Genomic DNA, 72,089 nt, shown 5'->3' with positions numbered 1-72,089 from the left:
TCTGTATGACGATGGCTCCTCCTTTGTCTGCTGGTTTGATGACGATGTTGCGGTTGGTCTTGAGAGCGTGGATGGCGTTGCGTTGTGCTCGGGTGATATTCTGGACTGTCTTGTGAGTGCGGCTGATGAATCTGGCATTGATGCATCTCCTGATAGCTTGAGCATACATGTCAAGCTTAGGGCAGCGACCCTCTGGAGGGGTCCAATTTGACTCTTTCTTCTTCGGTTGCTGCACTGCGGATCCCTCTGTCTGCTGTTCCGGATCATTGATTGTCTCATTGGGTTCGCTGCTGACATCTTGGGATTTGTGGAAGAATTCCCGGAGCCTCATTCTCCCGATGAATTCCTCTATGTCTGCCGCGAGACCGACGGGGTCCATTTTGGTGGTGGGGCAGAAATTGAGCCCTCGGCTGAGAACTTCAATTTCGTCTGGTTGAAGGGTGTGGTCGGACAGGTTGACGATGGACTTCCCTGTGGTTTCAACCGTGGTACCGGGGGAGGTTCGGTTGCTGCTGCTGGTGATGCCGAGTTTCTCAAGCTTCCTGTTCTTGGTGTGCATGTAGGCAGCATAGTTCTGTTGCCTTCTCTGTTTAGCGGTGTCTCGTAGCTGGTCTGCTGTGTCCTCAGCACAGGCTGAGAACATGGACTCCATCTCGATTTCGAGGTTGCGGCGTCTGCTGTAGAGCTAGTGTACGAGATGGTTGAGGAGTGTGCGAGAGGTACGACGGCAGAGTCTCTCAGAGTAGTCTGTGTTGTAGGTCGACTTGAGTGGGTTCGTGATCTGTAGTCCTTTCGGGATCTTGTCTGCTTTCTTGCATCTCTGTAGAAACTTGATGTCTGTGTCGATATGCGCAATCTTCTTGGAGATCCTCTCCACTTTGAGCCGGCAGTTTGTGGTGTCGATAGTAGCCATGGTGTGGAGATGCCGGAGTTGGACTGGGGTGGACAAATGTAAGAAGTCACACAACACCAGGTTTATTTGAAGTCACAAGCTTTCAGAGCGCTGCTCCTTCGTCAGGTGAAGTGGAGAGATGCATAAAGACACAGCTTATATAGTCAGAGAATAATGTCAGATGTTTACAGGTAATCTTTCTAACTGCCATTTATCACACCTTGGCAGAGAGATAATCACAGCAATCAAAGGTGTGAATGGTGTCCAAACAGGAAAACATTACATCAAAGAACAATGAGGTGAGGTCACAAGGGGTCAAATATTGCAGATGCTGGGGTCTGTGTTAAAAAAGAAAAAAACAGACAAAAAACATTTTTTTTTGCTGGAAATCACAGCAGGTCCAGCCGCATCTGTGTAGAGAGAACAAGCTAACGACGACTCGAGTCTGGATTACCCTACGTCAGGTGGGGTTACATGTAGCGTGACATGAACCCAAGATCCCGGTTCAGGCCGTCCTCATGGGTGCGGAACTTGGCTATCAGTTTCTGCTCAACGATTTTGCGTTGTCGTGTGTCTCGAAGGCTGATAGCCAAGTTCCGCACCCATGAGGACGGCCTGAACCGGGATCTTGGGTTCATGTCACGCTACATGTAACCCCACCTGACGTAGGGTCATCCAGACTTGAGTCGTCGTTGGCTTGTTCTCTCTACACAGATGCGGCTGGACCTGCTGTGATTTCCAGCAAAAAAAAATGTTTTTTGTCTTTTTTTGTTTTTCACACAGACCCCAGCATCTGCAACATTTGACCCCTTGTGACCCCACCTCATTGTTCTTTGATGTAATGTTTTCCTGACTGACCTGTTTGGACACCATTCACACTGTGATTATCTCTCTGCCGAGGTGTGATAAATGGCAGTTAGAAAGATTACCTGTAAACATCTGACATTATTCTCTGACTATATAAGCTGTGTCTTTATGCATCTCTCCACTTCACCTGACGAAGGAGCAGCGCTCCGAAAGCTTGTGACTTCAAATAAAGCTGTTGGACTATAACCTGGTGTTGTGTGACTTCTTACATTTGTCCACCCCAGTCCAACTCCGGCATCTCCACACCATCTCCCCTACAGGACCTACCTGCTGGCCGAATTGGCATGTTTTCCAATCACAACGCCCGTTTGGCATCGGTGTCGAACGCTATTCCAATTTCTCGGCCCCCTGTGTGATTGCCAGGTAAGACGGGGTGTGATCGCCACTAGGGTAGAATAGCCTGCCAACACTAACTATTTAAGGTCAGTCGTGAAAATGGGCAGCAAGGTACTGGAGAATAGAGGTAGCTGTGGAAACGTATTCCAATGAGAATTACCGCTTTCAGAAGAGGAGAGAAAAGAGGAAATGGCAGGAGTCTTCACTCTCAGATCAAATGACAGTTTCGAAGGTAATTATTATAACTTTTTTTTCTTTTTTTAATAGGAAGGTATCCTGAGCACGTGGATTTTCTACAGCGATAATACAGCAGTACCACTGACTCTCTATGATGTTAAAGACTACAACCTGACAGTTAGCACACTGAATGATAAAGTAGTCTCTTCTAACCAGGATTCTGTTTGGTCTCTGATAATAGCAGAAGGTGAAGGGTCAGGTGAATTTATCAAGGTCGAACTGGGGATCTGTGAACCGTGTAAAAAGACCAACCGCAAGAGTGTGCTGTTTGTATCATTGGTCAATGTGAAGGTTCACTTTGGGTCTGACGATGACTCAGAAGAAGACCTAGAAAATACTGGTGAGGATTATGCACCTGATGGAGTTAGATTTGAAGGCAACCCATTTGGACATAAACCGAAGGAGAAGGGTCAATTTGATTTCATGCCAGATACTTCATCTTCAACTGGTGACCATGACGAAAGTGTTATACGGAAGGTTAGCACAACAGTAAAGTCAGCTGTGGAAGAAAGGACTGACTCAAGGATGGAACCAGACAGGGGCACTGATGGCATGCAGGATAGTGGAGTGCACTTTGATAACACAAGGATGCCCAGCATGCCTCTTGACATTGATATCACAGATCTGCCAAAGGACCTTGCGGATCCTGATGATGAATATGCCCCAACACCAAGGGGTCTGACGGACTTGGAAATTGGAATGTATGCACTATTAGGAGTCTTCTGTCTTGCCATACTGGTTTTCCTAATAAATTGCATTGTCTTTGTTCTCAAGTACAGGCACAAACGTATTCCCCCAGAGGGCCAAGCCAGCATGGACCACTCGCATCACTGGGTGTTTCTAGGCAACGGGCAACCCCTTCGCACTCAGGCTGACCTCTCACCCCAGCCTGAAAGTCCCGGTAACCCCTTGGAAAACATCCAGACCTGCTGCCACAGTGACCATCAAAGTAGCGGCAGCTCACAGACAAGTGTGCAGAGTCAAGTGCACAGCAGAGCAGATGGTTCATCCGGGAGCTCAGTAAGGGAGCACAGTGAAGATCCACTGCACTCACCGACCTCCAAACGCAAGAGAGTCAAGTTTACCACTTTCACTACACTGCCATCAGAGGAGCTTGGCCTGGCCTACAATTGCATCCCTATAGCCGATGAGGAAGACATTGAGTGGGTCTGCCAGGATATGGGGCTCCGAGACCCAGAGGAACTACACAGCTACATTCAGAGAATAAAGGAGATTGCCTAGGCTGCTGCTGCTTTTCTTTTGCTGCATTTATATTTACCAGAAGTTTGTCACATGTCCAGTTTTTGTTTGCCCACAGGAAGAGGCTGCAATGCGTGGAGATCCGCTGAACAGAAAAGCACTGTAACATAACGCTTGTGGTCAATTGGCCACTGATGAGGCTGCACTAAACATAATGGATTTGCAGTGAGAAGCTGATCAACCCTTTTGCAAAGATTATACTCTACTGAAAATGATATTAACAAATTACAGCTTACGGAAGACAGAATCTCTTATATTGACATAAAAATGACTGGTATAGCACAGAGGCATACTGTTCACTGTTAGTCAAAGAAAGCATGCTGGGATTCCTTTGTGTAAGTGACAGTAAAATAAGACAGCATTGGCATCACATGTGAAAATGCTGTATTTTCAACTTAGACTCCAATAGGCTGCTAACTGCAGCAAATCACATGCAATGCACAGTGAGGGATTGGTTTAAGAGAGTGTAAAACAAAACTTGCGGCTGATAGATATGAAAGAACAAATGTGGTAAAACCCATACCCAGTAGGTTTACCACTGAACCAAGCTGATTGCTTAAGACAAAACTGGTAGTGGAACTAAGTGACAAATATTGAATTTTAAATAATGTTTTAATCTCAATTTGAGTCCACGGTCAGTTCTGTACCTTGATGACTTCTGTTTCATTCAAGTTTAGATCCCATTTCTTTGCAGTGATGGAAGCTGTTGAAGCAAGTGCATGGCATGAAGCGAATTGCAGTTACCGCTGGTTGGTAGGAAAGCTGATACATGAGTGATTAATCAAAGTGATGAAAAGGATAGGTTTCTCTGTTTATGGAAAACAAATAATGTAATATAGCTCTCAGTGAACTGTGGCAGCAGCAATCTACAAACAGTACATCTCGTCATTGGCCTCATTACATATTCATTTTAATTTAATATGCATATTTACAATGCAATTTGTGGGAAATGCAGGAGCAGAAATGTTCATATACACGAGCTTTCTTAATCACCACAGTAGGAATTAAGTGTGTTCAATTGTACAACAAAAATTCTTCATTTGCAGGAACTGGGAACCTGTGATTTTATCCACAAAACAATAGTGACAAGGGCAGTCTGAAAATTAAGACTTCTGGAAGGATTCTTCATATTTTGTTGGGGAAACAAGCAACTGCAGCAAATCAGCATTAGGCATTGACAGAAAATAAGCCCCAAGTGCCATTGGCCTTTGTAAATAATTGAAGGAGAATTTGACTCAAGTTGGTCATTAAACTATGGGGTGTGTGAGCACATGTGGTGCTTTCTAATCAGTGGACCTCTAAAAAGAACTAATCTGGAGACACCAGTGTGAGCTATGGGCCAATAGAATGTGTTGACTAATCCACTAGGGCTAGTGTGAAATGGAAATGTAATGAAAGAGGATTACCAAGGCTTGATAGATTGATGACAAATGGAGTAAAACCTCTCCACTGTGCTCCTACTAATTGCTAAATGTCATGAAATTTGGTGTGAGCAACAGGAGTTTAGCAGAAGTCTAAACAACTGTAGATCTCCATAGTGTGGGAGTGAGTTAGGTTTATTTCATGCTTATGGTTTATTATATATAGATTTCTATATCATTAAACCAAACCTCCACACATACCTATTATTAATGAAGCTCCTAGTTAATACAACGTCTGGCTCAGTCTTCTTGCTGGCACTATGCCTTTGAGTGCACCATATCTAATTTGTAAACCAGCGTTCCTGATGGTTGACGTATATTTGAGCCCTCAGTCAGCATTGCAGTCTGTTGATGGTTTCATTCATTACTTCATAAACTGCACAAAGAAATCCACCAGTCAGAGATTTCTGACTCTACGCTTGTAGCCTCACGATCTTCCTGTTCATTAAAATGAACGAGGAAAAAAGAGCGGTTGGCAAACTCACAAGCAGAAAATCCCGGCCTCTGCCATTTAAAAATCTACATAGTAAATACCAGATAAACACTCAGAGCTTAGAGTAATTTAACAGCATGAATGAACTGCAAGAGGGTGTATCTCGATTCTCACACAATTTTAGGACATAGTACAGCCTTACGGTTTAAAATGCACAGTAAATGCACACCTTATCAGTTATCCAATCAGTTATCCAATGATGTTCCTACAGTCAGTTTCATTTTCAGAAGTTATTTATGTCCAATATTGGAGTAAATGATTTCAGTCTTTGGGCAGTTATCCTGAAGTTATATCGAAAAAGGCATTTCAAAGATTTTGTAACAGTGAGAAGATTGATGTTCTGACAATTCGGCCTCAGAAATGGTGCCAAGTGTGAACAATGGAGTACAACAGTATAGAGTGCTGCAGATGTGTTCTCTAGACACGGTCCTCTGACACGGGGCTCTTGTGCCCACCAACCCCCACCCCCAGCCCCAAGCCCCACTGGCATTTCTCACTTGGTGGCAGAGCTTTCTGCTGTCTTGGCCTCACCCTCTGTGACTCATTCCCAAAACTTTGCCGCCTTGCTACTTCCCTCCCTGCCTTTAAAAACTTCCAGGAAACCTACCTTTTTGACTGTGCCTTTGGCTGACTTTCCTAAATCGTCCGCCTCTCTCCTCTGTGAAGCGCCTTGGGAGGTTTTGCTACATTAAATGCAAATTCCAAGTTATTATTGTTGTTTTTGAGATTGTAAAATTTCAAGGTTTGTATAATAGCACACAATACATAGTTCAGTTAATCATTGTTGCGACTATGGAAAGACATTTGTACCAAAATCATTAGTGTGTTTATAAAGGAATGGTTTATGATGTTTCTGCAACTAGTGCACAGAGGAGATCTTCACCCATGGTGACTGAGATAGCAGGATTGAAGTTTAGAATTGTAAGGAAAATAATAAAGTTGGAATGGAAATCTACATCCAGAAATTAATATTGCTGATATTAGTGAACAAACATTTCACGCATTCATATGGCATTGGTTTTACATAGATTGATGCCTCTGATAAAATGACATTAAACATTCATCCTTTAATGCCGTCAAATGTAATTTTCAGGTTTATATAACAATCTTATGTTATTTTGTTGTGTGTTTATGAGAGGAATGTCACTGGACTCAGAACATGGCAAGAGAACCAGCAAGGCTGAGTCACAGAGTGTTTACCTGCTACATCATAGCTCCCTGGCTAACAAAGGCTGTTGCTACAATTGCCCTTGGGAGTGCCTGCAGAAGAGAATATCAGCCAGTGCTCCTGCTCCTGATTACTTTCCATTGGCCCTACTGGAAAGTGCATGTGTGGGTGAAAATGTTTTAGCAAGTGGTACAACTAGAATACTCAGTACTGCATGTTGGTGTACCATGTTTTTCCAATTCATTTGGATGCATACATTCTATTTAAGTTTTTGAAAACCTCATCACTCTTAAATTAGATGCTTTCTTGGTTTAATGATTGTATTCCATAGTTACCCAATGAATATTTAATTACCCATTATATATCCTAGAAGCCTCCTAATCTATCTCACAGAATCCTGGATAATTTTGGTCAGCGTCAACCCCCTTCTATTTGTAGGTCAACCTGTTGAATGCATTGCCTCATTGGCCTATATAGTAGCCTGTATGGAGCACAGCAGTTGGGATATCTGCTTGCAGCATTAGGAATCAAGAACCACTACAGGTGATTCTTCCAGATGACTTGCAAGGTTTAAGCTAAATTGAAAAGTCTTCCATCAGCTTTCAAAACAGAAACCAATAATGAGGCTGCATGATGTTGTTATCAAATCAGTGGATGGGTCACAAGTAAAACTACACCAGCTCTTTGTATCAGATGTAAAGTATACAGCTAACTTAAGTTTTAGTCCTATTATCATCCTTAATACCCCTTGTCTTGGCCTTGCTCCTTTCATATAAGAATGTCTAAAAGTCTTTGCTAATCTATCATCACTCATTCTGTTTACTTGTCCAAACCAACTATGTGGGGGGGGAAATTCGGTTGATTTGCGCCTCCTGGGGTGCAAAGCAACTAGCGCCTGGGCGCAGCACCGCTAACGCCTCCCGCGAAATTCAGCGGGAGGTTAGCAGCGGCGGTAACAGTTAGCGCCCCGCGGCGCTGTGCTGCCAGCGAAGACGTCATCACCGTGCGCAGCACCCCAGCTGCGATCTTCGGTAGCGTCCACTGACTTACCACCGGATGCTATGTCTGACAGGGTCAGGGGGGCCTACATGCGGCCAGGGCAGCCCAAATTAAAGGGGAGGTGCTAGGCGGCCATTTTTGTTGCTGGCCGCCTGCCAACACCTGCCCGCTTTGCCGTCCCCAGCCTTCTGTGCAGCCCCCACCCTCGCGGAGTGCCAGCTGCGCTCCGTGAGCCCGGCACTTCTCTTGAGTGCCGAGCTCTTTTGCCGGCTCCAATCCCTGGTGGCCCAGCTGGGCCCCAGGCCGCGCTACGCTAGGGCCCTCCCCTTTAATAAGGGGAGGAAGGCCTGCAGTACTGCGTACTGCGGCATGTAGCGCCACGATATTCGCTCGCAGTGCCCCAAGAGGGAGGCGGGGCGATTCCAGTAGTGCCCTGCCTCCCTCTTGGGGCGGTACCGGTGAATTTTGGGCATGGGGGCGCTAAAAGCAGCGGCCCAATTTTCCCCCCGTGGTCTTTAAATAATTTAGTGCTTATGCTCAGTCCACGTTTCTTTCATATTGTGCCATTTCTCATTCTCTAGAACCCAAGAATGATTATAATGCAGATCAGACAGGCTGTTTCTGCCACTAATAATTTTGGTTCTTCTGCCCTGAGGCACCAGGCTTCACTACCATATAGTAGACTTGAAATCAAGAAACTATTTTTCACACAAGTTGCGGTAGAAATATAGAATTCCCTCCACCAAAAGGCTGTGGATGCTGGATCAATTGAAATTTTCAAGACTGAGATTGACAAGATTTTTCTTAGGTATAGGTATCAAGGGATATGGAGCAAACGTTGATAAATTAAATTAAGATGCAGATCACCGATGATCTAATTGAATGGCAGAACAGGCTCGAGAGGCTGAATGGTCTACTCCTGTTCCTATTAGTAGTACCAAGTAAGATAAACTTTTATCTTCTCTGTATTTATGTTTAAGCCAAATTCTATTTACTGGCTCTTTGTTGTTATTTTTAACAATAACATTAACACCATTGGTGAAATGCAAGTTATTTATGGCCAATAATTCATGAGGACACAAAGAGACTCCCCGTGAAGAATCCCCCAAAGGTTTGAAGGACAAGGTCAGGTTTGCTGTCTATGGTTTGAAAAAATTGTAAGACTTCTGGAATAGACTGCATTGAGGTGCAAATGATGAAGGTATCTGGTGAAATTGGAGTCCAACCTCTTTGATAAAATATAGAAAACTAAAATTTCCCCAAAAAAATGGGATATATTTGTTTTTTTTTCAAAAAAGGGGTTAAAGGGAGCTTAACTGTCTTGAGTATAACTAGTGAAGTATTTGAGAGTTTTGGGCAATCATATTACAAAGTTGACCTCCTTCTGAGTGAAGAACAGATTGGGTTTAGAAAAATGAAGTCATGGTAGACCATCTATTAACTCTTAATTATCTGAAAAATATTTTTAAAAGACCGAACACTATAACAGGAGTGTTCAAGATTTTGGCTTCTTGGGTTGCTTAAGTACATGCTATAAAACTTCATGGGCCACTTACTGAGGTATCAGGTCATCAAGGAGATGAACTAACTTTTAGGCTACAGCTGACCATTATCACCACTGGATGTGCCAAGCCTATGCTGCATGGTCATTGCAGGTATCCTTGCAACAGACGGCACTTATCTGCATCTGGATGTTTGCTGATTCTGATCTATGCAGACGATTCCCTTGGCTATTGACAGGTAAAAATGCCAAAGCCTGCAGATATGATTGATGACATCTTGGTGGGTGTGGTCATCCAGGCTATACTAACTGTTGGTCACCCTGGAATACATTCCTTCACCACTGAAAGTAGGACCATCTGTGATTCGGGTGCTCCTGAGTCAGACATTCACATATCTCTGGTATCATCAGGTCTGTTGTCCCAGCTTCCTTTGGGAATAGGAGCCTCCGTATGTATCAGGCACCTGCCAAAGGTAAGGTATGTTCACCTCTGTCTTCAAATGCAGGTGTATGTTTATCAGTGAGTGGGGCCACAGCACCTCTCATGGAGCCTGAATAACCTGGCACCCTTCTTAGGTCTTCCTCTTCTTTAAATCATCATCATCTCAATAAAAGGATTCCCTTGGCAACTCCATTGGTGCCAGAGGGGCAAAACAAAATAGAAATATTGGCACAAAGGCTCATAGGACCTAAATGCTAAGAGAAAAATAAAGATCCAAAAGGTGCAGAGATTCCTAAAAACATTTACTTTATATTTCTGTGCCCTTTAAATGAACTGCTGCCTGACCTGTCAGTGCCAAACAATTCTGGACATGGTTTACACCAGCTGCCAAAAACTCCCGCACATTGGGAAATTGCATGTAGGCCATCCCTACTCCATTTTCACATTTTAGTTAAACTCCTGCCAGTTTTGGACAGCAGTCTCTACTGCCTACACTAGCCCCCACCTAAAACTTTAATGGTGAGCACAATTGGCAGAGATTAACCAGGATAGAACATTGACTAAATTTCATCTGCCTTTCCAATTTCTGGGGCTTATTAAAACTAAAATTGTCTCATAAAGTTTGTGGATGATCCTCTTAATAATGTTAGGTACAATTATCAAGACCGTTATAGCACAAAATAGGTGACAAATTAAGATGTTATACCAGAAATATCCTGTTAGTACCCATAAATATATGCAGGATATATTATTTCCCAGCTGTCAACTATTGGAAAAATTACACCAGTCACATCACAGTGGTTAATGAGCAGTGTCTAGTCTCATGTATTAAAACCATTTAGGACATTGCTCATTGGTGTATACTCCTATCTGCAAAAAGAACTCAAACTGAATGAAGCTACCCCATGAATTTCAAAGAGATTTTTATAGTAAGAATAGATTCCCCTTTTCACCATAAGGTTCGGGTCACTGTTTGCGTGAGGCATGTTATCACATTCAGTGATATTCATTATTTTTCCAGCTTGTATTCACTCTCTGGTACCCATTGGTGGTTAAGCATTGAGTCAGTGGTGTGCCAAGTTACACAATTGTCAGGATGAAGTAAGCTAGATAGTCTTTTCCAGTCCTTCCTTTTATATGTTCATATATTATTCTATCTATTACCCATTTGAACAGTTCAATTAGATTCCAACCTATAACTCACTCCTAGGTATCATTATTCTATATAGAATTCATATGCAATCCTTGACTATATTCCAGCTGTACCTCTCTCGGGGATCTATTATTCTATATATTACCCATCTGAACCCTTCACTTAGATTCAAGCATATAACTCATTGTCAGGTAATATATATATATATAAACTATTTGAACCTTTTGATTAGATTCCAGCCTATAATCACTTGCCTGGATTCATTATTCTACATATAAGCGATCTGAACCCTTCAGTTAGAGTCCAAGCATGTAATTCACTCCCAGGTTTCATTATGCTTTATATTAACCATCTGAGTCGCTCGATTAGATTCCAGCCTGTAACTCACTCCCAGGATCCATTATTCTATCTGACCTGCTTGATTAGATTCCAATCTGTAATCACCCCTAGGATCCATTATTTCTATATATAAATGATCTGATCCCATCAATTAGATTTCAGCCTGTGATCACTCCCAGGATCCATTATTTTCTATATATAAACCATCTGAACCACTTGATTAGATTCCAGCCTGTAACTCACTCCTAGAATCCATTATTTGCCACATCTTAAAGTGGAGTTACAATATTGTTGCCATTGCGATGTCATAAAGCTAATCTTTTAAAATGCAAACCACTTAATAAAGGAAAGCGTTTACAATTTGCTTTTATCGTGGTATTTCAGTGATATTTACAACGAAAAGATCATTCCTAGGAACAGCAGTGAAACTGCACGGTTTCAGTTTCAGCCCTTGTTTCCCCATCCACTCATCTGTCAATCGCTGAGTGCTTAACCAACACCCATAAAATATCTTTATTCACAAAGTACTATCAATGCATAGTATGTATGAATGTAATTGAAAACACAAAGGCTTGGTGAATGCTGGTCAAATGCTGTTGTAGAATATGGTCTTTGATAAACCAATGCGAATGGATCTTTTTATTTGAAGTGGCCAAGGCCATGGTTCTAATAAAGTTATCCCAGCATTCCTTATGTAGAGAGTTGGGAAGGGGAAGGGCACAATGCCCAGAAATCTCTAACTTTTCAGTATGTACAGTCAAAGCCTAATCTTATTGTAAAAAAAACCTGTATGCACCATGGTCTTCAAACACATACTTAAATCTTTGATTTTGCTTAGACTTTTTTTATTAGTTCTTGAATAAAATTTTAAAAAAACAAAAAAAATTGAGGGCAGAACTTTTGTTTATATGTAAACTATATCAAGCGTACAGAGACACACTGTCTGAAGAAATCAAATTATTTATTTATATAATAGGCGACTCTGTAAATACTCCTCATTATAACATCCTGTTAATAAAACATTAGGTGTATCTGTGATCGGCTTGTTACATTGTGACTTACCAAACTGTCTGTCTCCAATAAACACAAAATCTAGGATTCTGGTTGTGTTTTCTTTAGGAGAAATTGAATTTTTTTTAAAACTAGGACCTAATATTACTGGGCCACCCAGAACATTGCTGCACAATCCATCTATATAAGTTTTACATCAGGTCTATCACACTTTAGGTGTCGCACATGAAAAGTTCTGTGTTATCCTTTAAAAAGTATTTTAAAAACGGAACTAATGTACAGAGAAACTCTTTGAGCAGCTGGAAATAGTTTCTAAGAAAGAAAACCAGTCATTTCCTGCTTTTTTTCCCTGAATTTTAATTGACCCCAGATCTGCCTAAAAGCAATCAGCTTCTAATTGGCCTCGGAAAAGTACGACAATTGTGGCCTTAAAGGGGACACACAAGTTTGCACACAACTGTACTTTGCAGTAAAACAATGCATTGTGCCGTTACATGGTATGATACTCCTGTCCTTATAAACCGCCTCGCCTTCAACGTGGGAGACCTGCCAGTCAACATACAATGGGGCAATCTTTAAATGTTCAAATTTGAACCAATTTTCTGACCTCTTGCTTTAACTTAATAAGAACTTTAAATAGGAACAAGAAAGTCTGGCTTGATCTGCCAGTTAGGTCCATGTAAAGGCATCAGTTAGAACATTTTCACCATGTACAAGAATGTTTCTCATGCCTTGAACTTTTCACCACTTTTTATGGCAAATAAAATGGCTGCCTATTCAACATCACCATTGATGGAGCTTGTCTGACAATAAATAAGCATTAAATAATCATCTCACGTTTCATCTCTGTAGTCATCCCTCAGGTTTCTGAGTGTGAATGTAAATGCTCTGATTATACACAGTGGGCCTTTGTTAATCTAGATGAGTTTTGAGAGCAGTCTCAGCTGGCTACACACTGGGGAAGGCCAAGAGCTGGCAACCTGACAGCCCTGAAAGACTAGCTTGGAAACTGGGGAATTCCTTTATTCACACAAGACTAATGAGACATCAGATATTGCAGAGAATGAGGGGAAAAATCCAGATAAAACCAGGCTTAAGAGGATGACAGTTCAAAATACTGTGGAATGTCAAATCCAAGCCCACTCACAATATTGCATTAAAACAGCTTAGTTTTAGAAAATTGAGCATGCAGTAATATTTGAATTTCTATTTGGCATTGCATGGGGTCATTTCATGTTATTGAAATTAAAATGCCTTGAGTATAGATGTGTGTTCTAATTTTTGGAGATGAATAATGGCTGTGGTAACTATGGCAGATATGTACCGCTCCACTGTATTTTATGGAAATGAAACATGAGAGCATTCTGTAGACTTTCAAAATATGTGTATGAATTCTACTGAGTGAATCACTGAAAAGGGAGAATACACCAAGGTCAGTTTAAATCAATAGACCAAAGACCATCAGCGATGAGAGCTACTGCCCCCAGATTCACTAGTCCAAGAGGAAGATGGATCATTTGAATTTCTTGAGCATCCACCAATTCTACCATTTTGTGAGAAATTCATGCTCAAATGAGCAGTACTGTATTCTGGGCCAGCTCGACCAACCAAATTCTTTTCAGTGTTAAACATCAAGTCCAGATTTAGGGTTGATATCTGGGGAAAGAATGGAGAGCATCTTCACTATTCCACTGAGGTTTGCTGAGCCTAACAGAAGTGACTTGCTAATGTCTTGAGATGAGCTAGTGGATTTAATCATATTTAATGGCTGGCTGTACACTACAAAGAGCTTAATACAGGGTCCGCCAAAAGTGATCCAGCACACTGATGAATGAATATGCTTAGATACTAGGTTTCAGCTTCTTCTTGCTTCTCTCTTGATCTCAGGAGAAAGGCTAAGCAGAAACAAGGCACTTTCCCAGAATTAGAGTGAAAATTGAATAATGAGTTGGGGCAATTTCAAGAATGGGATTAACAGAGATCTTAACATAGTTTCCTTGGCCTAACATGCAAACCATGACAGGAGGAAAAGACCCTCTGGTCCAGCCAGCCTGTCCCACATAACTACAATGACTTATGCATACACTGCCCACCCCACCCCAAAACCATGGGACAGGCAAAAAAAACAGATAAAAACCCAGGCCAATTAAGGAGAAAAATCTGGAAAATTCCTCTCCGACCCCCTTAGGCAATCAAAACTAGTCCAGGGGATCACTCTGGCCCTGATAACTGTCTTACAGTAATCTGTGAGACAAAAAGTTGGGAGTACTACAAGTGGTGAACTAACTGTGGGGAAAGTGGATATTATTTTATAACAGTAAGGAACCCAATTTGGAGTGGTTGGATGTTCCCCACTAAAGAAGAGAGCATAGCTGGAGTTACACTGCCTAACTTACAACCATACCAATCAGAAGGAGCACTCAAAATGAAAAACAATAAATTAGATGGAATTACTACAGAAATAGGCAATTTAAATAATACATTTGTAATAACATTATTGCTTTAGATTAACATGCCTTCAACAATATCAGAAGAGCAGTTAGAATTGTTGAATATAAGCACACACCTCAAGGTAAATTTTCACAAGACAGAGATTGTCATGAGAATATTCTAGTTGTTGAACTTCCTGAGGTGCTGCATTCATTGACATTCTCAAGGTATTACATGTTATTGAAGGCAGAGGAAAAAGCCAAGAGTCTTAGCCTTGAGCCTGTGTATGAATAAAACCTACGGCTTACATTTAAATGTTTGCAGTACCTGTATACTCAGTGCACACTGCCAGCAGCTCATAAACATAGTGGTAAAATCAACTGTGAAGTAAAAAGATGATATGGTGGAGCTGTGTGATGGTGCACCAATACAGAGCACTACAGCAGGATGGAGTACCATTGCATGACACCACAGTGGAACAGAGTATGGCACTATAGTGGACTGGAGCACCAAGTCATGGCACTATAGAGGAGGAGCACCAATACATAGCAGCACAGTGGGATGGAAGACCATTACATAGCAGCACAGTGGGATGGAAGACCATTACATGGTAGCACAGTGGGATGGAAGACCAGTACATAGCAGCACAGTGGGATGGAAGACCAGTACATAGCAGCACAATGGGATGGAAGACCATTACATAGCAACACAGTGGGATGGAAGACCATTACATGGTAGCACAGTGGGATGGTGTGGTGTATGTGCCTTTAAGAGCAATTATGGTGTATGTGCCTTTAAGAGCCCCAGGTGTGCGTAATGCCGGTAATTGCCACTTGGGCTATATAAGCCTGTGTATTGTGTATATCCTTTAGAAACCCCCCCCCCCCAGACTTGCTTAGTAAATACCTATGAACCAACTCCTGTCTTCAGTGTCTTTATCTACACACGGACACTACAGTGGCGACGAAGTGGAAACGGACTTACCTGCAATTCGGCAGCACCTCAAGGACATCAATTCCTCCAGCGTCCAGAAGACTCAAGGAATTAAGAGAAACTGTGGTTTCACCAGCTGGCCAAGCTGGTGACAGGTACTGCGCTAATCCTTCCTGGGCGTCAGGCTGGAGCTCCAGCGGCGGGCTCTACAGCTGAGACAGGCAGCGAAATCGGAGGCAAACAATAACGGACTGGGAGGGTGCACTCGAGAGACGGCCGGCGCGGCAAGCAGTTCAGCGTTTAGACCTCCATCGGGAACGAGTCTCCAACAGTGAATAAACGGAAACCACAGTAAAACAGCGTTGTTATCGGTAGCAGCGGCGGGAAAGCGCGGGAAGCGCCATATCGTTGCTACAGAGAGAGAAAAAGCGCGGGAAGCGCCATATCTTTTTTGAAATGCCTAAATCTGGTAATATTGAGGCTTTTGATGGCGAAATAGAAGATTGGACCACATACGTGGAAAGAGTAGAGGTTTATTGCACTGCAAATGGAATAACAGATGAAAAAAAAGCTTCAGTACTTCTGAACTTAATGGGCGCGAAGACATACGGGCTGTTACGAAATTTAATCACTCCAGCCAAACCAAAGGACAAGACTTTTAAAGAAATTGTTGACACCCTGCAGGAGCATTTAAACGCAACACCGCTGCTGTTAGCGGAACGATTCAAGTTCTTCAAGAGAAATCAACACAAGAATGAAAGTAACGCTGATTACCTAACCAAATTAAGAAAGCTATCAAGTACTGCCAATTCGGAGCAGGACTATCGGATTATCTTCAAGACAAATTTGTTTGCGGTCTCTTAAGTGAAGGAACACAAAAAAGACTGCTTTCTGAAAAAGATTTAACATTGGACAAAGCTTTCAGTATGGCTGTATCATACGAAGCAGCAGCAAAAGGAGCTGCAGAGATACAACAAGAGACACAGGACTTCGGCACCCATAAAATGACACAGGAGTTCGGAAGATGTTATCGCTGCGGCAGATCCACCCATAACCAGAGGGACTGCTGGTTCAAGGGCAAAGCATGCAGGCAATGTGGTAAGATTGGACACATTGCACGGGTATGCCAATCTGGACAAAATAAATCCACTGACAGAAAACAAAAAATCAATAAAGAAAAGTACAGGAAGGTACAAATGATGGCGGACAGTAGCTCCGAAGACCAGAATAGCGATAGCAACTCCGGAAACAAGAGACTAAGCTGTCTCAAATTACATAATGTACTTGCCAAAGAGGATTACCAAACCATTTGGGTTACCCTCACAATAGCAGGGTCCCCAGTTAAAATGGAGCTAGATACAGGATCAGCTCTAACCGTAATAAATCGACGAGATTACGAGAGGCTATTTTCGCATATACCTCTAAAAGACACATCCATTATCTTAAAAACATATACGGGGCAGAAAATCTACCCCAAAGGAAAAATAAGGGTGCCTGTGGTATACAACGGCAAAGAAATACAAAAGTTGTATTTATACATTCTACAAGATGGTGGTCCACCGTTGTTGGGACGTGAATGGATAAGGAAGATACGTTTAGACTGGCACTCCATTCAGGCACTGACGGTGACCAGTAAGGAAAAAAACAATGATGACATCATACCTGAACGATTAAAAGACATCTTGGCCAACGCCAAAGAAGTGTTTCAAGAGAAACTAGGAACCTTGAAAGGCATCACCGCCTCAATAAAAGTGGAAGATACAGCAATTCCAAAAATTTTTAAGGCAAGACCGGTGCCATATGCAATACGTCCGGCAGTCGAGGCAGAGCTGAAGAATTTGGAAAAGGCAGGCGTATTATCCAAAATAGATTGGAGCGAATGGGCAACACCCATCGTTCCAGTCATGAAAAAAACATTGAAAAATAACTCTGAGGAACAGAAAAAAATTCGCATCTGTGGGGACTTTAAGGTGACTGTAAACCCGGTCCTTCACACGGTACAGTATCCTCTTCCGAGGATAGAAGATATTTTCGCCTCACTATCCGGAGGGAAACGTTTCACAAAAATTGACTTGGCACAGGCATATCTACAGATGGAGGTTGAGGAGACCTCTAAAAAGTATCTCACAATAAACACACACAAAGGCCTGTACCAGTACAATCGACTGGTTTTTGGAGTAGCATCAGCTCCAGCTATCTGGCAAAGAGCTATGGAGCAAGTCCTGCAAGGGATTCCGGGGACTCAATGCTACCTAGACGACATCCTTATAACAGGAGAAAACGACAACGAGCACCTTGCCAATTTGGAGCAGGTGCTCACTAGGCTGAAAGAACGGGGCCTACGAGCAAATCGCCCCAAGTGCGAATTTTTCCAAAATCAGATATCATATTGTGGCCACATAATTAATAAGGAAGGGTTGCATAAGTCACCTGAAAAAATTGAAGCAGTTATAAAAGCCCCAGCACCTGAAAATGTTTCACAATTAAGGTAATTCCTGGGATTAATAAATTACTATCATAAATTTTTACCGAACTTATCAACTATTCTACACCCTCTTAATGATCTTCTACAGACAGGAGTGATTTGGAAATGGAACGAAGACTGTAAACGTGCCTTCCATAAATGTAAAGACTTAATCACATCCGAGAAAATTTTGGCTCATTACAACCCATCACTACCAATCAGACTGGCGTGCGATGCATCCCCTTACGGCATAGGAGCGGTATTGTCCCATAGATTCCCTGATGGCTCGGAACGGCCGATAGCTTTTGCGTCACGCTCATTGAACTCAGCTGAGCGTAACTATGCCCAGATAGACAGGGAAGCACTCAGCCTGGTATGGGGAGTGAAGAAATTCAACCATTACCTACACGAACAAAAATTTACCTTGCTGACTGACCATCAACCCCTCATCTCCATATTCAACCCTAAAAAAGGTGTCCCCATTATGACGGCACAAAGACTACAGAGGTGGTCCCTTTTTCTAGGAGCACACCAATACAACATTGAATACAAAGGGTCAAAACAGCATGGGAATGCTGACGGTTTATCACGCCTACCGTTGCCAACGATAGAAGAGGCACCTACAGTAGACCCAGTAGAGATATTCCACTCTACCATAGTGGAATGTCTACCGGTGACAAATTCTGCCATTGAAAGGGAGACAAGAAATGACCCTACTCTCTCACGGGTCTACGATTTAACAGTGAAGGGATGGCCAGCACATGGCGAACCACTGTTGCCAGCATTCCCGCAAAGAAGAGAACAGCTGTCAGTGTGCCGAGGAACCTTGATGTGTGGATCCAGAGTGGTGATTCCACCCAAACTCCAGGATAAAGTGCTAAAGGAGCTTCACGAGGGGCATCTGGGTGGAGTGAAAATGAAGAACCTAGCTAGGGCATTTGTATGGTGGCCAGGTATCGATGGAGACATCGAAGACATGACCAAGAGCTGCCTAGGATGCCAGAAGGTCCAAAATGCTCCGCCACAGGCCCCTCTACATCCATGGGAGTGGCCCTCATCTCCCTGGCAAAGGGTGCACATCGACTTTGCTGGTCCATTTATGGACTCAATGTTCTTAATCGCAGTTGATGCACACTCCAAGTGGCCGGAGGTAATAAAGATGTCCTCCACCACCACGGAAAAAACCATCACAGTATTAAGGACCATATTTGCCAGGAATGGGCTGCCGGAGCAGATATGTTCTGATAATGGACCGCAATTTGTGTCCGAAGAATTCAGAAAGTTCTTAAAGAACAATGGGGTAAAGCACTACACGTCCGCCCCATACTATCCCGCCACCAATGGATTGGCTGAAAGGTTTGTCCAGACCTTCAAGAAGGCCATCAAGGCCATGGGTAATGAAGACATAAAACTTCAGCACAAGGTGGATAACTTCTTATTTGCATATAGGAATGCAACGCATATGGTTACTAACCAAACTCCCGCCATGATGTTCTACAATAGAAACCTAAGATGCCGGCTGGATTTGGTCAAGCCCAACACCCGAAGGGACGTGGAGAACCGGCAGTTTCAGGGCATGAATGAAAGGCCAACTAGGGTCTTCCAGATAGGCCAACCGGTTTTGGCCCGGGACTACCGTACCGAGAAATGGCAGCCTGGAACTATCTGCACACGATTAGGACCACTGATGTATACCGTGGACATCGGAGACAGCATAATAAGGCGCCATGCTGACCAAATCATCAAGTCATCCGAAAAGGGACAACCTACACCACCACTCTATACATCTAACGATGAAGTAGAGATACCCATATCTACCTCCGATCCGGTGATACTGGAGCCCGATGAACCCGACACTGGCCTTCAAGCCGAATCAGCCTTGCCAGAAGAACCTACTACACCACCAGAAACTACTACACCCCCGAGGCGTTATCCGGACCGAGTCAGGAAGCCTCCTGAGAGACTAACTTATAATTAATTAATACAGCAATGTATATTATTTTGCATATAACATGTAATTAATAATTACTTAAAATATGATGTACTAGTTAGCTAGAAGGGGAGGAATTGTGGTGTATGTGCCTTTAAGAGCAATTATGGTGTATGTGCCTTTAAGAGCCCCAGGTGTGCGTAATGCCGGTAATTGCCACTTGGGCTATATAAGCCTGTGTATTGTGTATATCCTTTAGAAACCCCCCCCCCCACCCCCCACACCCCCCCCCACCCACCCACCCCCCCACCCACCCCCCCACCCCTCCACCCCCCCACCCCCCCACCCCTCCACCCCTCCACCCCTCCACCCCCCCACCCCCCCACCCCCCCACCCCTCCACCCCTCCACCCCCCACCCCCCACCCCCCCAGACTTGCTTAGTAAATACCTATGAACCAACTCCTGTCTTCAGTGTCTTTATCTACACACGGACACTACAGATGGAAGACCATTACATAGCAGCACAGTGGCGTGGAAGACCAGTACATAGGAGCACAGTGGGATGGAAGACTATTACATAGCAACACAGTGGGATGGAAGACCATTACATAGCAGCACAGTGGGATGGAAGACCATTACATAGCAGCACAGTGGGATGGAAGACCATTACATGGTAGCACAGTGGGATGGAAGACCATTACATAGCAGCACAGTGGGATGGAAGACCATTACATAGCAACACAGTGGGATGGAAGACCATTACATAGCAGCACAGTGGGATGGAAGACCATTACATGGTAGCACAGTGGGATGGAAGACCATTACATGGTAGCGCAGTGGGGTGGAAGACCATTACATGGTAGCACAGTGGGGTGGAAGACCAGTACATGGTAGCACAGTGGGGTGGAAGACCAGTACATAGGAGCACAGTGGGATGGAAGACCATTACGTAGCAGCACAGTGGATTACCACTGCATGGCAGCACGGTGGGATGGCATACTATTACATAGCAGCACGATGGGATGGAGAACCATTACATTCTTTTTATTTGTTCCTGAGATGTGGGCGTCGCTGGCAAGGCCAGCATTTATTGCCCATCCCTAATTGCCCTTGAGAAGGTGGTGGTGAGCCGCCTTCTTGAACCGCTGCAGTCCGTGTGGTGAAGGTACTCCCACAGTGCTGTTAGGGAGGGAGTTCCAAGATTTTGACCCAGCGACAATGAAGGAACGGCGATATATTTCCAAGTCAGGATGGTGTGTAACTTGGAGGGGAACTTGGAGGTGGTGGTGTTCCCATGCACCTACTGCTCTTGTCCTTCTAGGTGGAAGAGGTCGCGGGTTTGGGAGGTGCTGCCGAAGAAGCCTCGGTGAGTTGCTGCAGTACATCTTGTAGATGATACGCACTGCAGTCACAGTGCGCCGGTGGTGGAGGGAGTGGATGGTTAAGGTGGTGGATGGGGCGCCAATCAAGTGGGCTGCTTTGTCCTGGATGGTGTCGAGCTTCCTGAGCTGCACTAATCCAGGCAAGTGGATTACATGGCAGCACAGTGGGATGGAATACTATTACATGGTACTTAGGTTATAAGTTTGATTTCTTCATTCTCCCAATGAGTTCCCAATCTTGTCCTACTCTTCCAAATCTTGTCGTGATCTGCTTAATGAAGAACAGATCGTACCCAAAAGAGTGAGATTATAACGAAAGACCCTTACTGTCATGAGCAGCATTTAGTGAGGTGTAAAACCAGGTTGCTCCTCTGTCTTGAGAAACCAAAGGGAATGGAAGACAAAACAGAGGATCATTTTAACTTTTGGTGATTTTATAAAACGGACAATATATCACCTGCCTGTTGTACACCTCTCCCAGTTTTTGTTTCCACTGAAGTTGGGGCTCTGTTGACTGAGGTGGTTCGAAGAACAGTGGCTCTCTGCCACTCCCCGCACCATTTCCATAGGTCAGCATTGCAGCTTACCTGCAATAAGGTGTAGCCAAGTTTCAGGCCGAAATAAATGTATCTGGCACCCCAATGATGCTTAATAGCTGAAGGTGTTCTGTTTACATCTAGCTCTCTGATGACCCAGACTCTGAAGAAAATTCCCCACTGTTCGCAATCTACAGAAACTTCCCTCAGTAATTATCCTTGTTTAACTGCAGAATGTGCCTATTTTGACCACTTCCCCAAAGCAAGTGCCTGAGCAGTGACCTTAAAGAGACAGATCACATTAAACATAGCTTCATTTTAGCAGCAGATTACCAGTTCCACAGGATATCCAATTGAGCGAGCAAATCTGTCTCTACCTATTCCTCTGTTTATTCTCTGTAATTTGGAGGGGAGGGGGAATAGTGAATAAAATACAACAAACTTGAATTTTCTTTGTGGGGGGAAATTAGTCCGTGTAATGGAACCACATGCCCATTTATAAAGAGCGACTTCACAATCCAGTTACTCGTAACCCACAGAGGGAATCTTCCACCCAGCTCCTAATTTTGAACTCAAATCTTTCAGTCCTATATGCTGTATCCAGTTCAAATTTCTCTGTCTTTTTAACCAGTGTTCAGTTAGGAGCAGGTGTAGGACATTCAGCTCCTCGAGCCTCATCCGCCACTAAATTAGATCAAGGCTGAGCTGTACCTCATCTCCAATTACCCGCCTTTGCCCCATATCCCTCCATACCCTTGCCCATCAAAACTCGTAACGATCTCAGTTTTGACATTTTCAATTGGCCCCCAGCCTCAACAGCTTTTTAAGGGAGAGTTTTCCAGATTTCCCTTTGTGTGAAGCAGTGCTTCCTGACATCACCCTTGAGTGGTAACTCTCATTTTACGGCTATGCCCCCTTGATCTGGACTCTCCCACCAGAGGAAATAGGTTCTACCTTATTTATCTACAGTTTATCTATTGCCTCATTAATTGAAAAACATGGTTCGTATCATGTATCAATCTTTGTTTTTCTAAAGAGAGCAATCTTTGTTTTCCAAACATCGCAGGACCTTCCAGAAAATGCCTTAAGAAAAATGGGCATCAGGCTTGATAAAACTATTTTTTTAAGTTCTGATTAAAACTAATCCAATTAAAAAATCCTGTAGAATCAATTATACACCATCTAAATTAATCTCAATGAGGATGCTTAAAGACTGCCTACATTAATTTAGGATTGCTTAATACTAATGACAAAGAACAGCCTGGAAATGACTGCTGGTGATATTAGCTGACGAACCCTTGACGCATTCATGTGACATTCCTCTGTCTGTTATTTTAAAGCAGGCATTAACCATTTTAGTTTCCGAGGGCTAACAGCAGGATTACAATGGCAGACACAGGAACGTCATACAAGCATGTTAGGTGTTTGCTTATATTGGCAACATTACTTTCTAGCATTATCTGTGCTATGGGCTGATTGTCACTGCCGGTGGAAAATGGGTGGGCGGTGGATAGAACACTCAGTTGCCAGTAATCTCATCTGAGTCAGCAGGTCAATGGTTAAAGCTCTAGTCCAGGAAGTAGAGCCCATAATCTACATTGACACTTCAGTGCAGTACTGAGAGATTGTCGGAGATGCTGACCCTGATTTCTTTTTGCTTTCTTTGCCATCCCGTGTTTCAGTGGGAATGGGATGGTAGCGAGATCCAAACGACTTACTGCCGACTTCCTGCCTGAGGCCCGTCTGCTGCCATTTTCAAGCAGGTCGCAATTTAGACAGACAATGTTCCTGCCTGAAACAGGCTGGAGCTCATTATTCAATATAAATCAGGGTTCAATGACACCGTTAACACCCCAATGCCATTTTGGTGGAGTTAAGCGTAGTGTGTGCTGGACCCGCCCACTACACAGAGCAGGAAATGGCCAGAACCAGCATCCCTTAAAGGCTTCACTGGTAACAATATCAAAAATGGCACTTTTTATTCAGCATAGTTGCCTCTTTGCTGGTAATCCTTCCCCCTTCAATAATGCTCTGTGTTACCACCCCACCCAAACACCCCCTTTAATGCCTTGCTACAGGCCTGTATTATATGAGTGGCCTACCTGATTCCCGCACCCCCCTCCCCCCACATTGTGCTATCAGCATTTGGCAGGTAATGGGAAGTCACGCATTGAAAACAAAAAAAAATGTCATTCACAGGATGTGTACGTCGCTGACTAGGCCAGCATTTATTGCCCATCCCTAATTGCCCTCGAGAATATGTGGTGAGTCGCCTGCTTGAATACAACTGAGTGGCTCGCTAGGCCACTTCAGAGGGCAGTTAAGAGTCAACCACATTGCTGTGGGTTTGCAGTAACATACAGGCCAGACCAGGTAAGGGCAAATGATTTCCTTCCCTAAAGGACATTAGTGAACCAGATGGGTTTTTACAACAATCCGGTAGTTTCCTGGTCACCATGACTGATACCAGCTTTATATTCCAGATTTAAATTCCCCAGCTGCTCTGGTGGGATTTGAACTCGCGCCTCTGGATTATTAATCCAGACCTCTGGATTAATAGTCCAGTAACATAACATAACCACTCTGCTACCGTTCCCTTAAATGAAGCCCAACCATCAAAATGTTTTAAGCCTCTTACTGGCAACATTTGATCGCTCCGTCCACAGCCCTCTACCTGCCATTGTTGCCAAAGGTGAAAACCATCCCCCACCCTCGGCTAAAGAAAAGCCCTGTCTACCTTTACAGATGGATTAAATATCAAATGGCACCTTTCAAAGAGCTGAGGATGTGATAATGCGCTGCATAGATACAAGTTCATTCTTTATCTGATGTATTTTCCATCAATTTGGAGAAGATGTTTTATACATACCTGGGTATAATTTGTGTATAATACTTCATATGACAGAATATACCCCACCCAGCTGGATAGAAAGCAATTGTAATACTGAATCATGGTCACTGTGATAATTTACTATTAGCACATATTATTACACTTGTTTCTTGCCTCAGGTTTGCAAAAAATAAAAGATATGAAAAAGCTTCTTCATTACAGCAAATGTCACAGTTACACTCCACTTCAGTAAATGCCTGCCTGCAAAACATTCACCTTGTATTGTCCTTTCAAAGCCTGGAGCTAATGTATTTCTTTGCACCTCACAAGGAACAGAGGTGGTTGAGGACAAGAGACCTGCAGTGTTTGAGATGAAGATTGCTGTTCCAGTCTTGTTCATTATGCTGAAAACTCTTTCTTATTCAGCTGTGGTGCTCTGGAGGATTTGAACCCACATCAGGGAGAGGTTTCTAAGCACTCTTTGGTTTCCCACAAGGTCCTAATGCCTGCTGTCATCCAACCGAAAGTGTTAACAAAGACACGCACTTGCTTCTTGGTGTAGGAAATATATGGGAAAGGTGGTTACTTGATGTGATACAGGTCATTGAGATCTACTAAAGCCTCAGTGTGGGCAGAGATAGAGGCACACAGTTGCTGTTCTGTGTTGTCAATCTGCAAACTTCCTTCAAACAGACATTAAACTTGGGTGACTTTGGTTTATGTTTACTTATAGCTATACCCTCTTCACTGATCGAAAACTGCTTGAAATTGTATTGTTTGATTTCAGCAAAACAAATCTCGAGGGGGTTTGATCGGAAATTAAAGTGGATCGATGATCTTCCTGCACAATGTTTCATATCTTCATCTGAAAAAATCTCAAATAATGAAATCCTTGCAAATACAATCAAGGATGAGATGGACCCAAATCATTAATCTGAGGTTTGAGGAAATGGTGGGAACATATGGGCTGCAAATCATTAATAATCCAATAGAAGGATGGGGATTTCTCACAAGCAGGCATTAATAATAAAGATTATAGAAAAATAGGAGCAGGAGTAGGCCATTCGGCACTTCAAGCCTGCTCCGCCATTCAATGTGATCATGGCTGATCCTCTATCTCAATGCCATATTCCTGCTCTCTCCCCATACCCCTTGACACCTTTTGTGTCTAGAATGAACCAGATGGAAACATTTAGGGGGGAAAATTGGGTTGTTTTGCGCCTCCCGTGAAATTCAGCGGGAGGTTAGCAGCGGCAGAAGCCGGTAACGCCTCGCAGCGCTGCACCGCCGGCAATGACATCATCGCCTTGCGCAGAGCCCAGCTCGTGGCCCGGCCGCTATCTTCGGTCGTGACCTCTGACCTATCGACGGACGATAGGTCCGACGGTCAAGGTGTTTTTCCAGCCGCAACGGTGCTACTTAAAGGGCAGGTGTCGGGTGGCCATTTTTTTGGGCCACCTGCCAGCACTTGCCCCCTCCCACTTCTTCATGTGACGTGTCGGCCGCGATCGGTCAGCCCGGCACCTCTAGAGTGCCGGGCTGTTTTCCCAGCACCCCGCTCCATGGTGGTCCAGCAGTTGCACTAGGCCCCTCCTCTTTAATCAGGGGAGGGAGGCCTGTAATACCCCTGTACTCCAAACACGGCTCAGTCACTCCAAACATGGCCCCGTTACTCCAAACACGGCCCCGTTATTCCAAACACGGGCCCATTAAACCAAACACCGCCCCATTACTCCAAACACCGCCCCATTACTCCAAACACGGCCCCGTTACTCCAAACACCGCCCCATTGCTCCAAACACGGCCCCGTTACCCCAACACGGCCCCGTTACTCCAAACACGGCCCCCTTACTCCAAACAAAGCCCCGTAGCTCCAAACACTGCCCTGTTGCTCCAAACAGTGCCCCGTTGCTCCAAACACTGCCCCTTTGCTCCAAACACGGCCCTGTTGCTCCAAACACTGCCCCTTTACTCCAAACACCGCCCCGTTACTCCAAACACGGCCCCGTTGCTCCAAACACCGCCCCGTTGCTCCAAACACCGCCCCGTTACTCCAAACACCGCCCCTTTACTCCAAACACCGCCCCGTTACTCCAAACACGGCCCCGTTACACCAAACACGGCCCCGGTACTCCAAACACGGGCCCATTAAACCAAAAACGGCCCCGGTACTCCAAACACGGCCCCATTCCACTAAACACTGCCCCGTTATTCCATACATGGCCCCGTTACACCAAACACGGCCACGTTACTCCAAACACGGCCCCGTTACACTAAACACTGCCCTGTTACTCCAAACACGGCCCCGTTACTGCAAACACGGCGCCGTTACTCCAAACACGGTCCCGTTACTCCAAACACGGCCCCATTACTCCAAACACGGCCCCGGCCATCCAAACACGGCCACGTTACACTAAACACTGCCCTGTTACTCCAAACACGGCCCCAGTACTCCAAACACGGCCCCGTTACACTAAACACTGCCCTGTTACTCCAAACACTGCCCCTTTACTCCAAACACCGCCCTGTTACCCCAAACACAGCCCCTTTGCTCCAAACACGGCCCCGTTACTCCAAACAAAGCCCCATTACTCCAAACACAGCCCCTTTGCTCCAAACACCGCCCCTTTACTCCAAACACGGCCCCGTTACTCCAAACACCGCCCTGTCACCCCAAACACGGCCCCTTTGCTCCAAACACAGCCCCTTTGCTCCAAACACAGCCCCTTTGCTCCAAACACGGCCCCGTTACTCCAAACAAAGCCCCGTTACTCCAAACAAAGCCCCATTACTCCAAACACAGCCCCTTTGCTCCAAACACGGCCCCGTTACTCCAAACACGGCCCCGTTACTCCAAATACGGCCCCGTTACTCCAAACACCGCCCCGTTACTCCAAACACGGCCCCGTTACTCCAAACACGGCCCGTTACTCCAAACACCGCCACGTTACTCCAAACACGGCCCCATTACTCCAAACACGGCCCGTTACTCCAAACACTGCCCCGTTACTCCAAACACCGCCCCATTACTCCAAACACGGCACGTAACTCCAAACACCGCCCCATTGCTCCAAACACGGCCCCGTTACTCCAAACAAGGCCCCGTTACTCCAAACAAGGCCCCGTTACTCCAAACACCGCCCCATTGCTCCAAACACGGCCCCGTTACTCCAAACACCGCCCCGTTACTCCAAACACCGCCCCGTTACTCCAAACACGGCCCCGTTACTCCAAACACGGCCCCGTTACACTAAACACTGCCCTGTTACTCCAAACACTGCCCCTTTACTCCAAACACCGCCCTGTTACCCCAAACACAGCCCCGTTACTCCAAACACGGCCCCGTTACTCCAAACACCACCCCATTACGCCAAACACCACCACGTTACTCCAAACACCGCCCCATTACTCCAAACGCGGCCCCGTTACTCCAAACACGGCCCCGTTACTCCAAACACGGCCCCGTTACACTAAACACTGCCCTGTTACTCCAAACACTGCCCCTTTACTCCAAACACCGCCCTGTTACCCCAAACACAGCCCCGTTACTCCAAACACGGCCCCATTACTCCAAACACGGCCCCATTACTCCAAACACGGCCCCGTTACTCCAAACACCGCCCCATTACTCCAAACGCGGCCCCGTTGCTCCAAACACCGCCCTGTTACTCCAAACACCGCCCCATTACTCCAAACACCGCCCCATTACTCCAAACACCGCCCCATTACTCCAAACACTGCCCCGTTACTCCAAACACCGCCCCATTACTCCAAACACGGCCCCGTTACCCCAACACGGCCCCGTTACTCCAAACACGGCCCCATTACTCCAAACACAGCCCCGTTACTCCAAACACGGCCCCGTTACTCCAAACACGGCCCCGTTACTCCAAACACGGCCCCGTTACTCCAAACACGGTCCCATTACTCCAAACACCGCCACGTTACTCCAAACACCGCCCCGTTGCTCCAAACACAGCCCCGTTGCTCCAAACACGGTCCCATTACTCCAAACACGGCCCTGTTACTCCAAACACCGCCCCGTTGCTCCAAACACCGCCCCTTTACTCCAAACAAGGCCCCATTACTCCAAACACGGCCCCGTTACACTAAACACTGCCCTGTTACTCCAAACACCGCCCTGTTACCCCAAACACAGCCCCTTTGCTCCAAATATGGCCCCGTTACTCCAAACAAAGCCCCGTTACTCCAAACACAGCCCCGTTACTCCAAACACTGCCCCGTTACTCCAAACACCGCCCCATTACTCCAAACACGGCCCCGTTACCCCAACACGGCCCCGTTACTCCAAACACAGCCCCGTTACTCCAAACACGGCCCCGTTACTCCAAACACGGCCCCGTTACTCCAAACACGGCCCCGTTACTCCAAACACGGCCCCGTTACTCCAAACACGGTCCCATTACTCCAAACACCGCCACGTTACTCCAAACACCGCCCCGTTGCTCCAAACACAGCCCCGTTGCTCCAAACACGGTCCCATTACTCCAAACACGGCCCTGTTACTCCAAACACCGCCCCGTTGCTCCAAACACCGCCCCTTTACTCCAAACAAGGCCCCATTACTCCAAACACGGCCCCGTTACACTAAACACTGCCCTGTTACTCCAAACACCGCCCTGTTACCCCAAACACAGCCCCTTTGCTCCAAATATGGCCCCGTTACTCCAAACAAAGCCCCGTTACTCCAAACACAGCCCCGTTACTCCAAACACGGCCCCGTTACTCCAAACACCGCCCCATTACTCCAAATATGGCCCCGTTACTCCAAACACGGCCCCGTTACTCCAAACACCGCCCCGTTACTCCAAACACGGCCACGTTACTCCAAACACCGCCCCATTACTCCAAATATGGCCCCGTTACTCCAAACACGGCCCCGTTACTCCAAACACCACCCCATTACTCCAAATATGGCCCCGTTACTCCAAACACGGCCCCGTTGCTCCAAACACCGCCCCATTACTCCAAACACCGCCCCATTACTCCAAATATGGCCCAGTTACTCCAAACACCGCCCCGTTACTCCAAAAACCACCCTGTTACTCCAAACACCGCCCCATTACTCCAAACACGGCCCCGTTACCCCAACACGGCCCCGTTACTCCAAACACAGCCCCATTACTCCAAACACGGCCCCATTACTCCAAACACAGCCCCGTTACTCCAAACACGGCCCCGTTACTCCAAACACGGCCCCGTTACTCCAAACACGGCACCGTTACTCCAAACACGGTCCCATTACTCCAAACACCGCCACGTTACTCCAAACACCGCCCCGTTGCTCCAAACACAGCCCCGTTGCTCCAAACACGGTCCCATTACTCCAAACACGGCCCTGTTACTCCAAACACCGCCCCGTTGCTCCAAACACCGCCCCTTTACTCCAAACAAGGCCCCATTACTCCAAACACGGCCCCGTTACACTAAACACTGCCCTGTTACCCCAAACACAGCCCCTTTGCTCCAAATATGGCCCCGTTACTCCAAACAAAGCCCTGTTACTCCAAACACAGCCCCGTTACTCCAAACACGGCCCCGTTACTCCAAACACCGCCCCATTACTCCAAATATGGCCCCGTTACTCCAAACACGGCCCCGTTACTCCAAACACCGCCCCGTTACTCCAAACACGGCCACGTTACTCCAAACACCGCCCCATTACTCCAAATATGGCCCCGTTACTCCAAACACGGCCCCGTTACTCCAAACACCACCCCATTACTCCAAATACGGCCCCGTTACTCCAAACACAGCCCCGTTGCTCCAAACACCGCCCCATTACTCCAAACACCGCCCCATTACTCCAAATATGGCCCAGTTACTCCAAACACCGCCCCGTTACTCCAAAGACCACCCTGTTACTCCAAACACGGCCCCGTTACTCCAAACACGGCCCCGTTACTCCAAACACCGCCCCGTTACTCCAAACACCGCCCCGTTACTCCAAACACGGCCCCTTTGCTCCAAACACCGCCCCGTTACTCCAAACACGGCCCCGTTACTCCAAACACCGCCCCGTTACTCCAAACACGGCCCCGTTACTCCAAACACGGCCCCGTTACTCCAAACACGGCCCCTTTGCTCCAAACACCGCCCCGTTGCTCCAAACACGGCCCCGTTACTCCAAACACGGCCCCGTTACTCCAAACACGGCCCCGTTACTCCAAACACCGCCCGATTACTCCAAACACAGCCCCTTTGCTCCAAACACGGCCACGTTACTCCAAACACGGCCCCGTTACTCCAAACACCGCCCCATTACTCCAAACACCGCCACGTTACTCCAAACACCGCCCCGTTACTCCAAACACGGCCCCATTGCTCCAAACACCGCCCCATTACTCCAAACACGGCCCCGTTACTCCAAACACTACCCCGTTACTCCAAACACCGCCCCGTTACTCCAAACACCGCCCCGTTACTCCAAACACCGCCCCGTTACTCCAAACACGGCCCCGTTACTCCAAACACCACCCCATTACTCCAAACACGGCCCTGTTACTCCAAACACCGCCCCGCTACTCCAGACACCGCCCCATTACTCCAAACACAGCCCCGTTACTCCAAACACCGCCCCATTACTCCAAACACCGCCCCGTTACTCCAAACACCGCCCCGTTACTCCAAACACGGCCCCGTTACTCCAAACACCGCCCCATTGCTCCAAACACCGCCCCATTACTCCAAACACGGCCCCGTTACTCCAAACACCGCCCCGTTACTCCAAACACCGCCCCGTTACTCCAAACACCGCCCCGTTACTCCAAACACCGCCACGTTACTCCAAACACCGCCCCGTTACTCCAAACACCGCCCCATTGCTCCAAACACCGCCCCGTTACTCCAAACACCGCCCCGTTACTCCAAACACCGCCCCGTTACTCCAAACACCGCCCCGTTACTCCAAACACCGCCCCGTTACTCCAAACACCGCCCCATTACTCCAAACACCGCCCCTTTACTCCAAACACGGCCCCGTTACTCCAAACACGGCCCCGTTACTCCAAACACGGCCCCGTTACTCCAAACACCGCCCCGTTACTCCAAACACAGCCCCTTTGCTCCAAACACGGCCACGTTACTCCAAACACGGCCCCGTTACTCCAAACACCGCCCCTTTGCTCCAAACACCGCCCCGCTACTCCAAACACGGCCCCGTTACTCCAAACACGGCCCCGTTACTCCAAACACCGTCCCATTACTCCAAACACCGCCACGTTACTCCAAACACCGCCCCGTTACTCCAAACACCACCCCGTTACTCCAAACACCGCCCCATTACTCCAAACTCCGCCACGTTACTCCAAACACCGCCCCGTTACTCCAAACACCGCCCCATTACTCCAAACACCGCCACGTTACTCCAAACACCGCCCCATTACTCCAAACACGGCCCCATTGCTCCAAACACCGCCCCGTTACTCCAAACACGGCCCCGTTACTCCAAACACCGCCCCGTTACTCCAAACACCGCCCCGTTACTCCAAACACCGCCCCGTTACTCCAAACACGGCCCCATTGCTCCAAACACCGCCCCATTACTCCAAACACGGCCCCGTTACTCCAAACACCGCCCCGCTACTCCAAACACCGCCCCATTACTCCAAACACGGCCCCGTTACTCCAAACACCGCCCCATTACTCCAAACACGGCCCCGTTACTCCAAACACCGCCCCATTACTCCAAACACCGCCCCGTTACTCCAAACACCGCCCTGTTACTCCAAACACGGCCCCGTTACTCCAAACACCGCCCCGTTACTCCAAACACCGCCCCGTTACTCCAAACACCGCCCCGTTACTCCAAACACCGCCCCGTTACTCCAAACACGGCCCCGTTACTCCAAACACGGCCCCGTTACTCCAAACACCGCCCCGTTACTCCAAACACCGCCCCGTTGCTCCAAACACCGCCCCGTTGCTCCAAACACCGCCCCATTACTCCAAACACCGCCCTGTTACTCCAAACACCGCCCCATTGCTCCAAACATGGCCCCTTTGCTCCAAACACGGCCCCATTACTCCAAACACCGCCCCATTACTCCAAACACGGCTCCTGTACTCCAAACAATTTTGTCAAAATTGTATTTAAATGATCTGCTGTTCTGCAGCCATTTAAGTGGACTAAATGAACAATGGGGAACTACAACTGGCTTCCGTGTCCCAGGGTGGAGAAAGGGGAAAATATCAGCTGCAGTTCCAACTTCTGATTTTTTTCTGTCTGTCAATAGCAAAGAGTTAGGATAAATGGATATTGTTCAGACTGGAGAAGAGTTGGAAATGGTGTACCCAGTGCTGGTGCTGTGTTCACTTTTGTTCCTAGGTTTATGTAGATAATTGGACTTGGGCACAGGGAGCACAATCTCGAAAATTGTTGATGACACAAAAGCAGGAGGTTTGGCAAACAGTGAGGAGGACTGTAAAGGACTTCAGGAAAACATAGACAAGTTAGTGGAATGGGCAAACGGGTGGCAGATGAAATTTAATGTGGATAAGTGTGAGGTAATACATTTTGGGAGAAGAAAAAGCAAGGAATAGAAATTAATTAACACAGTTCATGGAAAAATATTAAAGGATGTGGATCAATAGTAAGATGTAAGGCTTCAATATATATTTCCCTGCGACTGCAGTTAAAGCCAATACAGCCTAGATTCATCAGAATAACAAGAGGAACATGAAACTATTGCTATGAGGAGAGACTTGAGATACTGGGACTATGCCAAGAAAGTTGAGAGGAGATTTAATAGAGGTCCTTGACCTTTTGAAGGATATTGCTAGGGTGAATAGGGAAAGAAATGAACTATTGCAGTGTTCTCCTGCTCTCGTGCCATACCTTCAGCAGATCAACAGAATCCCTAGAGAAATGGCGCATTTGGCTGTTTACACTATTTCTCCGGAGAGGGTTCCACCAATCTCACGACGGAGAACCCCTATGGAAATTCCAGGCAGCAATTGGTAGTGAGACTAATGCAGCCTCCACTACATTGTCTACCTTACTATCTTGACTACTTGTCCAATAGACAACGGGGGAAAAATTGGCTCGCGCCCGCTTTAGGGCACTACCTTCGCCGGGGCACTACTTTTAGCTCCTCCGTGCCCGAAATTCAATGGTAGCGCCCCAAGCAGGAGGCGGGGTGCTACTGAAAGCGCCTCCCCCCTCCCTCCTGGGGTGCTCCCATTGAATATCGTGGCGCTACGTGCAGCAGCACAGCGCGCATTGGCACGTAGGGCCGCGGTACATAGATACATAGATACATAGAAGATAGGAGCAGGAGTAGGCCATTCGGCCCTTCGTGCCTGCTCCGCCATTTAATGAGATCATGGCTGATCCTTTAATTCAGTATCCCGTCCCCGCCTTCTCTCCGTAACCCTTAACCCCTTTTGCCCGTAGAAATATATCTAATTCCCTCTTAAATATATTTAATGAGCTGGCGTACACTGCCCTCTGTGGCAATGAGTTCCACAGGTTCACCACTCTCTGAGTGAAGAAATTCCCCCTCATCTCTGTCCTAAATGGTTTAGCCCTTATCCTTAAATTATGTCCTCTAGTTCTGTTCTCACCCGCCAAGGGAAACATTCCTTCTGCATCCAGTCTGTCTAGACCTGTCAGAATTTTATACACTTCTATGAGGTCCCCTCTCAATCTTCTAAACTCCAGTGTGTACATCCCTAAACTACATAGTCTCTCCTCATAGGTCATTCCCGCCATTCCTGGTATCAGCCTGGTGAATCGCCGCTGCACCCCCTCCATGGCAAGAACATCCTTCCTCAGATGAGGCGACCAAAACTGTACACAGTACTCGAGGTGTGGTCTCACCAGTGCCCTGTACAGCTGCAGCAAGGTATCCCTGTTCCTGTATTCTAACCCTTTTGCTATGAAGGCCAGCATACCGTTTGCCTTCTTGACCGCCTGTTGCACCTGCATGCTCGCCTTCAGTGACTGGTGTACAAGAACACCCAGGTCTCTCTGTACTTCCCCCTCTCCCAATCTATTGCCATTTAAATAATAATTTGCCCTCCCGTTCCTGCACCCAAGGTGGATAACTTCGCACTTGTCCACATTATAGTGCATCTGCCATTTATCCGCCCAATCGCCCAGTCTGTCCAAATCGCTCTGGAGCTTCCTGGTCTCTTCCTCTGAGCCCACCCCACCTCCTAGTTTAGTGTCGTCTGCAAATTTGGAAATGCTGCATCCGACTCCCTGATCCAGGTCATTAATGTAAATTGTGAACAGCTGGGGGCCCAGGACAGATCCCTGTGGTACCCCACTTGTTACTGCCTGCCATTCAGAAAATGAGCCGTTTATTCCAACTCTCTGTTTTCTATCTGACAGCCAGTTCCCTATCCACGCCAAAACTTTCCCCTTTATCCCATGAGCCTCAATTTTCCATGCTAATCTTTTATGTGGGACCTTATCGAAGGCCTTTTGGAAGTCCAGGTACACCACATCTACTGGCTCTCCCCCATCTATTCTACCAGTTACTCCCTCAAAAAATTCCAATAGATTAGTCAAGCACGATTTACCCTTTGTAAATCCATGTTGACTCTGTCCTATCCTGTCCCCATTTGCTAAGTGCTCCGCTATTTCATCCTTAATGATGGACTCCAGCATTTTGCCCACAACTGATGTAAGGCTTACAGGTCTGTAATTACCTGCTTTTTCCCTACCCCCCTTTTTGAATAGTGGGGTAACGTTAGCTACCCTCCAATCCATCGGCACTGTTCCCGAGTCTAATGAATTCTGAAAAATCATCCTTAGTGCATCCGCTATCTCTAGGGCCACCTCCTTCAGTACCCTAGGATGCATGTTATCAGGCCCTGGGGATTTGTCCACCTTCAATCCCTTTAGCTTCCTTAACACCATATCCTTAGAGATATTGATTTGCGTCAGTTCCTCCTTTGCCAATGTCCCTATTTTTCCCGATATCCCAGGGAGGTTTTTTGTGTCTTCCTTCGTAAAGACTGACCCAAAGTATGCATTTAGTTGATCTGCCATTTCCTTATTTCCCATTATATATTCCCCCGTATCTGACTGCAATGGACCAACTTTGGTTTTCACCAGTCTTTTCCTTTTGATATATTTATAAAAGCTTTTGGAGTTAGTTTTTATATTTTCCGCCAGCTTGTTTTCGTAAGCTATTTTGCCCCTCTTGATCATGCCCTTTGCCCTCCTTTGCTCTATCTTAAACTGTTCCCAATCTTCCGCTCTGGCGCTTTTTTTGGCTATTTTATACGCCCTATCTTTGGATTTTATGCTGTCTCTAATTTCCCCTGTTATCCACGGTTGAGTCACCTTTTTAGATTTCCTTTTATGCCAGATTGGTATAAACAATTTTTGCAATTTTGTCATTCTATCTTTAAATGTTTGCCATTGTTTATCTACCTCCAGTCCTCTCAGGAACGTTGTCCAATCAGACCTACTCAGTTCCCGTCTCATGGCATCATAATTCCCCTTGTTTAAATTCAGGACCTTAGTCTCTGAGTCAATTTCTTCGCTCTCCATTTCGAGTGAGAAATCGATCATGTTATGATCGCTCTGACCCAAGGGTCCCCGTACAACAAGATTACTGATTAGTCCCTTCTCATTGCACAGTACCCAGTCCAATATAGCCTGTTCCCGAGTTGGTTCCACAGGATGTCCCAAGGCACTTTACAGCCAATGAAGTACTTTTGAAGTGTAGTCACTGTCGTAATGTAGGAAAAGCAGCAGCAAATTTGAGCACAGCAAGATTCTACACAAACAGCAATGTGATAATGACCAGAAAATCTGGCCTTTTTTTACTGATGTTGGTTGAGGGTTATTATTGGCCAGGACACTGGACAGAACTCCCCAGCTCTTCTACAAAATGTTCATGGGATCTTTTACACCCACCTGAGAGGGCAGAAGGGGCCTTGGTTTATTGTCTCATTGGAAGGACAGCACCTCTGACAATGCAGTGCGCCTGCAGTACTTTTGTGCTCAAGTCTCAGTGCTACCCATTGAGTTACGGCTGACACATGGCCCCATGTGCTGCTGCTGTTATCCCTTCCCTCTTTTTAGGCTTGCCCCAACTCCATGTGTCGTCCATTTTTGTTCATTCATCGCTCCTGTTGTGGCAGCAGCTGGGAAATGCAGACAGCCTGGGACAATTTGTCCATTGGTTACCCCAACCCTCCAGTGGAGAAGGTCCATCTCTCAGACTACATAGCAATCCACATGGGCAACAATGATTAAAAAATCCTTCATCCCTTCACTCTGTGGTGTAGCACAGAGGCCGGGGCTCCACACCAGCCGGCACAGAGTCGAAGAGCTCGCAGATGGACAGGTAACCAGACTAATGGCAGCAAGTTATTTCTGTGCATTTTGTATACTGGACTGCTCGAGGGTTGCACTGGTGTATGAAGGACCCTTGTGTTTGGGGAAGGGAAGGGAAGGGAAGGGGTGGGATCTCTGGACAATCCATTGATGATTTGGCCGACTGCATTATAAGACCGCATGCATAGAGTGACAGCAGTGATCACTGAATATTGAATGAACTCAGTGGTTCAGGAATATAAATATTTCACAAGCACCGAACAGGGAAGGGAATGAAACAAACAAAAAAGTCATCTGCAGTTCCCACAGAAAACACTGTGGTAAACCACTGTTATTGTATCCTACTGTTATCGTTATTGCATATTGTTACCTCTGGTTGGTGCTGTGTACCAATGCATGCCTCAGCTGGCTCCGCCCACATGACCAGGTATAAAGGTGGGTGTTTCGGCAACCCACTTCCTTCTTGGAACCAGTTGGCCACGAGAGGCATGCTCTGTTCTTTAGTTAATAAAAACCTCTTCATTACTTTCCTAATTCATCGCCTTTTATGGAGTAATTGATAAGCGTATCAAACACATTGAGCTAAATCTTCCTGGAAAAATAATGGCGACTTCACGACGCACGCCCTTATTAATGCGCAAATCGGGCAGCAAGTTCAGGGGATGAAGAGATACGGCGTCAGTTGTGAATCTTCAGAAATTGCTGGTTGATTTGCGTCACTCCGCTGTTTGCCTTGCACAAACGGCATCTCGCTTGTAGCCTTCCCGTTATTTTTAAGAATTTGCTGGTTTTGCACCTTAATTGCCCATTAAACTCGCCACAGAAAGTAAAGGCTCATAATTAACAGTGCAAGTACCCTTTTAACAATGCGATAATTGTTAATGCAATGCCAATTAATTTCTCCAGCCCAGAAAGTGAACAATTTAAACTGTGGAGTCTCATTCCCGCCTGTTGTAAATTGTTGTCGGAGTTTCTGTTTCTTTTTTCTCTCTTAATCTAATCTTTCTTTCCCTCTCTTTATTTCTTTTTCTTTACCTGATTTAACATTTAATTCACCCTCCTGCTCTATCGTTCCTCTGTTTCTTTCTCAATCTCACACCTCCAGATGCCATGCTTCTGCAAGACTTGGCCCAAGAGTTCAGTTTGAATATTCTGGTTTTAACATATTTTGCAAGGTATGAATCATATATTTTCTCACCATGCCCTCTCTGCTCTCCGCCAGGCTACACATGTCCCCGAGAGGGCAGACCAACCAGCTTCTAGGCCACTACCAACGCCAGGGTGAGCTGGTTGCTAGGTGATGCACAAGTGCTGCCCGGATAGCGGTTCTCCCACCGAAATCCTTACCCTTTACAAGGAGGCACCTGGCATTAGCTTTGGCCTCGCTTACAGCCGCACAACCTCTCCATTGGAAGGGTGCCATGCGTTGGCACCTCCAACACGTTGCGTGCCACCCAGCTGCCCTCTCCATCCAGCATTCTGTTCATATCCCAAGTGTGGACTAAAATATTGAGAAAGCAATAGATTCAAATAACAATACAGCACTTGGAGCTACTATCAAGGTGGTGGGCACTTTAATGCCTTTCATGCTTTTCATCTCTCCAAAGGATTCTACAACAGGCTGTATCCTTGGAGGAGCACTGCAGAAATATTGCAACAACACATTATTCCATCAGGGGACACAGCAAACAGCTGCAAGGCGCCTTTTGGAGAACAGCCACTGGTCAGGCGAGTCACTACTGGGTCCCTGTTGCACACCTCGTAACAGCTGGCTCTGGGAAAACTGAAGAGAGAGAACAATGATTATGCTCAAAGGTATAATTATAATTTATACAAAGTGTTGAATCACAATGTAAGAATACCTCTAGTTGGCAAGTGCACTGTTGTGCTGTGGCACCGAGACATACAGCGCAGGGAGCTCCCAACTTCCATCGGCTGTCTGTGTTGAATTAATTGATCTCAGTGATCTAGAGAATAGAGAAAAAAATATCGGCCAGGGTTCGTTGATACTGTTCGTTCTCCTGCGACCGCCTGCTAAAAAGTACTCATGTGTGAACATCAAATGAGAACAGGATTAGGCTCAGCTGTGATACCAACCATGGTGCAATTGCTCCTAACTCGTTCAGCTGACATATAATGAATAGCGAAGTCATGGAGGCAGCCAGTGCCCAGGAAACCTTGGCCCAGCAGGAGTCAGCATCTTCAGGAGTCGTGAAAATAAAGAAAAGCTCGAAGACCCTCAACTGATAGAGAGCTAAGCAGCAATGGTATCAATCAGATTTTCCATCTGGGAACCTGGCCCCAGTGCCCCCAACTCAGTCCCAGGGGTACTGGAGCTGTGTTTGGGGTAATGGGACCACGTTTGGGGTATTGGAACCGTGTTTTGGGTACTGGGGCCGTGTGTGGGATACTGGAACCATATTTGGGGTCCAGGGGCCACGTTAGGGGCACTGGAGCCATGCTGGGAATACTGGGGCCACGTTTGGGGTACTGGGACTGTGTTTGGGGCACTGGGGCTGGGTTGGGGGTGCTGGGGCTGGTTTGGGGGCACTGGGCCCGGGTTGGGGGCACTGGGGCCAGGTTGGGGGTGCTGGGGCTGGCTTGGGGATCACTAGGGCTGGGTTGGGGGCACTGGGCCCGGGTTGGGGAACACTAGGGCTGGGTTGGGTTAGGGAACACAGTCTTGCCATTAGTTTGACAACACGGATAAAGCATAGAATATTGCAGGCCATTTTCCCTAAAGCCCAATTTGAGCACTAATCTGTCTCTGTCTTCCTGAGGTCTCACAGCCACTTCCTCCTGTTACTTGCTAACCTGTAGTTTTGATTTACTGCTGTTCAGTGTTGTTCAGGCTCCTTGTTGACTGAGAACAGTTAGTGCTCCAGACCTCAGACTACTGCAAGTAATGTCATAGGAGATGAACTAATAAATTGTAAAATATAAGTGTTAGAAACTTCTTGGCTCAATATTATTGTATTTTGAATGAACACATAGCCCATCACTCAACGATGAAGACATGTAATAAATTTAAATTTCAAAATGTTCAGTTTATAAGCCAAGTCAAAGGTCTTCTACTAACTGTATAGAGGTGCAATCAGAGTCCTAGAGTGTGCTTAAGGTGGCTCCACACTGTCATTTATTCTTAGATTCTTATTAGGGCTGTTTGACATAAAGGCCTCTAACTGATGCTGGTCTGAGCATAGTGTCCTGTAGCTCCTAAATGCGTCATACTGGGACTATAGGTGTCAGCACTCAATGGGTAGCATGCTTACCTCTGAGTGAACAGGTTGTGGGTTCAAGTCCCAGTCCAGGAGCTTGAGCACACAATCTAGGCTGAGGGAGTGCTGCACTGTTGGAGGTGCCGTATTTTGGATGAGGCATTAAATTGAGACCCAATCTGTCCTCTTAGGTGGGCGTAAAAGGTCCCATGGCACAATATCAAAGAGCAGGGGAGTTCTTCCTGGGGCCAATATTTATCCCTCAACCAATATCACTAAAAAAAACAGATTAACGCATTGGTGATTATTGCATTGCAGCTGTGGGACCTTACTGTGCGCAAATTGGCTGCCGCATTTCCCTACTTTACAGCAGTAACTATACTTCAAAAGTACTTCATTAGCTGTAAAGCACTTTGGAACGTCTTGAGGTTGTGAAAGATGGTATATAAATGCAAGACTTCCTTTCTACAGTGGTTTATTTTGGTCCTCATTTTATCAGGCCAAATAAAATATCCTTTGTTATCCCTGTGGGATTAACTGGCAGAGTCACTGGCTCCCTATTACTTATGGGAGTCAATCCCCAGAGCTTCTTTAGAAATGCCTGAGGGAAAAAGGCATTCTACATTCTATGCTTTTTCCTACCCATCTGTGGGCACAACATCCCAAGACCCCAGCACCCTTCACATCTCCAGAGGCTACATGGGCATTCCTGGAAATGGGATTTATAGCACGAGACCTGTGGTGGAACCAATATCAGCTGCAGGCTGATGAACAATAAGATGATGATGGTCTTCCCAGATAGGTCAGCCTCTGCTCACGTGTAGCTATCACTCGCAGTCCCAGTCCTCCTCAGTTGACTTTTGCAATCATACTTAGACTAATATCTAGAGTTTAACTAGTTTGTTGCTGGCCGGCCTCCTTTACTGGGGAGTTTAGGTTGCTTAATGCTGGTGTTTGTTCCATAACTCTCTGTGTGCCATGCATCAGTAGGGGAAGGCAGTCTGAGCAGTGACCGACTGTGGCCATTATGTCAATCATTATCTTTCTTTCCTGGCTGTTCTTATAAATTAGCCGTTTGCATTCAAGTGCTGGAAGGCAGGATGTGCCCATCTTTGCTATGTCACTTTTTGTAACGTGGGGGGTATTTCACACAACTAACATGGCCTTTGGTAATACAAAAGCAAAATACTGTGGATGCTGGAAATCTGAAATAAAAACAGAAAATGCTGGAAATACTCAGCAGGTCAGGCAGCATCTGTGGAGAGAGAAACAGAGTTAACGTTTCAGGTCGATAGCCCTGTCAGAACTGGAAAAAGTTGGAGATGTAACAGGTTTTTAAGCAATGCTTTTATTTTGGCCTTTGTTAATAGTTGGTGCAAAAGATTTGCTTTTGCGTATTTTGGGCACTTTCATTTTTCAGATTGTTATGAAGGATCACCCGCTGATGACGCTGTGATGCCATTGGTGGGATTGGAGGTTGGCTGAGGTCTGCTTTAGTTGACCTTCCATCTCGGCCCCTTACCCATGGAGGACGGCACAGCCAAGTCTGATCCTCTCCTCGTCCAATATGCATCCACACACGCTCATAACCCTCGCCAGGAATCTCCCCAGCCAGGGGCACTAATGCCAAGAGTGCAACCCACACTGCTGCCCCAGCTAAAATCAGCTCACTCAGCACAGTCGGGAGATCAATTCTGGAATATTCTAGGCCTTTATCCACTGGGCAATCAGGGCAGCTCTCAAAATCAGATGGGGGGGTTTCTTTGGGATGCTACTTTAACTAAGTGGTAAGAAAACATGCTGATAATTAACCTTCCCCGATATATTTAATAACTTGGGATGGAGCTAGGTTGCATTTCAAGCTCCGTGACATTTAGGCACTCGATTCATAAGAACCTGAATATATTTTGTTGGTGCCAGCGGCGGCCCTTGCTCTAACTGCAGGAGGTACAGTGCCAGCCCCGAGCTGCCAGTCTTTAAATAGGTATTTACAGTGCCAGCGAGTCAAAAAAGGTAACCTACCACTGTGACAGACTATCACAATATTCTATTCTTGGTGCAGTCATTGACGCAGTTCTGGGGAGCAGGAAATTAATCCCACCCCACGTTCCTTAATAATTTATGCAAAACTGAGCCCATTGAGTCAGAGAGATTTATTCAATGGGCTGTTATCACCACATAACTAGTATTAGAGAACTATTATCCTGGGTATTCATCATGGAGTCAGCATAGTCGGCAAAAATTGAGTGCCGTACTTTACATAGATTTAGTCAGTTTAATACGTATTGTCACCCTACAGCTCGTACTAAATTATAAAATAGGTAGCACCATAGAGCAAAGGCTTCACAGAGTACGGTCAAGGTCACACTTAATAAACATTGCTGGCAGTATTATGGAGAGAAAGAGCCACTCATGAATATGGTTGTGAGGGAGCCCAGTCAATGCTGCCTTTTAACCACAATATCTCCCTCCCTCAATTTTCAGCCCTGACCTCCAGGGCTCCGGTTGTGCTGTGTGAATTATTTTAAACAGCTTTGTTAATGTGGAAGGTGGAGAAGATCGTTTTAACCCATTCATTACAAATCTCTCACCGCACTGTTTCAACAAATGAGATTACAGTTTACAGTCATTTTTTTAAAAAAGTAATTAAAATACTTTGGGGTAGATTTTGCCGAACCTGTCGGGAAGAAGGCGGGAGTTCCCCTTTTGGGTTTTTGACCCGCCTACTTCGACGTCCGGCCAATCCGCGCGATTTTCCCTTGATTGACCTTGTTGAGCCCGCCCAGCGGGCTCAGCAGGCCAATTAAGGGCCACCCAGCAACAGGTGACATCACAGACTGAAATTTAATCTGTCAAGAGTTTTTGACAGATAAAATATCAGTGTTTCACAGCTGTTTGAAGCTGTCAAACACTGACAGTCTGAGTTCTGACATGAGTCATTCTGCACAGACTCAGTTAGAACTCTTACCAGCACTCAAAGCTGAAGGCTGTCACTTTTGACAGATCGCAGCGTTCAGCTTTCAGTTCCGGCTGAGTGATGCGCTCCCGACGGCTACAGGAAGAAAGGCTGTGAAGGTAAATACAGGTAAGTAAAAGTTCTTTACACACTGTAGACACACCAAACACACTTACCTTTGCACTCATGCACCCATCACTAACCTGAGCGCCAACATCGCGACCCCTCCAACTCCTTCAACCCGACGGCCCGCCTGCTCTACCTGGCGTGGTTTGGAGCCGTTGGGAAACCCACACGAAACCCCTCAAAATAGGGATTAGGCTAAAAACTGCCTGTTAACTACCTGTTAACAGGCAGTTAATTGGCACTAATCCCTTCCCGCCTGGTTTCGGCGGGTCCCAGTGCGGGGCGGGTACCCGCCGCCCCTGAAACTTACATGGGGCGGGGTTTTGGGCGGGATGGTGTCGGGACCCCCAAATTCGGGATTATCAGCCCCCGCCCGCCTGAAACCCCTCCCGACGGCTGGGGGGAAATCGGGGCCTTTAAGTCTAAAAAGGTGTGTTAAAAATGAAATTTACATAATTTACTGAAAGGTCAAATCCTTTTCAGGAAGCTGAACAGATCTTAATATATGAAGTTACATGAAAGTGCAGGGTCTGCTTTTCAGTTTAGTTGTCAAACTGGGGATCCCGGGCCTTTGGGAATCTGCAAGGGTTTCCCAGAGGTGATCAGGATTCTGTTTGTTATGCATCAAATTTCTTAATTTTCCTGTATTAGTTGACTTACTAGCATGTTACTGCTGTTACTCTGTTTTAATATTGTTACTCTGTTTTAATATTATTACCAACAGATCTCGTGAAATTACTCACTGCTAGTGCGAGAATACGCAATTTTAGAGCAATTGGGATGTTATCAGCAAAGTGTGACAGGGAACGTGTTACAGGAAATAAGTGTGGCCGACAGAGGAGCTGGGTCTGCTAAACTGCGGGGCTACTGCCCCACTGCTGGTGGGAGAGTGTAATTTACAGTGTGAGAAGTGAACCTGAGCAGTTCCCATTATTAATGTGAACACAGGGATTTATAATGGGAAAAAGATGACACGAAAGCACGAGAAAATGTGACAACAGGAAGTAAGGTTTTCTAGACATAAAGGGCTGGATTTTGTGAATGGAGACGTGCTGGAGGCGGACTGCTGCTTGTCGGGTCTCAGACCCGCCTCCATCATGTTCTGGCCAACCAGAGGGATTTTTCCGATTGACCTTGTTAAACCCGCCCTGCGGGCTCAACAGGCCAATTAGGGGGAAGTCACTGACAGAGCATGTCAACGTCTGACGTGCCATCTGTCAAGACTTCTTGAAAGAAGAAATGTCAGTGTTTGACAGCTCTGTGAAGCTGTCAAACACTGACATTCTGTGTAGTTTGACGAGCCCTTGTGTTCAGGACACATCAAACCTTTCGACTTTGTAGATTTCAGATGACTGTTGGTTCGGAGGATACAACAGGTAGTCTGTGAAATCGACAAGGAAGATGTCGGGACTCCCGATCCAGAGCGGATGAAGGCTGTAGGCAGAAACCAAGGTAAGTGAACATTTTTTAACACTTAACACTCACCTTACATACTTCCCACTTCACACTTGCGACCATCAATCACCTCTATATCTTACTTTCAGGTGCCTCCGACCACCGCAGACCTCCTACTCGACTCCTCCAACCCAACAGGGTTCTCCGAGGTTGGGAAGCCTTCACCTAAAAAGGTAAAATGGCACTAATCCTTTTTTCTGCCTGTTAACTACCTGTTAACAGGCAGTTAAAAGGATTTAATGCCTTTCCCGCCTCCAGGAGACGGGACCCGAAGCAGCACATCTTCCCGCCTCCTGGCAAAAGGGCACGGAGGCGGGATGGGGCGGATTTGCCATCCACCCCCACTTTCTGCTACTTTACCAGCAGTCCCGCCTCCATGCCCGCCTCCTCGGGGCTGAGAAAATCCAGCCCAAAGCCCATGCAGGGGTAATGTATTATAGATAGGAATTAATATAAAAGCATATTCTTCAATTGGAAATGTGGTAAACAATGAGGAGGATAGTAACAGACTTCAGGATGACATAAACAGACTGGTGAAATGGGCAGACACACGGCAGATGAAATTTAATGCGGAGAAGTGTTGAAGTGATGCATTTAGGAAGGAAAAATGAGGAGAAGCAATACAAACGAAATGGTGAAATTTTAAAAGGGGGTGCAGGAAAAGCAAGACCTGGGGGTCACATACACAAATCTTTGAATGTGGTAGGACAAGTGTTAAAGCTGTTAAAAAAGCATATGGGATCTTTGGTTTTATAAATAGAGGCATAGAGTAAAAAACACTGGTTAGACCTCAGCCAGAGTATTGTGTCCAAATCTGGACACCACACTTTAGGAAGGATGTCAAGGCCTTGGAGAGGGCACAGAAGAGATTTACCAGAATGGCACCAAGGATGAGGGAATTCAATTATGTGGCGAGGCTAGAGAAACTGGGATTGTTCTTCTTAAAGCAAAGAAAATTAGAAGGGTTTTAATAGAGAAGTAGGGAGAAACTCTTTCCACTGGCTGGAGGGTCGGTGACCACAGGACACAGATTTAAGATAATTGACAAAAAGCCAGGCAGGAGATAAGATGACTTCTTTTACTCAGCGAGTTATCATCATCTGGACTGCACCACCTGAAAGGGTGGCGGAAGCAGATTCAATCGTAGCTTTCAGAAGGGAATTGGATAAGTACTAAAAGGAGTAAACATTTGTAGGGTAATGGGAAAAGAGCAGGGGAGTGGAACGAATTGGATAGCTCTTTGAAAGAGAGTTGACATGGGCATGAAGGGCCGAGTGGCCTCCCTCTGCTGTAACATTCGATGATTCTATGATTGCACTGTTTCCTTTGGGTGCAAAGAACATGAAATCGGGCGGAGATCTAAATCACTGGGTCTCTGCCTCCATGAGGTTGCCTTGGGCTTTCCGGGGGGAGGGGCGGGGCCGAAGAGCAGAGCTGGGCTTGCAGCTGGAGTAGGCTAAAGAGGCAGGAGAGGAGGCTCCCAGCCTTCTGCTGGATCATTTCTCTGGGAGCCGCGTTGCAGGGTCTCCCAGAGAAACACAATGCTCTGGCCTCCCTCTGAACCCCGAACTAACCGGAGGGTCTGCGGGACCCCTTCCATCAGCGCTGGGCACTGCCAGGAGGTGGACCTGCACTGGGTGGAGGGGAGATGCCCCTGGGCCACATTAAAGGCCCAGGATAGGAAATCCTGGTGCTACTGGGTGTGCTGCCCATGCCCAGTGCCACCCGGGTGGGTAAATAGGAAAACCTACCCTATGAAATCACTCTGACATGGAACTCGGATACCAGGGGAATCTCAGTCTAGGATAGCACAAGTTTTGTCAAAAAATAATGTTAACAGTATTTTTAAATATGATTCCAGAATTTTAAGAGTTGGCATAGTAAATAACAAACATTATTTTGCTGCAGAATAGTGGCAGCACGGTGGCATAGTGGTTAGCAATGTTGCCTCACAGCACCAGGGATCCGGGTTCGAATCCGGCCTCGGGTGACTGTCTGTGTGGAGTTTGCACATTCTCCCCGTGTTTGCGTGGGTTTCCTCCGGGTGATCCGGTTTCCTCCCACAGTCCAAAAATGTGCGGGTTAGGTTGATTGGCTATGATAAAATTGACCCTTAGTGTTAGGGGGATTAAATATGTGGGGTTACGAGGATAGGGTGGGATATGTGTTGGTGTAGGGGTTACAGGGATCGGGTGGGATATGTGTCGGTGCAGGCTCGATGGGCCGAAATGGCCTCTATCTGCACTGTGGGGTTTCTGTGATTTCTGTGAATACATTCAGTGATCCGACACTCCCAGTGGCGAGTTGGCTGAGCAGGAGCTAGAGTTGAAGATGGGATTAAATCATTGTAGTAGCAAGTCTCTGACCCACAGTCCCATCGACGAGGCTCCTCGCTGGGAGTACAGGATCGGGGAATAAACCCTTGCGTGTCTGTGCATCCTGCCTCTCAGCACTCAGGCATTGCTCTCTGAATAATTTAAGGCGATCGAACTAGGGATCTTCCCATCTGGGTGGCTCAGAGGTGCATTTAGTCACTGATCCATAGAGGAAGCTCAGCATCCAGGGTTAATATAGATAATGGCCATAGACCATTCAAACACTGCAATTAAAAACAACCAGCAATACATGGCAGGTAAATGAAAACACTGACATAGTGTCGACGAGAAAACATTAAACTTACTATAGAGCATAAAATGAATGGGTGATTCCAAGAATGCCATTTAAAGAGGGCTCAGGAAAGTATAATAGACCTTACTAAACAGCAGATGTTCCACTGTTATATGATGGAAGTCCTAGTTCCAGTGGGGAAGTCCTGTTTTCATGTATCAGCCATGGTTCAGTGGGTAGCAGAAGGTTGTGGGTTCAAAGTCCCACTCCAAAGTCTTAAGCACAAAATCTAGCCTGACACAGCCAGTACAGTACTGAGGGAGGGCTGCACAGTCAGAGGTGCAGTCTTTCAGGTGAGATGTTAAACCAATGTTAGGGTTAGGGTTTGGCTCAGTTATTTCAGATTTACCCCTCATTTTAAAACGTCTGCCCTCGCAGGTGGACGTAAAGGATCCAATGGCACTATTTCAAAAAAGAACAGGGGAGTTCTCCCTGGTGTTCTGGCCAATATTTATCCCATATTTATCCTTTGACCAGCATCACTAAAATAAAACAGGTTATCTGGTCATTATCACATTACTGTTTGTGAGGTACTTTCAATTCCAGACACTCGGCAGAAGAGCCTCTGACTGCCGCGAAGACCCTTCCTCAAATTACATGGTGCAGTCTCCATCCAGGTCTTAGTGGATGTGACTCCAAACCTTGTGATTCTCAATTACTATCACATTTAGGAATTCTATACAGGACATTTGATGCATTATATAGCAGTTCACTGAACTGCATTATTGATTTAATTACCAATAGATCTCCTGTGACATATTTTATGGTAAGTTGGAGGATATGCTGTTTTATAATAACAGGGGCATTATGCTGTGTCATGTATAATATATTATTCTGCTGGTAAGGTAAAACTGTTTGACCTGCGTGTCCTTTAAAGGCTATTTGCTGTAAATAGATACCAAATGCAATATAACTCCACACTGGTGTCAGGAGGTTGATTTATAGGCTTAGTTTTCAATGGCCTGGAATTTCCTGACGACTTGCGGCATAGTAATGGCGCATCTGTGGCGTACGGCATTATTCCAGGGCAGAGGTTCATGGGTATTACGACTTACGCCAGTATTTACGCCACACCATAATTTCCTGCTGTTGTGTCCGTCAGTAGTAAGACACAGACTGCAGGAGAACGGTACAACAGGTGTTTACTCAACGTGGCTCACTCTGGAACTGAACTGTACAGATTACTACTCAGTGCTATATACAGGTGTGGTCACTGCCAGTACTACAGTATACATGAGCTGTAAAAAGTAGTTCCGCCCTTAAAGGTATATACATTACAATTCCTCCCCTTTTAGATTAACAGTACCATAACACTCATTTAGCAATTAAATATCAAACTAATTACAATTAACACTTTTAACATACAACGTTAGCTGAAAATAGTCCATTTATATATTCAGTCTTTGGGGAGGCTTTCTGATCCTTTCTGGATAGCGCCTTTCCTGAGTGTCTCATTCTTGGTGCGGAGGTGATTCTGGCACCCTGTCGTCAGTTGGGTCATCAGCTTCCGATGCTACTGTTTCTGGGGTAGATGCAACCTGTATGTCGGGTTCCTCACCAGGTACGTATGGGCGAGGCATGGGGTCGACTTGTTCCTGTGACTCTAGGATCTGGTCAGCATGGCGTCTCACGATGTTCTCCCCAACGTCCACTGTGTACATTAGTGGGCCCTGCCATGTGCATATCGTTCCTGGCTGCCATTTTTCTGTTCGGTAGTCGCAGGCAAAGACTGGTTGCCCTACATTGAAGCTCCTTGTTGGCTTCTCATGGATGTGCTGGAATTGCTTACTCTCAACATCTCTTCATACGTTTGGTCTGAGCAAATCCAGGTGAGATCTTAACCTTCGGTTAAAGAACATCGTGGCTGGGGCCTGGTTGGTGACTGCATGTGTCGCATTCCGGTAGGCGAACAGGAAATTGTCCACCTTATGCTGCAGCGGAATGTTGTCATTGTACATAGCCTTTATTGCCTTCTTAAAGGTTTGTACGAACCTCTCAGCCAATCCATTTGTGGCTGGATGATACGGGGCGAATGCCTTACCCCATTCTTCTGCATAAACCTCCGCAACTCTTCGGACACAAACTGTGGTCCGTTATCGGAGCAAATCTGTTCTGGCAAGCCGTTCCTGGCAAAAATGGTCCATAGGACTGCAATAGTTTTCTCCGTGGTGGTGGAGGACATTTTGATGACCTCAGGCCATTTCGAGTGCGCATCCACGGCTATTAAAAACAGTGATTCCATGAATGGACCAGCAAAATCAATATGCACCCGTTGCCATGGAGATGAGGGCCACTCCCATGGGTGTAGAGGGGCATGTGGTGGTGCATTTTGGACTTTCTGGCATCCTGAGCAGCTCTTGGTCAGGTCCTCGATTTCCGGCCACCACACATAAGCCCTGGCAAGGCTTTTCATTTTTACCCCTCCCAGATGACCCTCATGAGCACTCTATCCCTTAACTTGGGTGGAATTACCACTCGGGATCCACACATCAAGGTCCCCCGGCACACTGACAGCTGTTCTCTTCTTGTCGAGAATGCTGGCAACAGTGAGTCGCCATGTGCTGGCCATCCCTTCACCGACAAATCATATACTCGAGACAGTGTCGGGTCATTTCGGGTCTCCTTTTCTATATGAGCGTTAGTTACCGGTAGGTTTTCAACTATAGTCGAATGAAATATTTCGACAGGATCCAATGCTGGTGCTTCCTCCGCAGTAGGCAGTGGCAGGCGTGATAGCCCATCAGCATTTCCATGCTGTTTTGTGCCCTTATATTCAATCTCATAGTGGTGCGCCCCTAGAAAGAGTGACCATCTTTGTAGTCGTTGCGCAGTCATCACTGGAACGCCCTTCTTCGGATTAAAAATGGAGACAAGAGGCTGGTGGTCAGTCAGCAAGGTGAATTTCTGCCCGTGCAGATAGTGATTGAACTTTTTCACTCCCCACACTAGGCTGAGGGCCTCCCTGTCAATCTGGGCGTAGTTACGCTCGGCTGAGGTTAGTGATCGTGACGCAAAGGCTATTTGCCTCTCTGAGCCGTCCAAGAATTTGTGCGACAGCACCGCTCCAATGCCGTGGGGTGACGCATCACACGCCAACCGAATTGGTAGTGCTGGGTTGAAATGGGCCAATACCTCTTTCGATGTGATTAGTGTTTTGCTCTTCTGGAAAGCTCGTTTACATTCGTCACTCCACTTCCATGGCACTCCAGTTTGCAGTAGGGCGTTCAGTGGGTGTAGTATTGTAGACAAATTTGGCAAGAACTTATGGTAGTAGTTTACCAGCCCGAGGAACGACCTCAGTTGTGACACGTTTTCCGGTGCTGGAGCCTTGACTACTGCCTCAATCTTTTCTGGGGACTTATGTAACCCCTCTTTATCGATAACGTGGCCACAATATGAGATCTGTTTTTTAAAAAACTCGCATTTGGGGCAGTTAGCTCGGAGCCCATATTCCTTCAATCTAGTGAGCACCTGCTCCAGGTTGGCGAGGTGATCACTGTCATTTTCGCCCGTGACCAGGATGTCGCCCAAATAACACTGGGTCCCTGGGATCCCTTGCAGGACTTGTTCCATTGCCCTTTGCCAAATAGCCGGAGCTGATGCTACCCCGAATACCAGCCGGTTGTATTGGTAGAGACCTTTATGGGTGTTGATTGTGAGGTATTTTTTTGATGCTTCTTCTACCTCCATTTGCAGATACGCCTGGGCCAGATCAATCTTAGTGAAGCGTTTCCCTCCAGATAGCGAGGTGAAAATATCTTCAATCTGCGGAAGTGGATATTGCACGGTGTGAAGGACTGGGTTCACTGTTACCTTAAAGTCCCCACAGATGCGAACCTTCCTTGGTTCCCCAGGCGTGCTGCTCAATGACTTTTTCATCACAGGGACGATGGGTGTAGCCCACTCGCTCCAGTCTACCTTGGACAGTACTCCTGAACGTTCCAAACTCTCCAGCTCTGCTTCGACAGTTGGGCGGATCGCATAAGGTACCGGTCTGGCCTTAAAACATTTTGGGCTTGCGTTTTCTTCAATTTTAATTGTTGCTGTCATGCCTTTTAGTGTTCCGAGTCCTTGCTGGAACACTTCTTGCGCGTCGGTTAGGATCTTTGACAGTCGCCTAGGTGTGACGTCGTCATCCTTTTTGGCAGCCACAGTCAGTGCTTGTATGGAATGCCAATCCAGCTGTATTTTCCGGAACCATTCACATCCCAGTAATGGTGGTCCTCCATCTTGCAATACATACAGGTCTAGTTTTGGTGTTTCCTTACTGTTATATATAACGGTCACCCTTATTTTTCCTTTGGGGTAGACTTTTTGCCCCGTGTACGTCTTCAAAATAATTTTTGTGTCTCTCAAGGGTATGTCTGAGAATAGCCGCTCGTAGTCCCGTCGGTTTATGACTGTTAGGGCTGATCCTGTGTCCAATTCCATTTTTACCTGGACTCCTGCTATCTTGAGAGTGACCCAAATGGTTCGGTGATCCTCCGTTTTGATCACATTATGTAGTTTCAGACAACTCAGTTCCCTGTTTTCGGAGTCATTATCACTCTTTTGTTCGTCTGAACTATTCTCCGTCACCTTATGTACCTTCTTGTACTTTTCTTTTGGAGATTTCTTATTGCTGGTTTTCTTTCCCGACCTGCAGACTCGTGCTATGTGTCTTACTTTTCCACACTGTCTGCACACTTTGTCTTTGAACCAGCAATCATTGTGGTCGTGTGTTGTTCTGCCGCAGCGATAGCACTTCACTGTTCTGTATGACATTTCGTTTGTGCCATATTCTTGCGGTCTCTGTTGTATCTCTGCAGCGCCCCGTGCTGCTGCTTCATATGATACCGCAATGCTGAAAGCCTTGTCCAGCGTAAGGTCCTTTTCAGATAAAAGCCGTTTCTGGGTTCCTTCACTTTGAAGCCCACACACAAACTTGTCCCTTAAGGTATCTGCCAGTCCCGTTCCAAACTGGCAGTGTTTCAATAGTTTGCGCAGTTCTATTAAATATTCAGCATTGCTTTCATCCTTATGCTGGTTCCGTTTGTGAAACTTGAATGTTTCTGCTATCAGCAGCGGTATGGGGTTTAAATGTTCCTGTAGTATCGTCACTATGTCTCCAAAACTCTTTTCCACTGGCTTCGCTGGGGTTACTAGATTTCGTAATAAGCCATCCGTCTTTGCACCCATTAAATTTAACAATACCGGCGCTTTCTTGTCATCTGACACCTCATTTGTCTTGCAGTATACATATGTCGTCCAATCTTCGACTTCATTGTCAAATGCGGTGATACTGCCACTCTTCGGCATTTTGGGTGTGGTTTAAAATGGCTTAAAATGGCGTCTCCCGCGCTTTCCTTCCTCCCCCGCTGCTGCCAATGCCGCTCTCAGCGGTCCTCGTGGCAATGGCGGCGCCCTGTAGGTTTCGCGCGCTTCTCCTGCGCTGCTGCCAACGCCGCTCTCGGCGGTCCTCGTGGCAATGGCGGCACCTCGCGGGTTTCTGTGCGTCTCTCTCCCTCTCCTCGACGCTGCTCAGCCCCTGAACACTGGCTGCACCCTGTGCGCTCTGCCCTCTCTCTCGCTCTCTCCCGTCGACGCTGCTCGACCCTTTGCTGTGCTGCTCGGTCGGGCTCTAGCCCGCCGCTGTCCGGGAGGGGTCTGTGCACTACCTGTTGCCAGCCCGTATCGCTGGACCACCGCGACTGGAAAGCCAAGCCTGGCTCTCAACAGCCTCCCCCGCAATTCTCAAGTCTCTGCTGGATGACTGGGTGGTTGCCCGTGGTCGACGCCCATGTCTCTGGCCTTGACCTCCAATCTACTGGTCTCCATGAACGAATCCCTGAGAGGTGATGCAGAGTTGCAGGTAGGATCGAATTTGCCTCGTCGCCAATGTTGTGTCCGTCAGGAGTAAGACACAGACTGCAGGAGAACGGTACAACAGGTGTTTACTCAACGTGGCTCACTCTGGAACTGAACTGTACAGATTACTACTCAGTGCTATATACAGGTGTGGTCACTGCCGGTACTACAGTATACATGAGCTGTAAAAAGTAGTTCCCCCCTTAAAGGTATATACATTACACCGCAACTTTTAGCCCTGCTCCACCATTGCTCTTGGCAAAATGGTGAGAATTTCATTATCAAAGCTCCATCGCCATTAAAATCAATGGTGATCGCGAATTTCCAGAATTTACGCCTGTGTCCTTGTGGCTGACACAATAGCGCTGGAGACCTGGGAGAGATAAGATTTATTGATTTAAATACAGTTAAGGGACGTGCTAATGTGTTTGCTGATCAGGACTTGTTGAAAGACAGCTTCTTAAACCATTGCATTGTTGGGTCAATAAAAGCCTATCGTTAACAATTCTGATCTTATAAGTATTTTTTTAACTATGTTTCTTTCTAAGCATCGACTGTTGCTAATCTGCTACTGCACAAGTTTGTGTAGCTGAAAAGTCACTCACGAATATACACACAAATTATCTTTAATGCATGGCAGGCATAAAGTAGGCTGGCAGGAGCAGCAAAAAGGCTTACGATAATGCTGGCCCCAGTACTGCCTTCATATTTAGATTGAAATATTCAGTATCTGTATGACTTGCCAGTTTTATGGACCTGTTAGACTAACAAAATTTGTTTCACTTTTGCTCAATGTTAGAAAAGGCCTGAAATTAATTGGAGCCCCAACCTGTTTTGGTCCAAGTTTTCTTTTCTTCCATCAGTAACTGTTAAGATGAAGATACTCTGGAAGATTCCTGTCGCTGTTTCCAGCAGCTAATCCCCGCTCCCCATAAAGTTGAAACCGCTTGCATTGATCTCACAGCCAGAGATGGCTGCACAGGGACTGATTTCAATGAAATACAGACAGTAGGTTGTTAGTTCAATGAAATTATCGGGATGTCTTATCGAAAAACTCAAATTGTAGAATCGGCGGGAATCGCAGGCTGAGCAGCTGTATAAAGGCTCCAGAGACCAGGTAAGGCCTCAGTGCGAGAATCGGCGGGAATCGCAGGCTGAGCGGCTGTATAAAGGCTCCCGAGACCCAGGTAAGGCCTCAGTGCGAGAATCGGCAGGAATCGCGGGCTGAGCGGCTGTATAAAGGCTCCCGAGACCCAGGTAAGGCCTCAGTGCGAGAATCGGCGGGAATCGCGGGCTGAGCGGCTGTATAAAGGCTCCAGAGACCAGGTAAGGCCTCAGTGTGAGAATCGGCGGGAATCGCGGGCTGAGCGGCTGTATAAAGGCTCCAGAGACCAGGTAAGGCCTCAGTGCGAGAATCGGCGGGAATCGCGGGCTGAGCGGCTGCATAAAGGCTCCCGAGACCCAGGTAAGGCCTCAGTGCGAGAATCGCGGGCTGAGTGGCTGTATAAAGGCTCCAGAGCCCAGGTAAGGCCTCAGTGCGAGAATCGCGGGCTGAGCGGCTGCATAAAGGCTCCAGAGACCAGGTAAGGCCTCAGTGCGAGAATCGGCGGGAATCGCGGGCTGAGCGGCTGCATAAAGGCTCCCGAGACCCAGGTAAGGCCTCAGTGCGAGAATCGCGGGCTGAGCGGCTGTATAAAGGCTCCAGAGCCCAGGTAAGGCCTCAGTGAGAGAATTGGCGGGAATCGCGGGCTGAGCGGCTGTATAAAGGCTCCCGAGACCCAGGTAAGGTTTACCAATCTCCAGTCTTGGAACTCGGAGGGAAGGAGAGAGGTAAAAAGTAATTCAAGTGTGACGTCACCAGAAAGCGGGTAAGTGATTGGTTGGTAAGTATTTCTCCCTTTTTAAGCTTTAATCTCTTTGGTTTATAGTTTCTAAGGTGTGATGTTCACCATCTAGAATCGGGGCAGAGGGTATTTAAGAATAATATTAATAAATTTAATTAATTACATAGAATGGGAGATCAGGTGATGTGTTGCTGCTGCAATATGTGGGAGCTGGTGGACACCATTGATGCTCACGGTGATCACATTTGCAGTAAGTGTTGGCTGCTCGAGGAATTCCGGCTCCGTGTTGAAGAGCTGGAGTCCGAGCTTCAAACACTGAGACACATCAGGGAGGGGGAGAGTTACCTGGACTCTGTGTATCACGAGGTATTCACACCAATTAGATTAATTAATTCAGATGTAGTCCGTGGCCAGGGTCAGGATGGTGTGACTAGAAGTGAGGCAGGTACGGGGATCCAGGAGGTAGTGTTGGAGGAGCCGCAGACCTTGCACTTGTCCAACAGGTTCGAGGCTCTTACTCCCTGTGAGGATGGGAACAGGGACTGCGGGGAGGATGAGCAACCTGGCCACAGCACCGTGGAGCAGGGGGCCATTCAAGTGGGGGGAGCTAAAAGAAATGTTGTAGTGGTAGGGGATAGTATCGTTAGGGGGATAGATAGAGTTCTTTGCAGCCGAGAGCGAGAGTCCCGAAGGCTGTGTTGCCTGCCCGGTGCCAGGGTTAAGGACATCTCCTCTGGACTGGAGAGAAACTTGGAGTGGGAGGGGGAGGATCCAGTTGTCGTGGTCCATGTTGGTACCAATGACATAGATAGGACAAGGAAGGAGGTTCTGCTGAGGGAGTTTGAGCAGCTAGGGGCCAAATTAAAAAGCAGAACCACAAGGGTAATAATCTCGAGCCACGAGTGAATTTGGCTAGGACAAATAAAATTAGAGAGTTAAATGCGTGGCTCAAAGACTGAAAGACTGGTGTGGGAGAAATGGGTTTTGCTTCCTGGGACACTGGCACCAGTACTGGGGCAGGAGGGAGCTGTTCCATTGGGACGGGCTTCACTTGGCCAGTGCTGGGACTAGAGTCCTGGCGGATCATATAACTAGGGCTGTAGAGAGGGCTTTAAACTAACTAGTGGGGGGGAGGTTCCTAAAGAGCAAATAATAAAAATGACAACAGAGAAGGTCATAGACTTAGGTAGCAGTGGGGAAATTAAAAACCAGAGCGTGTCAGGAAGGGGCAGAAGGTATGGAGTAAAAGGCAAAGTAATAAAAAGGGCAAAAGCAGGAACTAAGTGTCACAAAACATCTTTGAAAGTTCTCTATCTGAATGCACGTAGCATTCGTAACAAAATAGACGAGTTAATGGCACAAATAACTACATATGGGCATGATATTGTGGCCATTACAGAAACATGGCTGCAGGGTGACAATGCCTGGGAATTAAACATACCAGGTTATTTAACGATCAGGAAGGACAGGCAGGAAGGAAGGGGAGGTGGGGTGGCTATGTTAATAAAGGAAGGAATCACTGTAATACAGAGAAATGATATTGGGTCAAAAGATCAGGATAATGAAACAGTTTGGGTGGAGGTAAGGAATAATAAGGGGAAAAAAACACTAGTGGGCGTAATCTATAGGCCTCCAAACAATGGCAACTCTGTTGGACGGAGTATCAATCAGGAAATAGTTGAGGCTTGTAATAAGGGAACATCTATAATTATGGGGGATTTTAACTATCATATTAATTGGACAAATCAAATTGGGCAGGGCTGCCTTGAGGATGAGTTCATTGAGTGTATTAGGGATGGGTTTCTTGAGCAGTATGTAACTGAACCGACCAGGGGGCAAGCAACCTTAGATCTGGTCCTGTGTAACGAGACAGGATTAATTAAAAATGTCCTAGTAAAGGATCCCCTTGGAATGAGTGACCATAACATGGTTGAATTCCATATTCAATTAGAGGGTGAGAAGGTTGGATCTCAAACAAGCGTGCTAAGCTTGAATAAAGGAGACTATGAAGGTATGAGAGCGGAATTGAGTAGAGTGGATTGGGAAAATAGATTGGGTAAGACGATACATGATCAGTGGTGTACATTTAAGGAGTTATTTTACAACTTCCAAAAAATATATATTCCACTGAGAAGAAAAGGGTGTAAAAGAAAAGACAGCCATCCGTGGCTAAGTAAAGAAATTAAGGATAGTATTTGACTAAAAACAAGGGCATATAAGGTAGCCAAATCTAGTGGGAGGATAGAGGATTGGGAAAACTTTAAAAGACAGCAAAAAATAACAAAAAGATTGATTAAGAAAGGGAAGATAGATTATGAAAGTAAATTAGCAAAAAATATAAAAAGATAGTAAGAGTTTTTATAGTTATATAAAAAGAAAAAGGGTGGCTAAAGTAAATGTTGGTCCCTTAGAGGATGAGACCGGGAAATTAATGGTGGGAAATATGGAGATGGCAAAAACACTGAATGAATATTTTATATCAGTCTTTACAGTAGAAGACACTAAGAATATCCCAACACTGGACAAACAGGGGGCTAAAGGGGGGGAGGAGCTAAACACGATCAAAATCACTAAGGAAGTGGTACTCGGTAAAATAATGGGACTCAAGGCGGATAAATCACCTGGACCTGATGGCTTACATCCTAGGGTCTTGAGGGAAGTGGCGGTAGGGATTGTGGATGCATTGGTAATAATTTTCCAAAACTCCCTGGACTCGGCAAAGGTCCTGGCAGACTGGAAAACTGCTAATGTAACACCCTTATTTAAAAAGGGCAGTAGACAGCAGGCTGGAAACTATAGACCGGTTAGCCTAACATCTGTGGTAGGTAAAATTTTGGAGTCCATTATTAAGGAGACAGTAACAGGACATTTGGATAATCACAATTTAATAGGACAAAGTCAGCATGGTTTTATGAAGGGGAAGTCATATTTGACAAATTTGCTGGAGTTCTTTGAGGAAGTAACATATAGGGTGGATAAAGGGGAACCAGTGGACGTAGTGTATTTAGACTTCCAAAAGGCATTTGACAAGGTGCCACACAAAAGATTATTGCTTAAGATAAAAAATCACGGGATTGGGGGTAATATTCTGGCATGGATAGAGGATTGGCTATCTAACAGAAGGCAGAGAGTTGGGATAAATGGTTCATTCTCAGACTGGCAATCAGTAACTAGTGGTGTTCCGCAGGGGTCAGTGCTGGGTCCCCAACTCTTTACAATCTATATTAACGATTTGGAGGAGGGGACCGAGTGTAACATATCAAAGTTTGCAGATGATACTAAGATGGGAGGGAAAGTAGTGAGTGAGGAGGACATAAAAAACCTGCAAGGGGACATAGACAGGCTAAGTAAGTGGGCAGAGATTTGGCAGATGGAATACAATACTGGAAAGTGTGAGGTTATGCACTTTGGGAGGAAAAATCGTAGAGCAAGTTATTATCTTAATGGCAAGAAACTGGAAAGTACTGAAGTACAAAGGGATCTGGGGGTCCTGGTGCACGAAACTCAAAAGGTTAGTATGCAGGTGCAGCAAGTGATTAAGAAGGCCAATGGAATGTTGGCTTTCATTGCTAGGGGGATAGAATATAAAAATAGGGAGGTATTGCTTCAGTTGTACAAGGTATTGGTGAGACCGCACCTGGAATACTGCATACAGCTTTGGTGTCCATACTTGCTCTCAAGTCAGTACAAAGAAGGTTCACTCGGTTAATCCCGGGGATGAGGGGATGGACATATGAGGAGAGGTTGAGTCGATTGGGACTCTATTCATTGGAGTTCAGAAGAATGAGAGGCGATCTTATTGAAACATATAAGATTGTGAAGGGGTTGGATCGGGTGGATGCGGGGAAGATGTTCCCGATGATGGGTGAAACTAGAACTAGGGGGCATAGTCTTAGAATAAGGGGCTGCTCTTTCAAAACTGAGATGAGGAGGAACTACTTCACTCAGAGGGTGGTAGGTCCATGGAATATGCTGCCCCAAAAAGCTGTAGAAGCTACATCATTACATAAATTTAAAACAGAAATAGACAGTTTCCTAGAAGTAAAGGGAATTAAGGGTTACGGGGAGCGGGCAGGAATTTGGACATGAGTCTAGGTTCGGATCGGTCATGGCCCTGTGGGTAGCGGAGCGGGCCCAGGGGCCGTGTAGCCTGATCCTGCTCCTATTTCGTGTGTCTAATTCTGTTAGATTCAGGAGATGGTTCTGTGATAGTGGATTAGCGGTTAGGATCAGATCAGCCATGATCTTATTGAATGGCGGAGCAGGCTCGAGGGGCCGATTGGCCTACTCCTGCTCCTATTTCTTATGTTCTTATGGAGAATATATTCCATTATCTTTTACCAGGATCTAAACTGTCATGTCCCATTATGAAGTCTGCTTGAACAGGCCAAATCCCAGGTCTCCCATCTGCCTAGTTTATAAGGTCCAAGGTGTGGACAGAGTCTTACCCATGCCAGAAGATTCAGCATTTTAAATATTAATACATAATTTAAATGTTAATATATAAAGCCCCAAGCACACTAGCAGTGCAGTCTAACTTTTTGATTCCACACTGCTCGTCAGAAAACTAGACACATTGTGAATGGAGTACGTGAGTTTGGGGGTTGAATTTTCTGACCTGTGCCCACCACCAGTGAGACTGCATGGGGCATGGTATGTTGGCCTTCGTAGCAAGAGGGTTCGAGTACAGGAACAAGGATGTCTTGCTACAGTTGTACAGGGCCTTGGTGAGACCACACCTTAAGTATTGTGTGCAGTTTTGGTCGCCTTACCTGAGGAAGGACGTTCTTGCCATGGAAGGAGTGCAGCGAAGATTCACCAGGCTGATACCTGGGATGGCAGGAATGACGTATGAGGAGAGATTGTGTCGATTGGGCTTATACTCACTGGAGTTTAGAAGATTGAGAGGGGATCTCATCGAAACCTATAAAATTCTGTCAGGCCTGGATAGACTAGATGCAGGAAGGATGTTTCTGATGGCCGGGGAGTCCAGAACCAGGGGTCATAGTCTAAGGATAAGGGGTAAGCCATTTAGGGCTGAAATGTGGAGGAATTTCTTCACCCAGAGAGTGGTGAACCTGTGGAATTCTCTACCACAGAGGGCGGTGGAGGCCAGTTCATTAAATATATTCAAGAAAGAGTTGGATATATTTCTTAAGGCTAAAGGGATCAAGGGATATGGGGAGAAGGCAGGGACAGGGTACTGAATTTGGATGATCAGCCATGATCTCATTGAATGGTGGAGCAGGCTCGAAGGGCCAAATGGCCTACTCCTGCTCCTATCTTCTATGTTTCTTATGTTTCTATGTTAAGCTGCACCACAGTGTTGTGGCCCCATCTCCAACTTGTACTTCCTTCGAATTTACCCTACAGTGTCAGCATTAATCACTTCCAGGTGCTTAAAGTTCCTCCTCTGCTCTAACAAGGTATCTCAGCCCGAACCTCAGAACAGCATAAGAAGTGTCATGAATGAGAAAGGCAGCTCGATTCATCAAAGCCCACCCATCTTGTATTCGAAGGGTGAACTTTCACAAGCCCCACACCACCAGTGGGTGGCTCCTCAGAGAGCTGTGGGTACATCGTATGTGATTTTCCACCCATTGATAATTTGGGCACAAGCAGCCCGTAATTCATCAACAATGTATGATCAGACAATCATGGGCAACATGGGGGTGAATTTGAATGTGGGCGGGGCTGCAAATCAGGCAGAATCGTATTTGCCGCCAGTTATATTCAAGTCAATGGAACTAAATATCGGGCGAGGCATATAACGGGTGACAGATGAGATTTTGCCTGTTTTACATCCCCATCTATGTCCACGTTCACCCCCTCCCCCCATGTGCCTGAACTTCTAATACACATTCAAATTTCCAATATGCGATCCCAACAGGTGAGTCTCCTACTGACACTGGGCACTCGGTAACTGGCTCCTTATAGTCCAACAGTCTATTTGTTTTCTCATTGCTCCACCACATCGTCTTGCTGTTGAAAAGTGTCCTTGGTACTTGCCTCATACAGTAACACATCCACTTTGCCGGCCATCAAACAGGGCTCGGATGCTGCACCCCTCCGTCACTCTCCCACAGAGTCCATTGTGTGCCTCCGCATTGGCTGTCCTTTTACTTCATTTTTCCCTGGCGCGTCTCCTGTCTTTCCCTCCTTTCTCCCATCCCAACCTTGGGAAAGGCCGACAAATATTTAAGTCGGAGCTTTAACAGTAGGGGTCACTGGATAGTGATCCGGAGCAGGAAACATGATCTGCTCCTTCCCAACCGGAGTCCAGTTGTCACGCCTGGTCAATATCAGCTAAATCACCACAGAAGCATTTCCGGAAGTGCTTTTACATGGTTTAAAAAAAAACAAAATACTATTATCAGTTGGGGGAATCCAGAAAATTAGTATCTTGAGGGAGCAGGTTTTGTTCATTTTTTTTTGATGAGGCACAGTCAATAAACTAGTAATTTAAAAGATAGATGCGCTCTGATTTCACAGACTAAGGTACTCTGATGGCCGGAATAATAAACCCCTCTTGAGCTATTAGACTGTATTTTTAAACAGCTAAATTGATCTGAATCTTTCCACTTACTTCCACGCCTCACTGCAGTCATCCATTTAGATTAAAAATTAAAACATCTTTTCCCCTAACAACTTCCTCAATCCTTTTTAAGAACAAAAGTGTGACTGAGAGCTCTTTAATATTAATAGTGTTTAATTGCCCTCTCGAAGATCATTTACATCCCATGATGAATTTTCAATCTTCTGCTCCCAAGCCAAAGTAAACTGCAGTTGTTTGGAGCGCTAGGATTCTGCTTTAAACGGATTTCTGGTGCTTTGGAAGCCAGAAGCTACCAATGTAAAGCAAGCTGCATCCTGATCGATAGCTCAGAAGGCGGCCACTGCCAGCTCAGCTTCCTTCTCATGTACTGCAGAACTATAAGTCAGGACAAAGCAGCCCGCTTGATCGGCAGCCCATCAACTTCCTATATCACTGGCACACCATGGCTGCAGTGTGTACTATCCACTGTAGCAACTTGCCGAGCCTTCTTCGACAGCACCTCCCAAACCCACGATCTCCACCACCTAGAAGGACAAGGGCAGCAGGCACAAGGGGACCAATTTCCCCCAAAGATGCGCGGGCGCGCGTCCACTCACCAATCGCGAGATCCCACGCAGGCCGCTCACCAATCGCGAGATCCCACGCAGGCCGCTCACCAATCGCGAGATCCCACGCAGGCCGCTCACCAATCGCGAGATTCCGCGCAGGCCGCTCACCAGCCGTTGCGGCTGGAAGTGATACCACGCATGCGCGGCCGCGTGATAAATTTACAGGGCCTGCGCACGAGAAAAAGATTAGAGAGAACATTGGTGGGAATATCATCATCTCCCAGTGCCCCTCCAAGTCACGCACCACCCTGACTTGGAAATATATCAGTGTTCCTTCATTGTCTCTGGGTCAAAATCTGGGTCCGAATCCTGGAACTCCCTCCCCTACAGCACTGTGGGAGCACCTTCACCACACGGACTGCAGCGGTTCAAGAAGAAGGCCCAACACCACCTACTCGGGAGCAACTAGGGATGGGCAATAAAAATAACAACAGAAAAAGCTGGAAAAACTCAGCAGGTCAGGCAACATCCGTGGAGAGAAATTTGAGTTGACGTTTCGGGTTGGACCCTTCTTCAAATGGGCAATAAAAGCTGGCCTTGCACCAGGAAGGTGGTGAGAAAGTCACAGGATACAGGAGCAGACGCATTCTCCTAGTTCTGGAACCTGTAATGAGGCAAAAACATGGCAGCATTTTACTTTCCTGCCAAATGAGACCATTGGGCACTTCTGCCAGCGCGGCTCTGTGCCCCCAGCGGAGCCTTGGGAAATTGGCCCTCGGAAGCACGACCACTTTTGACGATGCACAGGAAAGGTGAAAGGTCATCACCCTGAAACGTTGGCTCTGTTTCTCTCCCTCCACAGATGCTGCCTGACCTGCTGAGTCTTCCCAGCACTTTCTGTTTCCATTTTGGATTTTCAGCATCTGCAGTATTTTTGCTTTTATATTATTCATAAGTTGGTTGTCAGCTAGGAATGGAACAATCAACTCCCTATTTGCCTTTCACAGCATTGTTTACTCAGGCGAATGTAAAAGATCCTATGGAACTATTTCGAAGAAGAGCAGGGGAGTTCTCCCCGGTGTCCTGGCCAACATTTATCCCTCAACCAACATAACAAAAACAGATTATCTGGTCATTATCACATTGCTGTTCATGGGAGCTTGCTGTGCACAAAATGGCTGCCACGTTTCCCACATTGCAACAGTGACTACACTCCAAAAGTACTTCATTGGCTGTAAAGCGCTTTGGGATGTCCGGTGGTCGTGAAAGGTGCTATATAAATGTAAGTCTTTCTTTCTTTAATTCCTTCTTTGCTCGTCAGACTTCCAAAAGGAGTTACCCAGACTAGGCCTGTGTGTGTTGACTCCAAGCCTGGTGGCCACTTGCCACCACACTTGCCCTCAGGCTGGTTGAAAGTGGCTCTTTTCCTGCTCAGAGGCTTCAGAAGCTTCTTGTTGGATTTTTAATTCCACAATTAATTCTGAAGAGCTTGTAATCAATAATCCTCTTGCGGAGATCAGACAGGGATCTAGTTCTGCTGTTAAGGTCCTGACCGTCACGTATGAGGTACGTTCTTGCACATTTCCCACTGGTCACAGTAAACGCTGCCTGAATATCAACCCATTTGGTAATTATGTTGCTTTGCATTGTCTGCTGTAAGATTTACTTAAGTTGATTGGAGCACCAATTGCATCATATTGGAGGAGAAATTGGACTTTGTTGCACTATTTTATGGGCATGAAATGAGAATAAGGTTCAGTTGCGAGCACCAACGGATACACAAAGAATTCCTGAAAGATGTCCGACCCAATATTGAGTCAAACAATTTTTCAGGCCTAATGCCGACGGCCTAAAATGTGCGTTAGGCCCCTTACATATGTAAATGAGGGCCCCAAAGCCTGTTTTAAGCCTCCTCGCTGAAATTCGATAGCCCAGAGCAGAGCAGAATCTGGGCCTGCTCTGCTTGGGATTCTTAAGCGGTTGCTGGGCGACCGCCACCAAAGGGTAGGCATTTTTGGGCCTCCCAGTTCGGGTGTGTGTGTGGCCACATCGTTTGTGCTGTCAAAGTCACATTTGAAATAATAACGTGGGCACCATCCCTTCTCCGTTACACAAGAATCTGCAGTGAGTCAAACAACTCTTCCCCTCCCGAAGGATGTAGTATTGAATGCTTGCAGTTTAATATGTGTTTGTTTAAAAATGCCAGTTAAGGTTACAATATGTAAAAGTAAATTCTCCAAACCCACATGTGCAGGGGGAAACTGTGCCTGTAGGGAGTGTGTGTTGGAGAATCAGTGCTACAGCATTGTATTCCTGTCTCCACCCTGATCTCCATTCTAGCACGGCTCTAAGAGATTGGAATTGGTGACATAACCATATAATACACTTGATTTAATAGAGTACATATCCCAACCTGGAAGGACTGCTGTCCAAAAGTGACTGGATGGGGCTAATGGTTAAATAGTTTGACAGTGAGGAGTAACTGTTCAAGAGCTTTGCGCGATTATCTTTGGGGATCCAAGAGTATTTGGAGTGAGGCAAATTGTTAGTGGCAATTGCCAGTAGTTTCTTGATAAGATTACTTAAGCAGTTTAAGTAAAGGGGAAAAGTTAAATATTTGGGATTCTGTTGGTTTAAGAAGAGTAAAACAAGGTAACACTGCAGTAGGAGTTAATTGGCAGGCAGTGAAAACCAGTTCTCTAACCAATCAGCAAGGGTGACTCAATTGACTACAAACAAATAGTATAAAAAGACCAGTGCCAGTGCAAGCAGCAGGGAGTGCTGTGAGAGTTTGGGTAAGTGGGGTGTTAGGTGCTGTTTCTGCCTTGTTTCTGGCCTTGTTTTTCCTGCCAGTCTCAGGATTAGCGGACATCGCGGAGGCGGAGCAGCGAGGCGAGGCCCAGTCGAGGCAGCCGGAAGCAGCAGCGGGTGTCGAGTCGAGTCGGAGCAGCGAGGCGAGGCAGCCTAAACAGGCTCCACAGGCAACATTCCAAGGGGAGGTCAGAATTCAAAAGTGACATCACAGCCAAGCTGGTAGGTGATTGGCTGGTTGGTGAGTACTTTTCCTTCCCTTTTAAACCTTTATAAGTTGGTAAGTTCAATTAAATAGAGGTGTGATATTCATCATCTAGAATCGGGGCAGAGGGTATTTAAAAATAATATTAATAAATTTAATTAATTACATAGAATGGGAGAGCAGGTGATGTGTTACTGCTGCAATATGTGGGAGCTGGTGGACACCATTGATGTTCACAGTGATCACATTTGCAGTAAGTGTTGGCTGCTTGAGGAACTCCGGCTCCGTGTTGATGAGCTGGAGTCCGAGCTTCGAACACTGCAACACATCAGGGAGGGGGAGAGTTACCTGGACCCTGTGTTCCAGGAAGTAGGCACACCAATTAGATTAAATAATTCAGATGTAGTCCGTGGTCAGGGACAGGAGGGTGTGACTATGAGTGAGGCAGGTACGGGGATCCAGGAGGTAGTGTTGGAGGAGCCGCAGCACTTGCTCTTGTCCAACAGGTTTGAGGCTCTTACTCCCTGTGAGGACGGGAACGGGGACTGTGGGGAGGATGAGCAACCCGGCCACAGCACCGTGGAACGAGGGGCCATTCAACTGGGGGGAGTAAAAAGAAATGTTGTAGTGGTAGGGGATAGTATCATTAGGGGGATAGATAGGGTTCTTTGCAGCCGAGAGCGAGAGTCCCGAAGGTTGTGTTGCCTGCCCGGTGCCAGGGTTAAGGACATCTCCTCTGGGCTGGAGAGAAACTTGGAGTGGGAGGGGGAGGATCCAGCTGTCGTGGTCCATGTTGGTACCAATGACATAGATAGGACAAGGAAAGAGGTTCGGCTGAGGGAGTATGAGCAGCTAGGGGCCAAATTAAAAAGCAGAACCACAAGGCTAATAATCTCTGGATTACTACCTGAGCCACGAGCAAATTTGGCTAGGGTAAATAAAATCAGAGAGTTAAATATGTGGCTCAAAGACTGGTGTGGGAGAAATGGGTTTTGCTTCTTGGGACACTGGCACCAGTACTGGGACGGGAGAGAGCTATTCCGTTGGGATGGACTTCACTTGGCCAGTGCTGGGACTAGAATCTTGGCGAATCGAATAACTAGGGCTGTAGAGAGGGCTTTAAACTAATTAGTAGGGGGGAGGTTTCAAGAGAGTGAAAAATAAAAATGTCAACGGAGAAGGCAATAGAGCAAGGTAGCAGTGGGGGAATTAAAAACCAGAGCGTGTCAGGAAGGGACAGAATATATAAAGATAAAGGTAAAGTAGTAAAGGGGGTAAAAGCAGGAATAAATTGTCACATATTTAAAAGTTCTTTATCTGAATGCACGCAGCATTCGTAACAAAATAGACGAGTTGACGGTACAAATAACTACACATGGGTATGATCTGGTGGCCATTACGGAGACATGGCTGCAGGGTGACCATGACTGGGAACTAAACAGCCAGGGGTATTTGACAATTAGGAAGGACAGACAGGAAGGAAGGGAGGTGGGGTGGCTATGTTAATAAAGGATGGAATCACTGCAATAGTGAGAAAAGATATTGGGTCAAAGGATCAGGATAGTGAAATGGTTTGGATGGAGATAAGGAATAATAAGGGGAAAAAGTCACTAGTGGGCGTAGTCTATAGGCCTCCTAACAGTTGCAACTCTATTGGTTGGAGTATAAATCAGGAAATAGTTGGGGCTTGTAATAAGGGAACAGCTATAATCATGGGAGATTTTAACTTTCGTATTGACTGGACAAATCAAATTGGGCAGGGCAGCCTTGAGGAAGAGCTCATAGAGTGCATTAGGGACGGGTTCCTTGAGCAGTATGTTACTGAACCAACCAGGGGGCAGGCAATCTTAGATCTGGTCCTGTGTACTGAGACAGGATTAATAAAAAATGTCCTAGTAAAGGATCCCCTTGGAATGAGTGACCATAACATGGTTGAATTCCAAATTCAGTTGGAGGGTGAGAGAGTTGGATCTCAAACCAGCGTACTAAGCTTAAATAAAGGAGACTATGAATGTATTAGAGCAGAGTTGACTAAAGTGGACTAGGAAAATAGATTACGGTGTAAGACGGTACATGAGCAGTGGTGTACATTCAAGGAGATATTTCACAACTTTCAAGAAAAATATATTCCAGTGAGGAAAAAGGGGCGTAAAAGAAAAGACAGCCATCCGTGGCTAAGTAAAGTAATAAAGGATAGTATCCAACTGAAAACAAGGGCATATAAAGTAGCCAAATCTAGTGGGAGGATAGAAGATTGGGAAGCATTTAAAAGCCAGCAAAGAATAACTAAAAGATTAACTAAGAAAGGGAAGATAGATTATGAAAGTAAACTAGCAAAAAATATAAAAACAGATAGCAAGAGTTTCTACAGTTATATAAAAAGAAAAAGGGTGGCTAAAGTAAATGTTGGTCCCTTAGAGGACGAGACCGGGAAATTAGTGGTGGGGAACATGGAGATGGCAGAAACGCTGAACAAATATTTTGTATCAGTCTTTACAGTAGAGGACACTAAAAATATCCCAACACTGGACAAACAGGGGGCTATAGGGGGGGAGGAGCTAAACACGATTAAAATCACTAAGGAGGTGGTACTCGGTACGATAATGGGACTAAAGGCGGATAAATCCCCTGGACCTGATGGCTTACATCCTAGGGTCTTGAGAGATGTAGCGGTAGGGATTGTGGATGCATTGGTGGTTATTTTCCAAAACTCCCTGGATTCAGGAAAGGTCCCAGCGGATTGGAAAACTGCTAATGTAATGCCCTTATTTAAAAAGGGAGGCAGACAAAAGGCTAGAAACTATAGACCAGTTAGCCTAACATCTGTGGTTGGTAAAATGTTGGAGTCCATTATTAAGGAAGCAGTAACAGGACATTTGGATAAGCATAATTTAATTGGACAGAGTCAGCATGGTTTTACGAAGGGGAAGTCATGTTTGACAAATTTGCTCAAATTCTTTGAGGACGTAACAAACAGGGTGGATAAGGGGGAACCAGTGGATGTTGTGTATTTGGACTTCCAAAAGGCATTTGAAATGGTGCCACACAAAAGATTACTGCACAAGATAGAAAATCACAGGATTGGGGGCAATATACTGGCATGGGCGGAAGATTGGCTATCTAACAGAAAACAGAGAGTTTGGATAAATGGTTCATTCTCGGGTTGGCAATCAGTAACTAGTGGTGTTCCGTAGGGGTCAGTGCTGGGACCCCAACTCTTTACAATCTATATTAACGATTTGGAGGAGGGGACCGAGTGCAACGTATCCAAGTTTGCCGACGACACAAAGATAGGAGGGAAAGCAGTGAGTGAGGAGGACATAAAAAACCTGCAAAAGGACATAGACAGGCTGGGTGAGTGGGCAAAAATTTGGCAGATGGAATATAATGTTGGAAAGTGTGAGGTTATGCACTTTGGCAAAAAAAATCAAAGAACAAGTTACTTCTAAATGGAGAGAAACTGCAAAGTGTTACAGTACAAAGGGATCTGGGGGTCCTGGTGCATGAAACACAGAAGGTTAGTATGCAGGTACAGCAGGTGATCAGGAAGGCCAATGGAATCTTGGCTTTTATTGCAAGGGGGATGGAGTATAAAAGCAGGGAAGTCTTGCTGCAGTTATACAGGGTACTGGTGAGGCCACACCTGGAATACTGCGTACAGTTTTGGTTTCCATATTTAAGAAAAGATATACTTGCTCTCAAGGCAGTTCAGAGAAGGTTCACTCGGTTGATTCCGGAGATGAGGGGGTTGACTTATGAGGAAAGGTTGAGTAGGTTGGGCCTCTACTCATTGGAATTCAGAAGAATGAGAGGCGATCTTATCGAAACATATAAGATTGTGAGGGGGCTTGATCGGGTGGATGCGTTGAGGATGTTTCCACTGATGGGTGAGACTAGAACTAGGGGGCATAATCTTAGAATAAGGGGCTGCCCTTTCAAAACTGAGATGAGGGGAAACTTCTTCACTCAGAGGGTAGTAAATCTATGGAATTTGCTACCTCAGAGAGTTGTGGAAGCTGCGACATTAAATAAATTTAAAACGGAGAGAGACAGTTTCCTAGCTGATAAGGGAATAAGGGGTTACGGGGAGAGGGCAGGGAAGTGGACGTGAGTCTAGGTTCGGATCAGCTATGATCCTATTGAATGGCGGAGCAGGCCCGAGGGGCCGTATGGCCTTCTCCTGCTCCTACTTCTTATGTTCTTATGTTCTAGACGTGATGACACAGATTATTGAAGGGAGGTGAGTGAATTCTGCATCTACATTTGCAGCAAAGTTGAGACCAGATCACAGTAGATGAAGAAACTCTCAGACAATCATCTGGTAAGCACTGCTGCCATGTGAGATCAACGTGTAGAGACAAAGGGGTCGATTTTCCTGGTCCGTGACCCCCTGGAGAATGCCATTCCCCAGGCATAAAGATCAGGAAAAAGTGACGGAGAGCCTGATTGTTGGGACTCTACCCCGGGCTCTCCGGGCCTTTCCTGGTGGGGGCATAGAACTTGTGCTGTGCCTCCAAAGGCTGCAGGCCCGTTCGTACCACCTGAATGAGGTGGAAGTAGGTGTTCCCACCTTCTGCCTCACTTTCCGTTTGGAGCACTGGCTGAGATCCCAGCGCAGGGGCACTCAGATAAAATGCTGCTGTACCCGACCACTGAATCCCTGCCAATGGGAGCGTCTGCAAGGATCCTTCAGCAAGCCAAAGAACTTCAGATATGTCTCCCTGAAGGCACTTTGTTTCCCCATCCAGAATCCTGAAGTCCAACTGAGACCATTAGCAGCCAGTGAGTCTTGATCACTGAGGCCCAAGATAAGCCTCAGACCCGAGAGGAGCAGTAGGCACATGAATTCCCTGTGAGCACTGCTCCTCTCTAGGAGCACCTGATTGGGGAATGAGCTATTATCTTGAAACATATCACAGCCAGGGTTGATTAACGCTCAGTAGCTTCCTCCAAAAACTGTTGAGGCTTGGTCAATTGACAATTTTAACTGAGATATTGTGGGTTGGTTTAATCTTGCTTGCCCACTCGGCATTGATTAAATAAAGTGTTCAGGCACTGGACTTGATAGAGATAGCTTTATTCACCTACATAAACATAAATGTTACTATCAATTGCAGGCGGTGCACTAAAACAAACACGTTACTAACAATTACAAGCAAGACACTGAAACATAAATCTAATGTGCGCACTGGTACACAGTACAACTTCAATATCTGTGCCCAGGATTGTTTTTTTTAAATTCATTCATGGGATTTGGGCATTGCTGGCAAGGCCAGCATTTATTGCCCATCCCTAATTGCCCTTGATAAGGTGGTGGTGAGCCACCTTCTTGATCCGCTGTAGTCTGTGAGGTGAAGGTGCTCCCACAGTGCTGTTAGGGAGGGAGATCCAAGATTTTGACCCAGCTACGATGAAGGAACGGCGATATATTTTCAAGTCAGGATGGTGTGTGACTTGGAGGGGAACTTGGAGGTGGTGGTGGTGTTCCCATGTGCCTGCTGCCCTTATCTTTTCAGGTGGTAGAGGTTATAGGTTTGGGAGGTGCTGCCGAAGAAGCCTTGGCGAGTTGCTGCAGTTCATCTTGTAGATGGTACACACTGCAGACACGGTACGCCGGTGGTGGAGGGAGTGAATGTTTAAGGTGGTGGATGGGGTGCCAATCAAGTGAGCTGCTTTGTCCTGAATGATGATGGGGCCTAGAATATTGCCCTGAGGAACTCCTGCAACAATGTCCTAGAGCTGAGATAACTGGCCTCCAACAACCACAACCATCCTTTGTGCTAGGTATGACTCCAACCAGTGGAGAGTTTACCCCCTGATTCCCATTGACTTCAATTTTACTAGGGCTCCTTGATGCCACACTTGGTCAAATGCTGCCTTGATGTCAAGAGCAGTCACTCTCACCTCACCTCTGGAATTCAGCTCTTTTGTCCATGTTTGGACCAAGGCTGTAATGAGGTCTGGAGTCCAGTGGTTCTGGCTGAACCCAAACTGAGCACCTGTGAGCAGGTTATTGGTGAGTAAGTGCCACTTGATAGCACTGTCGATGACACCTTCCATCACTTTGCTGATGATTGAGAGTAAACTGATGGGGCGGTAATTGGCTGGATTGGATTTAATAACATAAGAACATAACATAAGAAATAGGAGCAGGAGTCGGCCATTTGGCCGATTGAGTCTGCTCCGCCAATCAATAAGATCATGGCTGGTCTTCTACCTCAACTCCATCTTTCCACACTATCCCCATATCCCTTAATTCCCTTAGTTCCCAAAAAGTTATCGACCTCTGTCTTAAATATACTCAATGACTGGGCATCCACAGCTCTCTGGGGTAGAGAATTCCAAAGATTCACAACCCTTTGAGTGAAGAAATTTCTCTTCATCTCAGTCCTAAATAGCCGACCCCTTATTCTGAGACTGTGATTCCGTATTCTAGATTCCCCAGCCAGGGGAAACATTTTCTCATCCATAACCCTGTCAAGCCCTTTAACAATTTTATATATTTCAATTAGATCACTTCTCATTCTTCTAAACTCTAGGGAATATAGGCCCATTTGTCCTGCTTTTTGTGGACAGGACATACCTCGACAATTTTCCATTTTGTCGGGTGGTTGTAGCTATACTAGAACAGCTTGGCTAGAGATGCAGCTAGTTCTAGAGCACAAGTCTACAGCACGACAGACGGGATGTTGTCTGGGCCCATAGCCTTTGCTGTATCCAGTGTGCTCAGCCATTTCTTTATATCACGTGGAGTGAATCGAACTGGCTGAAGACTGGCACATGTGATGGTGGGGACGTCAGCAGGAGGCCGAGATGAATCATCCACTCGGCACTTCTGGCTGAAGATGGTTGCAAACACTTCAGCTTTGTCTTTTACACTCACGTGCTGGGCTCCGTCATCATTGAGGATGG

General features: G+C 46.2%; 1 protein-coding gene and 1 long non-coding RNA gene across 2 annotated transcripts in view; one reads left to right on the top strand and one right to left on the bottom strand.

Moving 5' to 3' along the window:
* Window positions 1-6,463, top strand: part of tmem132e (transmembrane protein 132E) — a 1,606,823-nt gene extending 1,600,360 nt beyond the window's left edge. The window contains exon 9 of the mRNA XM_085964335.1: window positions 2,363-6,463. Coding sequence (XP_085820461.1) covers window positions 2,363-3,574 — 1,212 coding nt within the window. The 3' untranslated portion in view covers window positions 3,575-6,463. The remainder of the gene's footprint in view (window positions 1-2,362) is intronic.
* A 31,674-nt stretch (window positions 6,464-38,137) lies between these two features.
* LOC147102114 (uncharacterized) lies at window positions 38,138-61,134 on the bottom strand. The gene is made up of 3 exons (XR_015073295.1): window positions 61,067-61,134; window positions 38,807-38,911; window positions 38,138-38,727 (listed from the first exon to the last, which is right to left on the bottom strand). It is a non-coding gene; the product is annotated as an uncharacterized LOC147102114 (long non-coding RNA).
* Window positions 61,135-72,089: the final 10,955 nt, after the last annotated feature.

The sequence above is a fragment of the Somniosus microcephalus genome, chromosome 22 (genome assembly GCF_052327205.1).
Source record: "Somniosus microcephalus isolate GS21.2 chromosome 22, FLI_Smic_1.0, whole genome shotgun sequence".
In the NCBI taxonomy this organism is placed as follows: Eukaryota; Metazoa; Chordata; class Chondrichthyes; order Squaliformes; family Somniosidae; genus Somniosus; species Somniosus microcephalus.
The sequence above is the reverse complement of the archived record's forward strand: the minus strand, read 5'-3'. Positions and strand labels throughout refer to the sequence as shown.